This window comes from Mesocricetus auratus, unplaced genomic scaffold (genome assembly GCF_017639785.1).
Source record: "Mesocricetus auratus isolate SY011 unplaced genomic scaffold, BCM_Maur_2.0 Super-Scaffold_100023, whole genome shotgun sequence".
Classification (NCBI taxonomy): domain Eukaryota; kingdom Metazoa; phylum Chordata; class Mammalia; order Rodentia; family Cricetidae; genus Mesocricetus; species Mesocricetus auratus.
In genome coordinates this window covers 29,024,203-29,096,291 of record NW_024429204.1, presented here as the reverse complement: position 1 = coordinate 29,096,291, position 72,089 = coordinate 29,024,203, and positions in this window count along the sequence as shown.

The following is a 72,089-nucleotide window of genomic DNA, read 5'->3' as shown; positions in this document are numbered from 1 at the left end:
ATGCTACCCATGATGGGGTGGTCATATTGGTGACACAGGTGCCTTTGAGTCAAAGTCATGCATGATCATGTAGTCAACACAGTAAATTCACTGGTTTAATTAAGCTATAGTTGGGTGGAATCATTTCTTTGGCCTGCCAATGATGTTTATCTGGGATGAAAAGGCCATTTCCACCTTTCTACAGGAAGAGTCCCACAACACAAATGATAAATACAAATATAAGTATCTAAAACATCTCTGTGTATTCGAAACACATGTGAATACAAACTAATAAGTGTGACATTTCTATAGGAAGATGATATGCAGGTAATCACGGAGAATGGTGCTTATATCTACTGGAGCAGCGGAATAAGGGAAGGAGGACTGCAAAGGGGGGAATAACACAGCCCATTCACCAGGCAGGCAAGAGAAAAAGAGCCAATCACCAGCAAGGTCCAAGGAAACACAGCAGGGGGACTTGGATCATTATAAGGATCTCCGCGGACTGGCTCTTGAATCTGATGTGAAGAGATGAGACGAGGTCAGGCAGATGTGACCAGGGATCATACTGTAGAATCCAAGTCTAAGGAATTTAGCTGTGATTCAAGGGATCCATATGTCACAGGTCCAGTAAAGATAATAGAGCCCTAAAATTGCAAAAAAATTTACAATTTCCCCTCCTTTTATTTGTTTCCTCACAAATGAAGTTATAATTAGAAGGAGTAACATAATAAAAACTGTGATTCCAAAACTGTGAAGGGGAGTCACCATACTTCCTAAAACAGCAGTTTCAGAAAAGTAGGATGGAGGTAGTTGTATCTCCATTTAGCATACCAGATTTATGCCACAGAGTCAAGACACGCTTGAAACATAGCCAGTGCATTGATGAAAACATACTACAGAATTCATTGGGATTCATAATTGTTTTGGATGTCATTTTGCTGAGTCAAACTCAATGCCTGAAATCTATTATTTAGCAACCTTTATAGAATAATAGTATTCCAAGGATCCATGAGTCTGAGTGAAATATGGCTTTCTGCTATTGTAAGTAAAGTTTTATTGGGACATGCCCATGCCTAATCATTGATACATTGCTTATGGCCACAATTATGTTATACAAGAATATTGTGGAAATATTAAGCTACACAAAATAGGGATGTCCTATGATATTTTACTGGGGGAGAAATCACTTATGGGAGAAGCCAAGAAAACTGAGAAATAAAAGGTCCACAGCTGCTCTCTGGGACGCAACTGGAACCCAAAGAGAGAGCATCTCCTCCCCCTACCTCTTTTATCCCCCATACATTCTACGTACCTGTGACCACACCCAAATGGGTGTGGTCAGTGCTATGAATATGTAAGATCTCTCCTTACAATTCCCCTTTTAGTCTAAAGGAAAGATTTAGACTTTAAAAAACCTAAATTTTGTCAATATACAAAATGTCTCAAACATATATAAAGCATAAATACATAGAAGATGATAAACAAATTATAATCTACCTATATCCTATCCTAAGCCCTGCTAGCTCAGTTGGTAAAGCATGAGACTCTTAATATCAGGGTAATGGGTTCATGCCCCAAGTTGGGCACCATTTTTAATGAGCTTTCTTCATGCCAGCCTGGTCCAAGAGCCGCATCAACCCCAAATAACACACAGAGGCTCTATTAGTTACAATGCTGTTGGCTAATATCCAGGGCTTCTCATTGGCTAGTTCTGTCTTAAGTATTAACCCATGACTGCTGAAATATATTTCTATAAGGACTTATCTTTCCGAGGTTGCCATTCTGACATGTCCTCTCTTCCTGGAATCACATGGCAACTCTCTTGACTACATTTCCCAGAATCCTCCTTGACTCCTAGTCCCACCTTTCTTGCTTCCATATTTGCCAACAGTGCTTTATTTATCAACCAATAGGACAACATATACACAGAAGGACTTCTCCATCACAAGAAGAGTTGAATAGTTGCAACAAAGACTGTGTGGTGTACAAAGCTGACACCGTTTTCCATCTAACTTCTTATAGAAACTGTTTGCTGACCCTTGGAATATTGTATTATAAATAACCCAGAAGGAAGCTGCTTTTACATAGTCTAGACAGCATTATATCTACCTGAAGTTATCCATGCCATGCTGGCCCCTCTGTTCTCATGAAATCCCAGCTCAATGGAATTTGATTCTTTGATATTCCATGGTATTCCACGGCGTGTCTTTCTGGTTCACTTGCACATATGGTCTTCTATTAACAGGACCATATGATCAGAACATGCCTTGGGAAGATGAATACCACATCATCTTTCTTGCATGTAGGACCTTAAAATGTCAAACTCATAGAAGCAGAAAGCAAAATGGAGGTTACCAGAGTCTGAGGAGGACTGAAGAAATGTTTGTCACAGAATAGAAAATTTGAGGTAAACTAGCCAAAAATTTCAGAAGATAATTTTAACATACAGTGACTGTGGTCAATAATAAGGATTGTACCCCATTACTAACAGATTTACAGGTTCTAATCATGAAGATGTTAAGTATATGAGTAATGCATACATCAGTAGCTCGATTTAGGCATTCCATAATGTTCATGGTACAACATTAATGTGTAGCTTTTGCTTGCCAATTAATAAAATGGGTGATAACATTTAAAAAGCACAAAGCAATTTAAACATCTTGATACATAAGACATGGTGCTAAATGGGGATAGATCTCTCTAATGAGGCTAATGATGGCTTGAACCCTTTACTCAGTGCCTTTCAGACTGTCAGATTTAAGTTCATCTCAGAAAAGATCATCCCAGCAGGACAGGTTGCAGAGTAAGATGTCATTATATGACCCACTAGCGTGGCAGTTCTCATTCTCTGGGTCGTGACCACTGTGGGGTTGCCTATCACATGTCTTGCATATAGGAAGGTTGAGAACCACTGGGTGCCAGTTGGGTGCAGTGTGGCATTGACTGCTAGGAAATATGTGAAACTCCTAGCAAACCCCAAGCAGAATAATTAATAGTGCATTCTCAGACGTTGAAGCAAAGCCATATGCTCTTAAACAGCCAAACATCTTTGAACTCATCAGACCCGGGTCACAAATGTGAGTCACCAAAACAGCAAACTTGCAAGAACTGCTATTCTCTGTACCTTCCTTCATCCTTTAGACCAGAGAACAGATACAAGTTGAAGGTCACATGCCATGGTTGGTCAAGGGGGAGTTGAAAGAAGTAGATTTGAACTATGAGGACTTGCTGAAGCAGAGGGGCCTCACAATGCTCTTTACTGCAATACCTTAAACGTGTACCCTATGAAGACTGATGCTCTCTGGAGTAACAAGAAACAGTACAGAGAAGCATTAAATTACTTCCTTAAATCAAGAAATTACTGCTTCAGTCTACAAAGGGGCAGAGGATTAATGTGACTCAGTGTCAGTTATACAATTGTGGAAAATCTAAAGGAGATTTAAATAAGAAATGCAGAGAGATGAAAACAGGCTTTGGAGTCAAACAGACTAAGCTCCAACACACTGTGGACCACTTGCCAACTGTGTGGTCTAGAGAAATATTGCTTCTTTGCAGAACTAATGTCCTCACAGTATTGCAATTACAAGAGATTTTAAAATTAATTTTATTTAAATGAAAAACAATCTTATTTTACATACCAGTCCCAGTTACCTCTCCCTCCTAACCTCCAATTCCCCCACCATCTCCCCATCCCACCCGCCATGCACTCCTCAGAGAGGGTGAGGCCTCCTGTGAGGGATCATCAAAGTCTGCCACATCATTTGGGGCAGAACTGAGGCCCCCCCATGTATCTAGGCTGAGAGTGTCCCCCATAGGAAATGGGCTCCAAAAAGCCAGTTAATGCACTAGGGATAAAATGCACTGGTTCAATTGCCAGTGGCCCCCTAGATTGTCCAAGCCTCCCACTGACACCCACATTCAGGGGGCCTGGTTCAGTCTTATGCTGGTTCCCCAGATGTCAGTCTTGGGTCCAGGAGCTCCACTTGCTCAGGTCAGGTGTTTCTGTGGGTTTCCCCAGAATGTTCTTGACTCCTTTGGTCTTCACTCCTCCCTCTCTACAACTGGATTCCAGGAGTTTGGCTCAGTGCATAGACATAGAGCAAAGGATAACCAGCCTACATTACACAACCCCCAGAGAGGCTAGAAAACAAGGAAGACCCTAAGAGAGACATACATGGACCCTAGAGAAGGGGAAAGGGTCAAGATCTCCTGAGTAAATTGAGAGTATGGGGGAAGGGAAGGGAGGTAGGAGAAAGAGAATGGGAAAAGGGGAGGATGGAGGAGAACATGAGCGATCAAGAAGGTTGAATTGGGAGAACAGAGAAGGAGAGCAAGAAAAGACATAACTTGATAGAGGGGGCTGTTATGGACTCAACTAGAAACATGGCCCTAAGGAAATTCCCAGGAATCCACAAGGATAACCCCAACTAAGAATCTAAGCAATAGTGGAGAAGCTACCTTAAATACCCTTCCCCTATAATGGAACTGATGACAACCTTAAATGTCATCCTAGAGCCTTCATCCAGGAGCTGATGGAAACAGAAGCAAAGATTTACAAGAGTTTTGAGAGACTGAAGTGGTAACCTGATTAAAAGCACACCAGAGACTCTCTGTTAATAATAAATGAGACCAACAATCCAACGTTGTCCTTATCCAACTTCCCTCACTAAACTAACAGATAACCAAGCAACCACGCCAACAACAGCTATGGAAGGGCTGCTGTAGTTCAAGTCCCTGTGATTGTTCAATGGAAGGCTAGTTATACCTACCAGACTGCTAGATTTAAAGAATGAGTGGAAACAAAGGGGGGTGGCATAGAGGTTTGTATAACTTTATTGTAAAACCCACCACACACACACTTTTCTAGCATTTATAGTATAAAACCCACCACACACACACTTTCCTAGTTTTTATAGTATAAAACCCACTACACAATACTTTTCTAGCCTTTATAGTATAAAACCCACTACAAAATACTTTTCTATCATTTATAGTATAAAACTACACACATACTTTTCTAGCATTTATAGTATAAAACTACACACATACTTTTCTAGCATTTGTAGTAATGGGAAAAAGTGAAATATGACCATTAATCTTCAATAAATGGGGGTATGCAATTCTATGGCAGTATTCTAGACTTAAGCTGAGTGTGGTCTAAAATATGTTTCTATGATAAACAACTGAGACAAAGGGCATGTTTCAGCTTATGATTATAGTTCATCATGAAGAGTCGTTGGGGCAAGAATTCAAGGCAGGAACCTGGAGTCAGGAACCAAAGCAGAGGCCATGGAGGGGCACTGCTTACTCTGCTTTCTCACACCTCTCAGGACCAGGCTCAGGATATAGCTCTTAGTGGACTAGGCCTTTGCATATCAATCAATCACACCCTATGGACTTGTGTTCTGGCTAATGTGATTGAGGCATTTTCTCAAATGTGGTTTCCTCATACCAGATGACTGTAGCTTGTGTCAAGTTGATTAAATCTAGCCAGCTCAAATACACATTTGAAATAAAAAAATGACAAAAGATACACACATATTGAAGAAAGCGTGAGACATCTCTTACTTGCTTTACACAAATAAGGGAAGAGTCTAGCAAATCTACTTGAGTCATTACTGGGGATAGGTTTGTGTGAGAAGAGCTACAGAGAAACATAAAAGCAAGAGACACCACCCTTACAAGCTCATTTTTGCAGTAACCCACCCTAGTGACAAATTCAATGTATTCAGACAAGCTCTGTTGCAGTGACCTCATCAGCTAGCAGGGGTCCTGCTTCTCAACTGGGGAAAGCATTTCTGATACATGAGCAGTGGGGGACACTTACAAATTATAGCACTATCCAAATCACAACAGTGTGTTATAAGGACCTGCAATAGTGAATGTAACTCTTTTTATACAGAAAATTAATGTCCAAAAAGAGGAGTATCTGTGTTGGTTAAGAGCATAGACACTGGATTCAGAACAGTCTAGGACTTACTGCCAGTCTTTCCATTTATTTCTCCTTCATTCTGCTTTGCCATCAGTTAAAAAAAAAACTTCCAACAAGACAGTGCCTTACTCCTGAGATTATTGTTATCTAATTAATAAAGCAATCGATAAATGGATTTTCTGTGATTATTACTAAATGGATAGTGACTTCTAACACTGTACATTTGTCTGGAAATGTGTCTCCGAGACCATCACGTTCATCTCACGAAGAAAGCAAATAAAACAGTCAGCAGCACTATCCCTAGCTGAAAAATAAGGAAACCAAGACAGAGTAATTAAGGAACTTGCCCAAGCCTCACAAGGAACATTGCCAGAGCTGGAAGTGAGAAATGAAAGAGCAGCTTAAACAAAAAGGGAGCAAAGAAAATAATGAAACAATAAAAAAGTTGAGACCAGAAGCTGGAAACTTAAAATTGAATCAACAGTAGGAAAAATAAACAAGGTTAAGATTTAAGCACAGTTCCATTGCCAAATCCTCAAGAAGAATGATGAAGAGAATGTGGGATATTGTTATTAGAAGTTTGAAACGGTCATGTCACTAAAATTCTGTGCATTGAAGAGATAGTAAAAAGAAAATATTGTTGGTCTACAGATGGTTCCTCTGAATTGTGACATTCTGTTTTGAAAAGAAGACATCAGGAGTCAAAAATGAAATGAAATGTACTAGGCTCAGGAAGGAAAGAAAACTGACAAGTCCTGGGGAACCCTGGAAACTTGGAAGATGTGTAAGCAACTCACTCAAAGCTGTAGAAAATAAGTTTCTGGGGATGAGGGACTGGCCAGATGAGAATCTTGCATGTCATGCAGAGAGAGAACTGTAGGGACACAGGTCTTATTAGTTGTCACCCATACTGGAGGAGGGGTTTGGTGACGTTTGAGTCCAACTGCTGCCTTTGAGTCATCATCTTACCCCAGCTCTAGTACGGGACCCTTAAAATTCAATGATTCCATAAGTTAGACTTGAGTGGACTTGTTTCTTTGATTGTAGCTAGAGTGATCTAGGTGAATAGATGTTTGCTGGTATCACCTGAGGGGAAGTCACACAATTGTGCTAATAAGTTTGACATCTCACATAAAGTAAACAACAACAGCAAAAAAATCTTATAAAACCACAATGTAATTATCAGAATAATGAATATAAAATAAGAATAAGCGTCCTTTAAAGATTTTAATCCTAATTAAAATATTCTCCAACATAAAGAACATGTTAGGTCTATATCTCTTCATCAGGTAAATTCTGCAGCCACTGAAAACAGTTCCAAGTTCACTGTTGCTCTTTTATATCACACCTCATGTATAAAATACGTGTGACTCTGTTATCTAAACCAGAGCATGACGTTAAAGAAAACTGCAGATGGATATCTGCAGCAAGAACAGCAGCACAGAATTTCTAAGCAGCACATTAGCTGATACAATCAGAAGTACATAAAATAAGGCTTCATTGTCACCTCATAGGGATATTTGTAGGAGTACAAGAGCAATGCAGATTATGGGAATTGATACATGCAACCCACATGACTTACAACCAAAGGGGGAAAAACATATGATTTCAATAAAGATGGGAAACATCCAATACGGTGATTATTTTATGATACTATCCATAGACTATTTGTAGGAGTACATTTCCTGAATGCAAAGGCATTTGAGAATTTTCTACTGTTAGTCTCATGTTTAAACACAGATTATCAACAGGTCAGCAACAACAGAAATAAAAGGTTTTCTGCTCTCACCATTTTCTACTTTTCTGTCTCTATTACAATAAGATATAAAATTACAGGAATCATGCTTGGGCTGAGACGCCGGTTGCTGATGCTGAAAGGGTAGGAAGACAAATGCATCAGAGGGGCTAAGGACATCAGAAGTAAATCCACACTCCCACAATAGGGATCAAGACGATAGAGGAGAAGGAGCAAGGCTCTTCAGTCGGTGGCTAAAGCAGATTTAAACCATCTTCACAGCAGACGAAGAAGGAAATTGAAATGGATCATTAGCTTCAACATGAATGCCGCAGCTAGACTTTCTAGGAGGAAAAACACAAGATAAAATTTTTTGTAGCGTTGGAATAGGCCTCTATTTTTAGCAAAGTTTATAAAGCATTCAGCATCCAACATGACAAACTAAACTTTATGAGCTAAAGTAAGGTCTCAGGAAAGGAGGCTTGTTAAGAACATGAGGAGAGAAGACACCATCCAGAAGATGTTTGCAACACATACATGTGGTGGAAATACTTTTCTATAGTATAAATAAATAAATTTATAACTTAATAAGATGGCAGCCCAATAAAAAGTAAGACTGCCAGAAAATACATTTGCAACATAACTCACTTGTTTCCTTTATGTAGTAACTGCTTACATATTGTTGTTTTGACTCTATCTCCCTGCAACATGTGAGACTCTGTCCTTTACGTGAGACAGGACAGCATATATTTGGTCCCCTAGTATTTACTTGTAGAACTCTGTGAGACAAGAGGGACCTTTTGTCTATGTTGCTATCTAGGCCTTTTGATTCTTGCAAGTTTTGTCTCGGTCCTATGCTATAGCCCAGGTGACTCTCAGCAGATTCAGCCTGCCTTCCAGTCTACAAATTCTCTCTTCAGTTGCCACTAATCTGTTGTTAAACCTACCCACTTCCCGAAGGTGTCTTTCCTGTTAAAATTTTCTTAAATTTTTAGAATTTTGTAGATATACACAATATAATATGAGTATATATACTGCTTTCCCCAACTCTCCCCAGACTTCCCCGAAGTATCAGTGTCCCCTTCCTAACCCTTTCTCCTTTTCCTTTCCTTTCTCTTTCTCCTTCCCTCCATCCCTTTATTCCATTCTTACTTCCTTCTTCATTCTTTCTATTTGATAACCCACTAGGTCTGATTAGTGTTGGAGGTATGCGTGTGAGTGTGAGGTTGTTCACTGGCAGGTGGACAACCTACCAATGACCACAAAGCCCCAAAGAATGACTCCCTCTCCCCAAGCAGCCACTAACTGCCTGTACCGCCTCAGTCAAGGGTGGGACCTCGTGAATCCCTTTCCCGTGCACGCCGGAACTCTGGCTGTCTTGATCTAGTGCAGCCATTTTGCAGATCTGAGGGTCGATGAGCACAGTAGCCTTGCCATGGTCAGGACACAGCTTTCCATAGCATTTGTCCCCATCAATGGCTCTAACAGTCTTTCTGCTTCCTCATTTATAGAGTTCCCTGAGCCTTAGAAGATGAGTGTGGTGGAGACAGAGGTGTCCTGTTAAAATAAGCACTCACAGTCACTTATTCACAGCGCTTGGATCACTTATGAGTATCTGCATTAACTTTGCCCTACTGAAAAAAGATGCAATCTTGAGAAAATTTCAGGACTATAGGAATAAATCCTCAGAACACAGTTTGACCACATGGGCGTTCAGCAAAAACACAATGGTAGGTTGTTACAGAAAATCAACTGTATCCTTTGTCTGATTTGGTTTTTTTCTTTTCTTAGTTTCTTTAATTACTTTGTTTTCCATGTTGTCATTTTAATTTTTTTTTCACTTTTACGTCTTCAGCCATATGCTTAATGTGCCTGTTTTCCGACTGTCCTCTCTGCCTCTGGGCAAACTAGCACTGCTTTGTCTACAGACTCCTGTAGAGAGATGATTTTCAATTTTGCAGTTCTTGTTTATTTTTAATATGGACTTAGCATAGTACGAAAGCCTTATGCTGAGCTTCTTTTCCTCCTGAAAATCCCTCCTGTTGTTTGGTACAAGTATTTTCTGCAAGAGAACCCTGAACTCCAGTGGGAGCCTTCAGACCATTGGAGTTGCTTTATTTGCATGCAATTTCTAGAACCACACAGAGCATGTTACATGGAGCCCCAGGTCTACAGAAGACCAGTCCTGAATTTCCTGTTCCCCAGGGAGAGTCTAGCATTCATGCCAGGTCTCTGGAAGAAATTAATTCTCTCCTCTAAACTCGTTTTTTGTCCCATCCCATGGAAACTTTGAATTATATGCACCTTGTTCTTTATTTCATCTTTGGCTGGGGAAAAATATAGCCAAGGCAGAATCTAAGTGAAACTCATTTAACAGTTAATAAAGAAGCTGTGGAAATGGAGAGTTTGTTGACTCAGATTCTTTGAGAAGATTAACTCTGAGCCTGCCAATATATCTTCTTAGATAAAAAAGGAAAATATTCTCAAATATGAGCATCCCTGTTAGCATGAAACAAGCTAAATCTGCATTCTTTATCTTGTCATCATGGACCTGAGTTCCTAACTGACTTGCTCAAGTAGGCTGTGGCCTTTCCTAATTGTATTGAAATGTTCACAACTACTCTGCAGTGTGATCAGGTTTCCTGACTGCAGTTTGAGTCACCTCGGAGTTTCCCATATAGCAAATATGCTTATGTTGTTTGTTCTGTAACACTGTGTTTGTTATGTCTCGTTACAAGCTATCACTGTCATAAAACATTGATCTTGCCCACCTACTATGGTGATAAATTGACTCATAATTTCCTGACTATGATATCTCCAATCTAGACCTAATTAGCTTGATATTTGTGAAAAGACAAAGGAAATCTTAAAATGAGGCAGGCAGTTAAAACCATAGCTCAGATTATAAAATATTTACAACTAATAATAGGTGACAGATTAGTTTGAAAGCCAAGTAAGAAACCCCAGGTTGCCTCTTCATATCTCTGTCCATGAGTTCAGCGCTTTAACAGAAGCCAAAGTTCTGATTCCCAAGGGGGTTGGACCCAGAATTTCCTTCCCTGCTGTCCCTCATCGTATAAGGCCGCAGGTCACTGTGTCACTGTGGTGACTCTATGGTCTGTTTTGGCTGGAATTCTATCCACAGGAGCCTCCTCCCCAAAAGCTTCTTTGTTAAACTTGCTCTCAAGAAACATTTTGTCAAAAATATAGGGGGTGGGTGTAAGGGACCACCCATGCGTATATGCAACGAGACCTGGTGTGGTAACCTTGTCATGTTCTACTCAGCACTGACGTGGAGTGACTTCCCTGCACTCCTCCAGCTGCTTCTTATCCAAGCCACCAAGTTCTTTACGGGGTCCAGTAGTATTGCCAATCGAATCTCGGTTGAAGGTAGAAGTCACAAGTGGGTTTCTGCTTGTCCTTAGTGGTCCCAGCTCACCCCAGTTCTCATTTCCTGCCCGCCTTTCCTTCCCTGATGCCAGCCTGTTCAGTTAGTTCCTCCTAGCTCTGGGGCCAGAGGCCCTGACTTGGTCAAGCACCCATTCAGCAGCTCCATGATCCTGGTGACAAAGCTCTTTGTTCTGCCACCTCCCCGAGTAGTAGTGTGCCTATGCTGCCTGGTGCATTCAACCCCGGTGCAAAAGTATCAAGTTCAAAAGCCATCGATCCTCTCCTCTTGTCAGCTCACGAGATGGAGATGTGTGACATGGTTTACCTTTCGAGTATCAACTATTTTTAACTGTACAGATTTGACTTTCTCATGACTTTAGAGGATCTCCTTATATGCATCTCATTATGGAGAGGAGGGTCAGAGAGGATGGAAAAGACATGTCCTCGTGTGATTCCAAATAAGGAAGATGTGACAGGCTCTCTTCCTTAACCAGTCCCCATGTGGTGTCTCCACCAGTAACTCTAACAACCCTGGTGGCATCTATGGTAGCCACATCCATGTTTCCATTTAAGTTTGCACTTCTGATATATTGCCACCCCTGAGCATTTCCTTCTCTTTCCTGGAAATTTGCATATTCATGAGCTGAAATGTGTTCTTTTGTTGAGAAGTTGTATTTATTGGTAAAAGGAACATCTTAGGTTAGGCATGATACTGTCAGAAAATGAAGTTTTTTCTTTCGTCAGCCCATAATCAACTTTTCAGAGTGTTCATCTTCTAGGGAATCATCCATGGCCAAAGGTCTTCATAGCCTCACAGAGAATTCACCCACCTTCTGATCCTTCCCATGCCCTGAAAATGCCAATTGGTGGAGATTCAAAATCTTCCTAATATTTTGCTCTCATAGAGATCAGGCCCAGGTTCTGCTTCTTGGAGCAGAAGGAAGGCAAAAAGCTGATAGTGTGTTTATCCTGAGCTACCCATCACAAAGAGTTGTCATCACAAAGTTCTTTAGTTTCCTTTTGAAGACAACATAGCTGAAATTCTCATAGAGAAAACACATCCTTCCTCTCACAATGCCTTATTGCTAACTCTGTGCTGAGCCAGCATTAATTATACAGGGTCATTAGCTTATCATCTCCACACAGTAGAACCATCACCAAGCACATTAATCAGATTGTTTATACTGATGGAAGCTGTTTGCTCCAGAGCTGTGTACAGAGGGCAGAAGAGCTATAGAGACATAATGCATAGGGAGGTTTAGTCTCTCTGTAGAGAGTGGGTAAGAGTATGTATTCCTCCAGGACACACATTGAAGTTGGATTTACCTTGGAAACTGCTTACCCCAGTCCAGCTTATATGTGGCAATATTTTCCTGTTTTCATCAAATGGTTGTAATGTCAGCTTTGAAGGTCTTGCCTGGTCTTTTTTTTGGAATACTCTCTTCACCTCTGACAGAAACAGATTATTTCCCATTTTCTCTTACAGTACTTGTATTTCCTTTATTGAAATTATGTGAAAACGTTTCTCTGTCTCCCTGATCATATCTGCACAATCACACACACACACACACACACACACACACACACACACACACAGAGAGAGAGAGAGAGAGAGAGAGAGAGAGAGAGGAGATATACAGAGAGACATACATACATATACAGATATGTACACATACATATATATATATAGAGAGAGAGAGAGAGAGAATGAAAGACATTAAAGTATAGGTAAAATTTTCTTTCCTTTGTTGAGAAGATCTACACAATTATCAACAGGCAAGCTTATAGAGTGAAAAAATCTGCCTATCTTGGTTTTATAAATTTATAAGAGGAAAGAATGAATAGCTTTTGAAGATGACAATTTTAGGATTAATAGACATCTGTGATGTTGATATCAATAATGTTTACCCTACACTTGTGTGGCTGCTGCCCTCACCAACCATGTGATGGAACTGTCAACAGTTAAGCCAGGCATTTCTGCTTATGTAGATTTTCAATTATGTCAACAAAGCCTTTCTAGTGAAGAAATGTCAACTCAGTGAATCAGCAAGTGGGAGGGATAGACTTAAAATGTTGAGTCCTGCTCTAATAACACATCTGCTACATATAGTTTAGTTATATAAGTTGGATTGCATAGGGAATGAACATGAATTCAAGACAAAGTCAGGTTATCCAAAGGATAACATCACAGAGTCACATGTTATGACACCCTCTTGGCTGAAGTCTATTTTCCTTGTGATTTGCTCATAACTCCCTTTAAGTAAGTTCAATCCTGGCACACAAAAGGCCAATTCCTTCCAAATGCTGTGCTCAGAGAAATTTATTGAAGCAACTGTAGATATTTTATTTTGCAATGATCTATTGACAATCATGGCTTAATGCTGGACCCATACCATTAGCTATAGTAAAACAAAGATTTGAAAGCCTTCCTAGGTCTAAACCCAATGAAACATTAAGACTGAAAGGGCAAGCTGCTCTCAATATACAACTCTTTCAATGCATGAACACTGTGCATTTCCCTGTGAAATGAAGAGATTGTTGTTTTGCACAGTGTATAAATTTCAGAGATGAGAAACTTACTTTTGGCCAGTGTCAAAAAAGTAGTAAGGGATTAAGAAAATATGAAGCTTCCTTAATGTATGGCATCAGAAATCTGTCTAAGCAGGAGTGAGAGGGGTGTTGTAGAAACATGGGCATGAGAGGCTGTGATAGTGATTAAAGTGTGGATGTATAGTGGCTTGACTCATCTTCCAGAGACAGGATTGTCAGCTGACTCGAATAAAACAGAACTTAACAACAACGGTGGTCAACTCCTTCCTCTGTATGCAGGCGGCATGAAGCCATCATGGGTAGCATTCCTTCCCTGATGTCTGTTTCTAAAAAGTGATGATGGGGGTTTTCCTTCTGTGTATTTGTTTCCCTTATTGGTTAATGAATGAAACACTGTTAGACAATGAGGCAGGATGATAGGTGGGACTAGGAGACAAGGAGAATTCTGAGAAAGGGAGGCAGAGGGATCCCGCCACAGAGTCACCATGCTGCCAAAGGAGTAACAACATTCCAGGGCATTACTGGGTAAGCCACAGTCTCATGGAAATACATAGATTGATAGAAGTAGGTTAATAATTAAGACAGAGCTAGCCAATAAGAAACCCTAGTCATCGACCAAGAGTTTCAAAATTAATATGAGTCTCTGTGTGTTCGTTTGGGGCTGAAGTGGCGGTGGGACTTGGTGGGACAAAACCTTTAGCAACAAAGTGACAGAATTTTTGAAAGATATTGGAAGGCCTTGGGTCCAATCTCAGTGTCACTGTGCAGCCTTAGGCAAGGCAATCTCAACTTACCATGCTGAACCTTCATAATGACTTTCCTAATGCCCATTAGACAGGGCAGTAATCAAGGTAAATGGATTGCATATGCCAAGCAAATCAAGTAGGCCTTGTTTGTTCTTCTGCAAAGCTTTTCTAGTTCTTTTGTCTCCCTGCAACCTAGAAAAATAGAATGCCATTATTGAACAGCAAGCATTCAAGAATGAGGCTAAAGGACAATGCACTCGACAGAGATATAGACAGATAATTATTGTCATTTTGCAGTGTTGGGGGGTTGAACCTGGAGCCTTGAAGATGCTAACCAAGCATGTTACACCTTGAATCGGCAGTCTCCCATCCTCCTCATCCACTCAACTCACAGACTATAATATGAATGTGTCTATTCATATTATAGGTACATCCATATGTATAGTGCTTATATATTACAAAAATGTTAATGACAATTCGTGTGTACAAGTTTGCACATTTCAATATACAAACAGAATGAAAGGTTATGTTTTTGGTGTTTATATATTTCAATCTTAATTTTAATTTTTTGTGTGTACACCAAAAGCATACTTTGCATATCTATGCTTGGTACTCTCTAAGGCCAGTTGTGATTCACTGTGTGGGTGCTGGGGGATTGAACCTGTATCTTCTGTAAGGTCAACAAGTGCTCTTAACCTCTGAGCCATCCCTCTAGCCTCAGGTCTATGATTTTTGGCAGGTAAATGTCTATTTTAAAAATCACAAGTGATTACGCTCTTGGTGTGGCAACTGGGATTCAACTTTGACTCTACATATTCCTGTCGTAGTGTCAGACTACCAAGTTACCCACAAGCACGTGCGTTAGATTGGGGTTCTTCTGTGACAAAGTCAGTGGGATACAACAGCTACCACTAATCTTGGGAGCTCCGCCCTCTGCCCTTCGCCTCTGCCCTCTGCCCTCCACCTCTGCCCTTTGCCTCCGCCCTCTGCCTCTGCCCTCCGCCTCTGCCCTCTGCATCATTCTAGAGAACCATGGGGAAATTCTTATGAGGGAATCCTTCTCATCAGAGTGAGAGAGGGAGCAGAGCTAGGGAAAATGGGCACAAAGAAGTGATGCCTGATGCATGCTAGCTGGAAGGCAGGTGTGAACAGGCTTAGGTTGGCCTCTGTTTCATAACTTAGCATGGGGCTGAGACCACAACCCTCTGAGTGGTTGTAGGCATCTGGCCTGTGGACCTGTAATGGTGGCCACATCCCCTTTGGATGTGGTTTCAGGTGAACGGAAGCAGAAATAGAGGAGCTTGAGGCATGGCTTTCCTTTGTATCAGCGGCTCTGATAGGAAGAGCAGGGAAACACTCCAGGGGTTCTTTACATTTTTCTGTGTAATCATTCCCCAATAAACACCCATTTATCATTTATCTTGGGTCTAGTTATATAATTACAGTCCTCACCTCCAAGTGGTCTTGTTTACCCTGACTATTACTACAAACTCACATTTTCAATTATTATTTTTTAATGGTGTTTTTGGCAGAAATCTCAAGGGATAATTCTGAGATAAATATTACAAGGACAATACAAAGAAAACCATCAGAATTTTGTCCCTTCAGAGGTCCTGCTCACTGCAAGCGAATGTTCTTTAAAAAGATGAAGGGGGCACAAGAACACTTCTGTCTGCGTGGAAATGTGCCCTCTGGGTTTCCAGGATCTCAGTAGGTTTTATGTTCGAAAGAGGGCAGGCCAGGCCAGGGAGGAGCTGGCAAAGGTGCAGCTGAGAGGGACTTGAGTGACGTTAATGGAGAAGTAGGCAGGGAGTGTGGCCCTAGTGTCCAGTGGGGTGGATGAAGGGCAACCTTTGCAGAGAATAATGATCTCCTGAGTGGGTGAAGGTAATGGGGAGGTGGTATCAGTGTCATGTGAAATTTAGCACTTTGTTGGATCTGATGTGGCCTGTTTAACAGGCGGCCTCTAAATAGGACACAAACTACGGGAGTGTTGTGCAGATGGACACCCAAGAAAGACATTTATTTCCCTTTTGTGTAAGAGGCAGGATTGGAGTTAACCTTTAGAAAGCATCCATCTTGAATGCAAACAGCATCATACTGAATTCTGGGGTTCTGGAAGAAAGGGAAAAGGCTCCATGATGCAGGTAGTTTTTTTTCTGTGCTCCCTACTCACTTCCAGTGAGTAGCATCTGTCATGGGCTCTTCCTAACCATACGTCTCAGCCTTGGGACTAAATGGTGAACATCTGTGTGAGCTTAAATAATCCCTTCTTCCACATTAGTGTCTTACCAGGCACTCTGTCAGGGTGACAAAAACAGGGTGGGGAGAGAGAGAGAGAAGGCAGGAAGAAATGAATGAAGGAAGAGAGAGAATGAGAGAGAGAGAGAGAGAAAGAGACAGAGAGAGAATGCAGGAATAAATGAATGAAGGAAGAGAGAGAAAGAATGAGAGAGAAGGCTTGAAGAAAGGAAGGAAGAGAAAGAATGAGAGACAGAGAGATAAGGCAGGAAGAAATGAAAGAAGGAAGAGAGAGAAAGAATGAGAGAGAGAGGGAGAGAGAGAAAGAGCAGGAGAGGCAGCCCTGGATGTCCATGCTGTGGCAGGGAATAGTGAGGACACATGCAAACTAAGGACACAGCTGAGGAAAAGGAGCTGGGAAGTCTGAGAAAGGCCATGCTTAGCTGATGAGCATTCCTGCAGGCGCCCTGGAGAAAGACTGCCTGGTGGAATGATCTGATAGCACCCAAGTCTCCATAGACCATCCAGCTGCCCAGGCAAGTTCCCCAACTTTGTGTCTCAGGCTGCTAAGGGGGAGAAGAAGAATGACATGTTTTGAGTTTGCTGTCTTACTTGACCAAAGAGGCTTTTGCAGAGGTAATTATGGAGTAAACCTTAAAACGGGAGATGACCTTGAATTAATTCAGCCTGATCCACAGAGAACTTTCTCAAAGTAGTTAATGGCAGATGTAGCCAACAAGGGAGTTGGTGAGGCTGAACCCCAAGGGGATTTTGATGTGTTATACATGTGATAAAAGCAGGACCCACATGACCCCAAGAGGTTCCAAGGAACCCTGAGAAGTATGAAGAGACTGTGGTACCCGTGAGAGCACAGACAGGCCTAGCTGGCAGCCTCTTGGACCCATCCTCTGTATATTATTTTATGTTTCCTAACATCATTCACGTCCCACTTGACATTTTGTGTGCTTTCTTTGCAGTTAGTGGCTCTCTTGGCAAACCTCTGACCCCGCACCCTTCCCTAGCACCCAAAGGCAGGTTTTTGTTTCCATGGCTATTTCCCACTCTTTCAAGATCTGTGGCTGCTTCCTAGATGATGCTTAAGTGAGTAGCATGTGTCATCCCAAGTACCCCATGTACTAGACAACCCCTTCCTTCTCGTACTGAAGGGCATCAGGGTCATAGGCATTAGAAGTTTGGCCCCTCTTATCCAAAGTGTCTCCATCTCTCTCTAGCACCAGAGGCAAGGATAAAGCTTGCACGTATTTTCCATCAGGCAAATACAGGCCTACTACAACAGAAGTGAGCTAGCTCCTCAACACACAGAGTGCCTGAGCTGTACTGATCACACCTGCCAGCTTCCGTGCATCTCCGTGTAGAAAACCCCTCCCTTTCCAATTGTTCCATTTCCTTCCTGGTGAAGAGTCAGTTTATTTCATGCCGGAGTAAGCTTCAGCCTTGAATCACAACAGTGGACGCTATCCGACATCAATTGCCACAGCTTAAAGGGGTTTAGGCTTGACAGACTGCAAAGTTGTTTGCAGGAGCTGAAGCTGAGTGACAAAATGCCCGTCATGAGGCATAAACCTGTCAGCTGCAATTACCCACGAGAGATTCTAGAGAAGCACAAGAATTAAACCTTGCAAATCAAAAAGGCCCCGTTGGAATGATGTATTTATCAGGCATCATGAAGGCTCTGAAGCGGACATGAGATTTGCATAGCACAGATCCACACACAGAGAGCAGTATGTGTGAAAAGGTATTGTGAACTTGGGTCCACCAAGTACCCCCATGTCGATGTCACCGGTCCCTATCACCAAAGGGTGTGGGCAGGCTGGACCAAACCTAAGACCCAGCCAGAATTCTCAGTGAAACATTGCATTGTTTTAACATAGGGAGCAGAGGTTGGAGAAAGTCAGGTTGTCACTAAAATCTGCAGGCTCTTCCTGTCAACACACCCCATTTCTGTGTCTCACAGGCAGTAAGCAGAGGCGCATGTCTGTCTCATAGACAGGGTGAAAGTCTAAGTGACACTCATGTCTCCCTTTCAAAGTCCTCATTCATTCCATCCTCTCATTCCCATTCCAGCACTAGTGGCTGAATGTGCATAACCCCATCACAAAGCTCCCCAGCAGATGATAGAGATGACCCTGATGACTCCTGGAATGGTGGACTTTCCTGCTGACCTGCCCTGCCCCTTCTCTGGCAGACGGTATGTATTAGGCAGTTGGTAGCTATAGACAAGGAAGGCTTCAGTATGCTTTAAAGAACAGGCAGGGGTTTCAGCAGAAGGAATGATGGACAAGGTGTCTGTGCTTGGTAGAAAGATATTACATGGTAGAAATTTTACATTTCTTTGGAATAAACAAAGCGACGTATTGGATCATATCTGTTTACTCACTGGGGTGTCTACTAGCCATTTCAAACACACTGTGTTTCAAAGACTCAAAAATCTCAGTTCTCTCTTGACCCCCAAAGACCCCGCTCTCCTCTCACGGCTTATGCAAGCGGAATCCTACTCTTTCAATTTCATGGCTCACACCTTAACCTCTTCACTTCTCACACACACTCCAGTAGAAAACTAACTCCACTGGCAAATTCTTCTTAGATTCAACCTTCTTGTCACCCCCAATGTTAGCAATGTCTGGATTGAAACCATTTCTCACCTTCATGGCTTCCAGATCCCTCCGATTTAATTACAGCTTCCTTCCTTTCCTCTTCTTGACTGTTACTGCCGGCTGCTGCTCACACAGCAAAGGGGTCATTTGAAATGTGAAGTCAGATCATGCTCTCCCTTTCCCTTCTAAATAGTCTTTAAGCTGCTCTGCCAACGAAAATGGAGAGCTGAACTCCCATCACTTAACTGACTTTGCGCCCTACTCCTTGGCCTCCCACCGTCCCCTTTCCAGTCATCCTAGGTTCATTATCAGCTTATGAAATGAAGTCCTTTGCCATCCCAGAACCATTGTCTTCACTATGATTCTGCTGAGAAGATTCCCACTGCCCGAGTTCTCTGTCGTACTTCAGCTGCCCTAAGCAGGGTGACCTTTACAAGCCATTTGAATAAGCATCCACACCACCAACTGTCTGAATGTGCTTTTCTATATGTTTCTGCATAACCCTACCTCGTCTGACACAGGCTACATCGTCTTGTTTGTTATTTAGCTTGAGCGACTGGAGCAGAAGTTCCATAGGACTGAGCAGGGACAAAGAACCGGATGCATGGCTGTATCTTTCTTGTTTATTTCCTGCCCTTTCCATGACCTTAAATCATAGACTTCTCCACACATTGCTCACAAATACAAAGGGCTTTCTAAATCTGGAACACTTAGGTGGCACCTTGAAGAATGAGGAACATTTTTTGCCATTCTGCCAGATGAGCTATCAAAGGTAAAAGGAACTGCACACTGCTAAAATGCAGTAAGCGTGTGACTGTGTGTGTGTGTGTGTGTGTGTGTGTGTGTGTGTGTGTGTGAGAGAGAGAGAGAGAGAGAGAGAGGAGGCATGTGACTGTGTGTGTGTGTGTGTGAGAGAGAGAGAGAGAGACAGAGAGGAGGCATGTGACTTCGTGTGTGTGTGTGTGTGTGTGTGTGTGTGTGTGTGTGTGTGTAAGAGAGGCAGAGACAGAGGCAGAGACAGAGACAGAGACAGAGATATGTGTGTTCTCTCATGCTGCAGTGTTGTCTCAGTACCTAGGACAGCACCCAGTCACGATTAAATGGTCCCGGGAAGTATAGTATACAAAGTACAGTATATAACACCAGGCTGCAATCTGCAATTCATCCCCCAGGAGCTTACAAGTTCTGATGTTAGGACCCTCATGAATGCAAATACCGTGCTGACAGCCTTAACTCCAGGTAAAAGAAATTGCAGATTATTCTAGCCAAGCCTGGGTCAGGTTCCAGCGGTTATTATACAAGTGGCAGCAGTGTGGGAGGGTAGTCCTCAGATAAACAATAATTTTCCATTGTTATTCAGACCAAGTTAAATCAGATGGCAGTAGCAGGAGGCACAGCCTGCAACAGCCCATTTTCTTGAGAGAGAGTTTTCGTTAAGAAGCTGTGATTTCTCGGAAATGCAGCGATTTTAGCCAAGCTGACTTTTTTTTCCCCAAACTTGTCAAGCTTGGGGAGACATTGCCATTTTTGCTTTGTGTTCAGCTCATCAAAAACCAAGTTGCTTTTTCAAGCCCGGTCCCTATGATGGCAGCACTGGGTCCCTTGCCCTAGGAGCTGCATATGTGCTTTGTCTTAGAAATTGCTACATTTTCTTCTTGCAAGGGGTCATTTGCTACACTGGACAGTGACCTTGGCCTGCAGCGATCCCCAGTTCCTCCATGAGATCACAGGCCATTTCATTCTATCATAGGGTTATTTTATTACTCCCCCAAGCATGCAAACCAAATGACATTTGAGGCTCAAATCATTGTTCAGCAAGGAAAATAAGTAGAAGGTGTCAAGTCAAGAGGGGTTTTGCTACCGATGGCTGTGTCTGCAACTTTCTCTGTCTTCCCTGTATAACCACATTCCTCTGCCTTCCTCCCAAAACAAGCAGCTTTTGGGTAGATTTGCCTTATGGGAAAGGAGAGGGTATTTTAAGGGGCAGGAGACCAGTGTGGGATTTATTGAATATTTGCTGTGTGACAAGCACCGTGCCAGCATTGTTTCTCTTAACGCTCCCCATAGCCCTCGGGAGGTAAATCTTAACCCCCTATTTGAAGACGCAGAAACCAAACTGAGTAAAGTTTCTTGCTCAAGGGCACACAGGTGGTAAATGACGATCAGGCATTTTGTGCCCCTCTGCACTTTCCAGGAGCATCATCTGGGGGCGGGAAGAACACAAAGTCTAAGACAGAGGAGAAAGGAGCTGGTACCAAAACACAGGCGCACAGGGGAAGGTGGAAGAACTTCCCTGCCTACAGCTGTCTGGGGGCAAAGGGCAGCTAGATATTAAGCTGGGGAAAGAGACCACCTTTCCCTTCCCTTCCCTCCCCCTCATTCTTTTCTCTATCTCCTCTCCATCCTCTCTGAGATCTGTTCCCCCTCTATTTCGGTCCTCCCTCCCTCCTTCTCTCCCTCCCTCCCTATCTCCCTCCCTCCCTCCCTCCTTCCCTTCCTCCCTCCCTGCCTTCCTCCCTCTCATCCATCCTCCATCCCTCCATCTTCATTATTTCTTTTTCCCTCCCTCTAATTCTTTCTCCTGTCTTCATCCTCTTTCCCTTCTCTCCCTCCTCTCTGAGATCTGTTCCCCCTCTATTTTGGTCCTCCCTCCCTCCCTCCTTCCCTCTCTCCCTCCCTCCCTCCCTCCCTCCCATCCATCGTCCATCCTTCCATCTTCATTGCTTCCTTTTCCCTCCCTCTAATTCTTTCTCCTGTCTTCATCCTCTTTCCCTTCTCTCCCTCCTCTCTGAGCTCTGTTCCCCACCCCTTTTCCTCTAACGCTCAATTCTGTGTTTGGACTTTCTCAACAGCACACAGTAGTTGCCAAGAAGTCCTTTTAGAAAGACCTTATACATTAATATTTCCCTACTGGCTTTAGTTCAATGTCTCAGAGACTCCAGAAATGTGTAGATTTACAGAAACCTTGAGCTCCTACTGTTCACTACGTAAGAAATGACTGGTGTGTTTGAAGATAGTTCACATGAATGGCTAGCTGTCTTCCTAGATAAATCAAAAGGAAAACTGTTTTCTTCCAAGCATTCGGGTTTGCTTCTGATCTATATTGTGACTCAAGTATGAAATATAAGCATAAGCATGTTTCATATGATTAAAATGAAAGACCTGAAACCCAACCACAGGTAGATTCACCTTCACCAAGGCATGATGTGGCTGGCATAATAGAACCAGAGGCCTGCCTTGCAATCATACTCTCTCTACTTATGAGCTGTGCGAACTTTATTGGGTGTTGGGACGCCATCCAGCCTCATATTCTTTATCTATAAAAATAGAAACAGTAGACTTTCAGCTCACTGCTGCAAAAAAGAGCTAGACATTGTTTAAACCAAACGTGTGAATGAGGACCTTGGAAAGCAACTGAACTCTGAACACAGTTCCTTTAGCTTTGGGGAACCCACTTGAAGTCCTAAGATGAGGCAACAAGGAAATATCTTCAAAAGGCTTCATTCAAAACCCAAGTTAGCGGAGAATGAAGCTAACCCTCAAATGCTTTGCCTAAAGCCAGGCAGTCTAACAGAGATAGGACTCCCAAAGTGGTGCTCAGTCACTATTCCTGTGTGTTCTAAAGCTTTGGGACGTGGCATGGGAGATGCATGACACCAGAATGAATCTATGTGGGAAACCATCAGTCCTCATACCCCTGAGTTGATCTGCTCAACACTCTGATGCTGTTACAAAGTCTTTAGTGGGAGGAGCAGAGTGGGTTTGATAGCTATGAACCAAGTAAGAAGCGGTACCTGTCGCCCCTCAACACTGTTCCATGACCCCTGAGAAAGACATGGACACTAGGGAGCATGCCTCACGAAGTATATTATCTCTACAGAGCTGGGATTTTTAACTGTGTGTATTCAAATGGACTGGCTAGCTTTCATTAGTCTGCCTTTGATTCTGGGGAACTTTACTTACCGTGATCAGCTTATTCCCCGCTGCCTCATTCCCCCATTAAAAACCCATTTTAAAGGTTTAGCTCAATTATCTGGGTTGAATGGCTGATAGGGAACTGTTTCGAATAATAGAGTCAGGCAGATAATTGGAATGATTTCTCATGACTGAGATAAGGAGTGAAATAAGGAGGCCTTCCAAGCATGGGGTGGGATTCCTCTCATAATTTTCATTTGAAAAGATCTTCCCAGTGAGTACAAAGAAAGAGCTGACATCCAAAGTCACAGAGTTTGCTCCCGCTTGCCCAAGGAAGCATAAATTTAGACAGAAAAATGGATCTTAACTGAATAGAGAAGTTGTAGCATAGGCAATGAAATTTAATTATGTACTTTCCTTCCTTATTAGTTTAACTGAGGAAGTATCCATTGCCGATCAAAAGAAAGGAAGAAAAACTTTTCTAAAATTGTGTGCGGGTTTGCATCAAGTCTTCTCCTGGCTCTCCCACCTAGCTGTCACCCATGCAGTTGACCTAGTCCATCTAGTCAAGATAATTCCCTTGTATCCTCGGCTACGCAGTGCTGTCCTCAGTCACCATCCTCTGAGCAAGTTTTTTACCCTTTGTCTAAATCACCTTGTTCCCACTTCCCATCTAGTGATCTTCATCAAATGCTTCCCTTGAGCAGGCTTCCTTGTGTCCCAGAGGAAATGGAGGGCTCACACCTGGTTCACGCATGCCCTTGGCTGTCTCTTCCTTATAGCATTGGTCATTCTCGATTTTCAAAAGTTAACTGTGTATGAAGAGCAGCCACTGGGTGTCTCCAGGCTGTCATATCAACCTACTATGATTGATACTCTCATTGCCAAGAAACTGAAGCTCAGAGGGGCAAAGGAAATTCCTTGAGATCATTCAACTGGTGCTTGGTGAAGCAATGGCAAGAGCTCAAGTTCAGTGTCAGGCTATGAGCACCTCTCTGTTTTCCCTGAGAGGAAGCAAGGTCCTTTCTCAACCCAAGAGAACCTCTGATGCTCAAGAAGCACTCGATGAACACTTATGAGGGACACATGCATATCTGCCCATTTGGGTTATGAGCATCTTCACGATTTATAAATGTGCAAAGGCACCTTTCCTGGGATGATACCAACTCAAGCTTCCATGCCCATGTGTTGAAGTAGAAAGCCCTGCCTGATTAACTCCCCAGTACCATTCTCTCTTGTTTCCTCGATAATACAGTGATCTGCTTTGATCAATTCCCCCTAGAACTACAGATGCGTTGTATGATCTTCATGCTGAGTTGCACACAATAAAACTTTGGCAATGAACATCAACAGACTTCCATTATCCATTCCTCAATGCTATCTTTCTCACTGTTCACCTGCCAAACTGTGAGAGGGCCCGTAATGCTTTTCCTTTTTGACCTTTTAACAGAAGCACGCTCACTATTGGGTGTCAATTTTTTTCTCAATCAAAATGGGCTAGACACTATGATAGCATGTTGCTTGGAGAAATCTCCATTATGAGTTCAGGACATGCCTACTGCTTGTTTAAATGACATGCACAGAGCAGATTAATAGTGGACCTTTTGAATTACTGTCAGTGATGCAGACTCCATGTTCAAATGAGTCTTCATAAATCTGGATGTCATGGTGTATGCCTGGAACCTCTATACTCAAGAGGCTGGAGGACTGTGTGTTTGAGATTATTCTAGGCTCAAATGCTGACTCAAAAAAAAAAACAAAAGAAAACAAAACATATGGCCTTCCACTTTCACATAACAAAATGGGAAGATGAAATAACTGCCCTTTAGTTTGTAAGGCATCTATTAAGAAATAATATGTGGTAGTTTCCTTTCTGGCCAAAGCAGTTTGCATAGCCACACCAATTCCCTTCACAGGCAAGGAAGAAAGTTCTAGAATATCCACAGCCAGTCTCATTTCCATCTTTGCCGTATTGCTCACCAAGCTGTAGAATAGCTTGGTGGTATCCATATTGTATCTGTGAAGGTTTTCAAGGGTTTTGCCTTTAGAGGAAAGTATTTGTCACAGTGCAAGGTGCAAGCATGGCCTACAGAGGTAAAACATGTGGCACACATGACTGACCCTGAAGGGCTTGGATTTCCTGTAAAAAAAAAAAAGCTCGTGATTGTTTATGGGCATCTAAGCAACATTGGAGGTGACATCTAGTAAAATCCCACTGCAGATATTTATAATCTACTCACCTTTGCCCTGTATGTCAATTATGGTTTCTATCCTCACATAAGAGAACAGTTTTAGTTTCCTCTTCCTCACCTGTGGGTAGTGTTTTAATTTAAGAAAAGTGGCATGCAAGAGAAAGATGCCATGCAACAGGGTTCAAGCAGAGGGGTCTTTTATTAGGGAAAGGGATCATAAAAATGGGAAAGGGAAGTGGGGAGACTGGCCTCTGGGGACAGGAGCAGCAGGAGAGAGGAGAGAGGAAAAAGGGGGAGAGAGAAAGAAAAGAACAGAGATAGAGAGAAAGAGAGAGATGGGAGATGGGCAGGGCCCTTTTAAAAGAGAACATAGTGAATGTACACAGGTGGTGCTCTTAGTGGCTGCAGCTCAGGGTGTATCCTGTCAGAACCCCAAGGACAGGGCAGCACAGATGCCTGAATGCTAACAGGTAGTCTGTACCCTTAAGAAAGAAAATCAACTATTCACTGATATCTAAGTGGAAGGTGGTCCCAGTCCTAACCAGTTCATCTGATAGGATTAAATAAAATTACAGGTTTGAAACTTTTAATCAAGATCAATGGAAGTTTTGTTTTGATTTTTGGTAAGGATTCAAGAAAACTTTTTGAAGAGAAATCCTATCTTATTGACAGTGATTATGTTAGATTATGTTAAATAATTTGTTGATAATATTTGTGTGATTGTTCTTTTGGAGGTCAGAAATCTGAGGGACATTTGCTGTTACTAAAGAAGAAGAAGAAGACACCAAGAAAATAGACAAGACCTAGGCCACATGGGACCTGGCATGCCATGGCAAACACTTTGAATATTTAATTTGTTGGATATCACAGGATCCTGGTGTTTAATTTCACTCTAGTCTAGAAATTTTAAAAAAGTGAGTGCCAGAGACATTAATTGGTCTGTTCAAACATCATGCTAATAACTCAGAAGCCAAGATCAGTCTAAATTCTACTAGATTGAAAAAGAGACTATATTGTCAATCATGTACAAGCTCATATTCTGGAGCTAAAGGAAATGAATGCCAGCTGAACAGAAGAATGAATTACGATGGGAATAGAGAACCTGAAATGTTCCAGGAGACTGGGAAGCAGAGGAGGGAAGAGAAAATGCAGCTGAGGTGTAATCTATTAGAGAAGAATAAATAAAATTTAAAATGTCTGCAGAAACAGCTGACACACACACATACACACACACACACACACACACACACACACACACACACACACACCTGAAAATATAAAGCATTTGGGTCTCTACAATACTATAACAGAATCATTTGAATTGGAGTTAAGTCAGTGTACACTTCTCATTCTGGCACAGGTACAAGTCCCTGGATACTGTTCCACATGAAGTCAGGAGCAGCAGAGATCAATGAGCAGCATTTAATAGTATGACATGGTCATGGCATGACATGGTATGATCAAGGCAAGGAGAGCAACCGCTCTAGTAAGGCCTGTGGATGAATTCACAGAGACAGAGCAACAAATGGTTGGGGGAAAAGGTTACTGTTCTGTTGTCTATAAAATTCCTGTTAATACCAAGCAGAATGTAAGATTTGTCCAGCTAAACCATGTCTGAAATTTTGAGTCATAAAATGTCCTAAAACATTAAGCTTGTTGTCGACAGACAACCTTAGAGGATGGTTGTTACATGTCCAAAACAACTATTACAAATACCTACAGGGTTTAGAACAGATGGAATATGCCCAGTGAACCCTAAGTGGGAGGGAATGGTGAAGAGCTTGGTAAAGCAGAGAATCCTAAATCAGTCAGCTGCTAATTGTCTTTTTCATATCAAAATGTAGGCCTTATGTTTCCCCAGTGTTGGGAGACGTCATTCTGTAAACATGTGCTTGATTGGTTTGAATAAAGCACTGTTGGCCAATAGGGAAGCAAGATAGGTGGGACTAGGAGTCGAGGAGGATTCTGAAAATGAGGGACATGGATAGATACCATGTAGGCCGCCAGAGTAAGAGGTCCAGACCCTTTTCTCCGATAAGAAAAATGCTTAGATTAACAATTATGGGTTAAATACCTAAGTCAGAGCTAGCCAGTGAGAAACAAGCAAACTGTCAATAGCTTCATAATTAATATAGTGTCTTGTGTGTTATTTGGGGACGGCAACTGTGGCAGGGCCCAGGCGGATGGCAGGGAAGGCAACACGTTACACCCCAGTTTTCAATTTTGCATATTTATGTGATATCTTTAGATGCTGATGTTTTACAGATTGTAAAAAAAAAAAAAAGGAATACATCCCAGGTGAAAAATATTGTCTTGTGACCTCTGATACTGAGCCTAGACTCAGGTTATGTATAAAAGGCTCTTCGGTGACCCAACTCTATCTTGCCTTCTCTCTTCCTTCTTCCTCTAGCTTCATTTGTGCCAAGATAAAGATAGGACCAATATCTGAATCCATGGCTGATTTCATGTGTAGTCTTTACCACTGGAACAGTTTCCTTTGAGTTTCTGGGATATGGGGATGTATATTTTATATCCTCTCTTGTTCATCTATGTTCAAGTGAGGATTTGCTTTCTGATGCATGTTCGGTAAATATTCATTGTGGGATTAAAAGGGCATCTAAATTTGCAGCACACTAGAACTTATCGCTTCCCCCAAGGAGGCCCTTTGGAAATGAAGTCATAAATCTAAGTGGCATATACAGTGATTAGAACTGATGGATATATCAAATGGGGGGGGGCAATCTGCCTAATCCCTGGGTAATACTGGCTCCATTGCAAACCAAGGCAAGTATCAAAAGTGATATTGAAAGGATGCCCTAGAAGATGAAAAGAGATTTCCAGCCCCCAGAGACTTAATAATGCAGAATCTTGTACACCAGCCTCCCCCAGCATGCAAAATATGTCACAGGTCTGTTCATATTTTAGATCTTAGCTCATGCATATTCCTTCCTTGCAGGAAGCTTTCCCTGACTCAGTTGCCCCTCCCTCTCCTCCAGCGCATATATACGTGACATCTCTGCTCCAGTAGCCCTCTCTGTGTCTCTCTTTACATAGCATCATGTTCTGATCTCAGCCGTCTCTTCCCTTTCCTCTTCAGATGACCAAGTTGTCCCACGTAACACTGGATGTTGTTCACTGGTACCTACTTGGTGACTGGGAAGCTGAGAAGTCCATTCAGCTTCACTTGTGTCCAGGAAGGACCCTGAGGGTGGGTATAGGAAGGCTCTCACTGTCTTGGTGCAAATTCAGGACTTCCCTGCTGAACTCTTTAGCGTTTGGATGTGTTACATGGTGGCTCCTGGCTCTAAGAGTCTTCTGAAAATGTGCCCCCAAATTGGGAAAACTACTTTCCACGGTAACACTGATCAAAGTGCAGGGACTACCTAGCCTTAATGAGAGATGAAATAGACCTGTTTCATTTCCCTAGAATTGTGCCAATTGTTCTGTTATCTCTGATCTGTTGTCACATGGGCATTTCCATATCCTATATTATCCTATGGGCAGTTAGTATCCAACGGGAACTGACAAGCAGGTGAGCGATCTGATGGACCCTGTGCCAACCAGGTGCATCACCAATAGGCTACAGCGCCACAATCAGGAAGACCGTAGAGGAGGCACGTTCAGTGACTCGGGCCAGAAGTGGTGGCAGCTGTAATTAAGAGCAAATGTAATGGATTCCACTAACTCTTAAGGAGACATAACCAACAGATCTGGGAGACACAGGTCAAGTAGAGTTAAGGGCTGATTCTAGGTGGGTCACGTTGAGACTCCAGATTCGGGGGGTGGGGTAAAGTCAAGGGAGGGGACAATTCACAGCAACAGTGAGTGGGGAGGGTGCATCAGCCACTAAGGCACAGCCTGGGACTCTACACTCTGCTGCAGGTCTTTTTCTAACTGTGTTTGTGTGTGTGTGAGTATAATTGGTTAATATAAACGAAGCAGAGCTGAAATATTAGCACCTGGGATTCAGCTCTCCTTGACATCAGATTCCACCTTCTCATCCATTAATTTAGAGAAGAGAGAACTGGAGAAACAAATGGGATATGTTTTCCAATTCCATCTTACAGGGCCCGTTTATTATGTAATAGAGTGCATGCTTTCTACCCAGGAGAGGGGCAGTTAGTGTTGCAATTTGAGGAAAGCAGCAAGTGAGAAAGACGCTGTGTGACAGGGTTCAAGCAGAGGGCTTTTTATTAGGGAAAGGGTCATAAAAAGGGGAGGGGAAAAGGGAGGGTGAGACTGGCCTCTGGGAACAGGAGCAGCAGGAGAGAGGAGAGAGGGGCAGAGAGGGGGGGGAAACAGAGAGAAATATAAAGAGAGAGGAATAGAGAGAGAGATAAAGAGAGAGGAATAGAGAGGGAGAGAAAGAAAGGGAAGGATAGGAGGTGGGTGGGGCCCTTTTAAAAGGGAACACAGTGAATGTGCACAGGTGGTGCTCTCAGCAGCTGCAGCTGAGGGCGTGTCCTGTCAGAACCCCAAGGGCAGGCCAGTGCAGACGCCTGAGTACTAAAAGTCAGGACTTACATGTTAATGCTCTTAAAGCTGATGAGGATGGGAGCTAGTGTATTGCATGGTGAATATCCTTCTGGCTTGGCTGGAATTTCACTGTCAGTGCTGGACTCTGAGGCCGTGAGCCGAGCCACCTTCCATAAACAATGGGAAGCGCCTGCCCACTCCATTTGCCAGCCTTCTGAGACACTCTTCCAACTCCCCGTACTTTCAGGTAAATGAATGGAATGGTGGCAACAGTTTAGTTTTTCCACCATGGCTGCCTCTTTAGTCTCTGAGAACCAAAAGCAGAAGCGCCAAGGCCAACTGGTTACCAGAAAGTAGATGGATTGGTGACTGGAGAGATGACTCAGCAGTTAAGAGCACACACTGTTGTAAAGCACCCGAGTTTGGTTTCCAGCAACTGCCTCAGGTAGTTCACAAACTACCCACAACTCTAGATTCACAGATATCCCATGTCTTCTTCCTGTCTCCATAGGTACCATAGACACCTCATGAACACACACACACACACACACACACACACACACACCACACCACATACACGCTAGAAAAGTCTTTAAATAGAAAGAAGATGGTTTAGATTTAGGGAGACCATGAAAGCATACAAAGTTCTGATATATTTTTATTAACTTTGAAAATTTTAGATACACATGCAATGTAACCATGATTGTATCCCCCCTCCAATTTTCTCTATAACTCCTCCCAGACACACCCCTACCTTCCCACTCTCAAACTTTATGTCTTCATCTACTTCTTAAAGTTCAAAGTATCCAGTTTGTGCTGCACATATACTCATGTGCGGGACATCTACTGGAATGTGGCCTACATCCCAGAGACCACACTCCTAAAAAAAAAACCCTCTCTTCCCTAGAGGCCATCCACTGTCAACTATCAATAGTTCCTCAATGGGAGTGGCTCATGAGTCTCCCTTTATTATGGAATAAGACACTTAAATTTCATAGTGTTCTTATTAACCCAAATGTGAAATCCAAGTCTCAAAATTTCTAAATCTAGAGTGCCTTGTGTCCAGTCTTAGGAAAAAATTGAGGGCATTAACTTTGCCCAAATGAACTTCTTGTGCATAAAACAAGGGTCTCTTTAAAAGTGAGAGCTGTTGTGGAAGCTAAGGGAATTAAAGCACATCCTGAGTGTCATGTGGGTGTTACTAGTTGTATCTATAGTAACAAGAGCACAGCATAGTGTCATAAGTAACGTACCTACTCCAAACTCTCAACAGTTTCTACTCAGTTCCTACTGTGAGTCAGACATGGAGCTTGGCACTGTTTGCAAAGTGAAAATAACTTCAGGGAAGTCACTACAGCTTGCTCGTTCATCTATTCCCTTCTGTCTATTCGGAGAACTGGTTTGCATCTCTTAGGTGCCTTTTGAAAGCCACTCTCTCTGCATGGGAGAGATAGCAGAACCTCTGCCCACAAGGGACTGGAACATTAACTCATTAGTTCAACCTGTATATAATGAGTAATTTTTTTTGCATCTGGAGGCTCAATACTAGGAAACATGGTATTCTGAGTGGTTTGTTTCAATGGGTCTTTACTAAGAAATATGCTATTCTAAAAGTCTTCTGAATTATTTTATTTAATAAATCTTATTCTAACATTGAATGCAGCCACTAGCTAACTAAAGAAGAGTTGCACACAAGCTCTTGCTTCTGGCACCAATACTGGTTTATCTCTCCTGGTACCTTGCAAACCTTATGTTCAGGTGGTGTAAGTCTTTGCATAAGGAAACCATGTGGTTATAGCACTCTTCAATGTTTCTGTGATTATATAGGTGTAGATATTTGATGGGATGAGCTGAAGATTTAAGATCCAGAGACCAGATGTCAATACAGTGCCTCATAATGCTGTAGACTTCTTCCGTGCCTGTGGGATCAAGATGAGGATAAGAGTAGTAATAGCACCCTCATGTAATATACAAATCTTATTTACAGTGAATATTTAAAAGGCAAAAGCAGTTGAATTCGAGCTTGCCTAAACTATGTTCTACCTATCAGACTTGGATAAATTAATTCATTTATCAGAGTCTTGGTTTCCTCATAAATCAAATGGAGATGATAATCAGAGCTATGTCAGGGCTATTTGCAGAGATTAAATTATATAACCGCCTAGATATTGCTTATTGCCCTATCTGGTGCACATCCCATGTAATCGGTAGCTATTCATATTATTATTACTGCTGTGTGACTCCGCTGGTGTTGAAATAACACAGAAATGATTATACTCTCCACAAGTTAGAAAAACAGTTTGAGAACCAAGACAGTAATGAGCACACAAACGACTATAGCTCACTCAGTCCCCAAATGCACTATACGTGAGCAAATGGAAATGAAATAAAAATGGTTCGACTATAATGAACACTGAGACAAATGCCGTGGAATTACAATGTAGAACGGAAATGAGGCCTTCAGTTCATCCAACGCAGAAGCTTGGTTTGGAAGTATAGCAGACACAGGGTCCCCAAGTGACGGGTCCCCTCTTCCTCCACCAACAGTATGCTCTGTTTAGTCTACTCGTTGCAGAGTCCAAACTGAATTTGTATTACAAATTTAAATCATTTCATGTTGCGACCCCTAAAGAATCTTGATGATTTCAAAGCATCGCTGACTCAGAAGACACATGGAGAAACAAGGTTTTATAACCTACTGTTAAATCATTAGTAAAACTGAATTATTTTTAATTACCCCAATTCTACATGTTTTAGTAAACAGCAATGAAAGTCTCAGTTTCTCTGGGAAAGTTTGTGTATTTATTTGGAACTAAGGGTGGCAGGACCAGGCAGAACATAAACTTTCATCTACATTTGTGTTGTGGCATTTTAATAGAAAGAACAGCTTGATATACTCTTGCAGGCTACTTTCTTTACATTTCTAGTGTCTTATTTCCCCTACAACACAGGCAGAAGAATGGCTCCGCAAACTCACAACATCCATGAGTGGCCGTTATTTACCCTTGAGAAAATGCAGTGAAGATTTTACTTCTTGGTTCCTAATGAGAGGTTCATGAAATGAATGGCAAAGGCACTGGCTGGAAAGCCAAGCTGGCCTAACGAATGCCCATGATCTCGCTTGTTCAGTGATATTTTCATTTTGTTCTTTTAAGCTGAAAATAATTCCTGTACTTCTTCAAAAGAACGCAAGCATTTCCCTTCCGGCTTTGTGCATCTACATAGCCATCTGGTCTGGTGGGAAAGCAGCATAGCGTCAAAGTGTCTCCACATCCTTGGCATGCGGTTGCCTTTTCTCCTTAAGAACCTTTGGGATTTTCTCTGCGAGAATCTAAAATTACACCTTTTCATAACAAAGCGTGTTTGCTTTAACCTGAGAAAATTAAAGGTCACGCTTCTGTGGTCATACAGTGGTTTCTGTAAAGTCACAAAGATAGTGAAGACAAGGAACCAAATAAATGAAACTAAAGCTCCTGAATGTAACCAGAGAATGCCCTGTATTGTGTGGCCATCTGAAAAAGAGGAAACACACAAAGCCAGCCAGCAGTCGAACATGTGAGGGCTTGGCTGGTTTTCAGAGATAACTCTCATCACCGTCTCTGAAAACAGCTACAAATTCCATTTGAAAACCAGCTCCTGGGGAAATGCCCCCTGGGTTATTTTTTAAAAAGCAAGTTTCTGTATCAAATGTTTGGAGAGTCACCTAAACCTGTCTGCACTTCATATGTCTGGAAACATGGCTGAATACTACTATCTGCTCTTAACAAATAAAACAGAATTCATCACAGATAAACAGAATATTGTCCTAGTTGCAGAAGGAATTACGACATAGCAAGTGACAGTGTCTGTGTTCTGGATATCTTTTTTTCTGGCAAAGAAAGAGGTGGGGAAAAGACTCCATTCTTTGTGATGTCACGGATGCAGAAATCAAGATGAGAGAGTCTAGATTTTGACAGTCAATTCCTAATCCACAATGGGTCTTAAAATAAACTTTACTACAACATCTGGTAGAATTAGCTCCTCATTACCTGATTTCCAGGATGTGGGGTACTGCAGGGATAAAACGCAAACCCTTACCTTGTGCAACCACAGGGATTTCAGATGTCAGTGTGAAAAAGAAGGCTCAAGCCTAGAAAGCCAATCCAAATCCACACCCATGATTCCATGCTCCTGTTTCTTCCCGAAACCAAGAGAGGATTATTAAAATGCTAATGACAGCTTCCTTGGTGGCAGAGAGGACAGTAAACACTTATTTCAAGCTGCTACTTGTTTGCAGAGATTGCAAGTGGGCTGTGCTTGGAATCGAATTGTGACTATTATTAACTGAAGCTTCTGAAACAGGAAAAATAACCTATAACTTCCTATCTGTTCCCTTTCACCAAGAATACAGGACTCTGGGTTGGTGAAGAAGCTGGCTTCATCTCTCCTTGTTTCTCTCACCCAAGAAAAGGATATTTATTTGAATGGACAGATTTTAGAAGGCCAATTTCCCAAGTGTGGAAGCCAGCAGGCTATCAAGGTCTAGGTACCCATTACTTTCCTCAGTGCTGTAACCAAATGGTTGACAGGAAGTAACTTGTGGGGACATAGATTTATTTTGTCCCATCGTTTAAGGGAAAGAGTCTTTTAGTCCATTGTGGCGGGGAAGGCATTGCAGAGTGCATGCTGGCAGAAGCAGTTAGCTGCACTGTCTTATGTCTGCATTAGTCAGGAAGCAGGGAAATTCTACAGCTCAGATCGGTTTCCCTCCTTTATTAAATAGAGGATACCAGCCCATGGAAGGTAAAAGTCACATTCAGGGTGGACGCTCCCCTCTCAGCTAAAGTCTCTGGAAACACCTTAGCAGATAAGCCTAGAGTGCATCTTCCAAGTGACCCCAAATCTAGACAAATTGACCGCTATGGTCCTAAGAAGGGCATTTGCTTCCTCTGTCTCTCAAGGTAACAGGAAGCTGCTATGTGGCTTTCCCCTGGCTCAGGGTTCCACCAACTCCCTGTACTATTTATGGCTCAGAAGTGGCACAGGCAGGGACGACCCTTCGGCTAGCTCTGGTTAGCCACCCTTTCACCGTTTCCTCCTGCTCCTCAGCATCTACGGGAGGATGTGTGCATCTCCACCAGTCCCCGCCTCCCTACACACCTGCGGTATCACTGCTCAGTCATCTCTCTATCCAAAGGACACACTCACACTGGAGGATGGTCAAAGGCCAAGATTTAGAGGTCAGTAAGAGAAACCAAGACCTGCTAGACCTTGAGCCAGGCCACATAGTATGTGCCAGCCTCACAGAATGCTAGTGAAATGATACCCTTTGTGCTCTTGTCTATGGGCTTCCTGTATGTATGACTTACAGAATTCACAATGTAAATGTGGTGTGGAGCTGAGTTCTTGGGTTCTGACAATTTCCCACAAGTCTCTGTGTTTAATTATAATACAATAATTAATCTTGTCATCACTCTTGAGGTGGGCCTCTAAGAAAAAAGATTCAGTCAGACAAGCAGGAGAAGGATTTCATTGATAAATCAGGGTTTCCATTCCTTCCAGCATCCATCTTGAATCTAATATAGCTCAAACTTCATTTCTTACCTGTCCACCAAAGAAAAGTCTCTAAAACGTGTTTAATGAAATCTGAGTTTCAAAGTAATATTGTTTTAAAAGTCAATCTTGTTTTTTGGTGAACTTGAATTTTAAAAGCCTGCCTAACCAAGCTCACAAAATTGTCAGAATAAAATGCGCAGGGAGACTGGAAAGTAAGAGGACATTTAAAACAATAAAAATACACTACTTAGCAGAGCAGTCTACTAAATAAGAATTGCCATATAAAAGGAAATATAACTAATTCTATTTCCTTGAGTACCAGTTTTAATCCTCTCTGCAGTCCCATCTCTGGAATTCTCTGATCTACTTTATTTTTGTGTTTGGGGAGTTGTTAAATTATTTGGAACAGGGCTCTTTAAATGTGCACTCAATTCACCAATGATTCTAAATTGCTTTATTCTCGTTTCCCTGGCAAACAGGGGAGATTGAGATGTGCTCAAACTACAGACTTTAAAAAGGGGCCTAGCTTGCAGACAGTGATGGATGCTTTGGAAAAATACTTTTCTCTGAAATCCAGAAACAGGAATTACGTCTTTACTCTCTCCTATCAAGTCCCAAGTTCAAACAAACAACCCAGGAGCTGAATGCTGTCTGTCATCCAGAAATATTTTCTTTCTTTCTACATCAGAATTTTCTTTACTGTTTTACATTTATTTTGGAGAGTTTCATACATGAAATTCACATAATTTCCACCCTACTCTCTCTTCCTATGCTCCCTCTCAAATTCATGACCGCTTCACACACACACACACACACACACACACACACTCAATCCATTTAGTGTCCATTTAGTGGTAGTCTTAAGTACATATGTTTAGGGATGACCACTTGGGATTGGATAACCTATCAGAGTGTTTGTCCCTGGAGAAGACTGATTTGCCTTCTTTTAGCAGCCATTATCACCTGAGTATTTCATCTAGGGGTGGAAGGTAATAAAATTTCCCCTATCCAGCCATTGGCATGTCAACTGGTGTTATCAATGCACAGGTCTTGGTTAGATGACCTTGCTATTACCTGGCAGGTGCAGCTACCTGCCATGTTGTTATTTCTTGCAACCCAGTAGAAGCTTCAAGAATTTAGTGTCAGACATTAGCTTTAGTTCCCAGAATCCACTTAACCTGGATATGGTAGCAAACATATCCACTCTCAGGGTATCTGTGCCTACATGGGCTGTGGAGACTGTAGAGTCTCTACAGGATCACAGGCCAGGCAGCTTGGCACACACCCTAGGGACAATGAAAAGATTCCATCTTCAACAAGGTGCAAGATGAAGACTGACTGACAGATTTAAGTTATCTTCTGACCTCCCTATATATGCCCCATACTCACACATGAATGTGTGTGTATGTGCGCGTGCACACACACATACATGTGCATCACACACATATATGTGCATCACACACACATACATAATGTATGTCACACACACATATACAAATGCACATCATTCATACATATATACATAACACACACAAACATATATGTACATCACTCACACACTTTTAAAAAAGACATCAGAATCATCAAAAGAAAAGAGAGTAAGTCACATTTTTATAATCTACTTTAACAAAATACCTCCTGGACTTCTTATACTATTCTCCACAAATTAGACCAACAAGTTCTGGTAGGTAAAAATCAATTCTGTTTCACTTTAATGCTGCTGCTTATAATTTTAAGCTAAATTTGCCTTATAAAATTATCTCTCATGTAAAAAGTAAGTTAAAATGAGCATGAGCCTGCTCATTTAAAATAAATTGGCCAACTACTGCTCAATTTTAAGCCTGCTGTGTCCTGCTTCTCGGGATGGTGATAATGAGATGAGGCATATTCCGTGGCAGTCCTTGGTCAGGTCTGAGAGCAAAGGATGGTCTATTCCAAACTCTGGTCTGACACAAAGGCGAGCTGTAAGAAGTGTTCACTGAGGATACTAGATAAAGAAGTAAATTAAACCCATTTGAAGGGAGCTACACAGTCAGAGACAGAAGGGTGTCTAGACATGATCACCAAAATAAAATGGTGCAAGGCATCGCAAAGACTGCACATGCCAGGGTCCGAGACCAGTCTGTGCTACTAAATTACAAACATTGTTCTTTGAATAAAATGGAAAGTGGCAGGACAGGGGAGATGGCTGAGAGAATAGCCTGCTTGCTGAAGGAGTGTCAGAGCCTGAGTCTGAATGCCTAGAACACACATGAAACCCCAATGCTGAGTGATGGGATGGGGGTGAGTGTAGCAGATGCAGGGGTAGACTCAGAGCTCACTAGCTAGCCAGTGTAGCTGAATCAGCATTGTTCAGGTTCTGAGAAACCTTGTCTGAAAAATAAGATGAAGAAGCTGGATGTTGGTGGCACACGCCTTTAATTCCAGCACTCGGGAGGCAGAGGCGGGCAGATCTCTGTGAGCTTGAGGCTAGCCTGGTCTACATAGTGAGTTCCAGGATAGGCTCCAAAGCTACACAGAGAAACCCTGTCAAAAAAAAAAACAAAATATAAATAAATAAGATGAGTAATATAAGAGGACACTCAGCATCTACACACACACACACCAAAATACACATGTGAATGCCCATAGTAACATTGTTCATAATCACTAAAACCACAAATATCCCAAAGCAACATCAACAGTTGAATGGATAAATATGTGATACTCAACATGTCATGGATTATTGATCATTAATAAAAGTTATAAATATGTTTTATATGCATAAAATATTTAAACTTTAAAATAGTATTCTAAGTGAAAAGGATAAATCCTGCTTCTATTCATGTGAAATGTCTATGAATGGTTAGGTTTTATACATACAGTCAGTGGTTAACTAGTGTGAAGGTGCGGGCTATTTACCCATAGAGCGACTAAGAGAAATGTTACAAATATTTAAATGTTTCAATACTGGGTTGTTTGTATGTGAGATATGTATATGCATATGTGTGCAAGTCAGTATACATCCTCGAGGCCAGAGGAGAACATCAGGTGTCCTTCTCCATCACTTTAATATCAAAGGAAAAATCTCTGCCTTGTTCTGGAGCTCACATTTTAAGTAAAGCTGTCAAATGGCAACACACAGCACACCTCTTGTCTCTGCCTGCTCAGTGCTACGATTACAGGCACGCACAAGATGGTACTCAGCTTTCAGGTGGGTGCTGATAGCTGAACTTCCTCGCATGGATCCATCTCTCTGGCTCTCATATGCGTGTTTTTATACATGTGCATCTCTATTTCTCTTCAGTAGATCCCAAAGAACCCAATTTTTATGAGACAGATTTCTCACAAAAAGGTTCTAATGTGATAACCTTTCTTTCCCAGAAGGAACACCATGATTAATGAAGTGTTTTAGCAATCATGCTCAGGTTTTTGGTTTCCATCTGCCCTCTGCACAATGTACATATGCGAGTATATCTTTAATTAATTTCTAAGATCGCTGCGCCATTTCGCGGTAGGGTTCAGGGCACCACGTCCTCGCCACAACCTGGTCTTCTATATTGTTTGGTGCTGAACCTGTTGTCCCCTAATTTCATACGGCGAAGCTCTGACTCCAATGTGATGAGACACAGAGAGGCTTTTTAGGAGGCAAAGGAATTTAGAGGAAGCCTGAATGGTGGGAATCATACCATAGGATTTGTGTCCTCATAGAAACAGAAAGAGAGACAAATGTCTCCCCTGCCAAGTGAGGACTCAGAGAGGAGGCAACAATCTCAAAGATGAACAAACTCTCCAGGAACCAATTCACCTAGGAGCTTGATTTTGAACTTTCCATCATTGCCAACTGTAGATTCTACATACCTTTTGTGAAGTAGTCCAGTGTGTGGTATTTTTTGGAAAATCATGATCAGACTAGGATATTTAGATTTTTTTTACATAGACCTCTGAAACCAGAGAAATCAAATCAATTAAACTAATTGGAAAACATAAAACTAGAAGAACACATCAACTAAGGAAATTGAATATAATTGAGAAGAAAATACTATTTTATTGGAATATACGAAAGAGTTGAGGGTGAATGGCATCCACATTAGAAAAAAACCTGATGCTACACAAAGGCAACAAATTGAAAACATGACAAAGATCATGATAACATTTTTAAATATATTAAGAATACTTTGCAGAAACAAATGGAGGTCATTATATAAAACCACAACTTTTCCTAATGCAAAGATCAAATAATATAGGGTATCCATCCCCTGTGGATTTATTTATGACAAACTCCGATACTCAGGGATCAGTGCAGAAGAGGGGCAGGAAGGCTTGTTAAGAGCCAGAGGATTGGAAAATCTGCTGTGAGATAGTGTCTCCTAAAAATAACCAGGAAGCTTAATCCATGGTACCTCAACACTGTGGCTGCCTAAATCATACCTGAACAAAGATAATACCAGTAGGCATGCTAACTCAGAAGTGAGAAGTCTCATAGTATCCCGCCCCTAGACAAAGAACTACAGGCAATCAAGGACTACACAGAGAGAGAGAAATAGAGGATGAGCCCCATGATTAGTTATCCATGCAAAGTACTCTGCCCTAAAAACTTACACATCCACTTCACAAAACGTAATAATGCTGGTGTGTGTGTGTGTGTGTGTGTGTGTGTGTAAAGCAATAATCAAACTGAAAACTAATGGTGAAGCATATGAGGAATTTAAAGGTAGGAGACTTGGGAGGTTTGGAGGGAGGAAAGGGAAGTGGGCAAGCGAGATGTCAATTAAAATGTATTTTAAAAGAATATTTTGCAGAGAAGGAAAGATTAAGCTCAAGGAAAGAAAGCCATCACTGAAGAAATTTCTTTAATCCTAGCCCCCCCCAAAGGCAATGGGACATATAAGAACACACAAACAACATAGAATATTGTATGATAGCTCTAGGAATGATTGCTAGGCATTGCAGAAAAAAAGAACCACATCACAGAGGGCCAATACCAACTGTAAAGTGACTAATGGAAAACTGTGTACTCCTAAAGAGAAAGGAGTGAAGCCATTGGAAGTTCCTGCTAAAGTTATAACAGGCAGTGAGGAAACACACGCCGTAAGACTCCTTGGGACACCTGCAATACAACGGTTCTAGCAATTTAAAGCAAGGAATGAACAAAGGGAGGGAGGGAGGATAAAGATGGAGAGAGGAAATATAAAACATGGGTGTAGCTATAAGAAGGTCTACCACTAAGCAGTATTCTTTCTATGAGTTAGCCGGCAGATTGCTTGCAACAAAGAGATCTACTCCAAAATGAATATGCTTTCAGACAGGAAGAATTTGCTTTGTGTGGTCTGCTTTCTCTCAAAGGTGTGCTATTTTTAATTATGTCAGCAGCTCTGTACGGGTATGGGCTCATGAGTAGCGATGAGGCAGAAGCCAGAAATGTCATATCCCCTGGAACTGGAGTTACAGTTTAGGAGCTGCCGGGTGTGGGGGCTGGGTTCTCTACAAGAGAAGTACCTGCCCTGAACTGCCAAACCGTCTCTCCATCCCTGCCTCACCGCTGATTTCTTAGGAAACTCATCTTGTTCCAACCAAGGCATAAAGTCAGTTATATAGAGCAAGGTGTGCGTTCTAAGCACCAATGGACCAAAGGAGGTAAATTAAGGAACATGACCTCAACTGAACTTTGAGCAGTAGGACAAAACCAGGCTGGATCAAAAGAAGGAAAGCATCTAAAGGCCGATCCAGTTTTATATTTGATCTTGTTCAATAATAATAACATAGAAGTTCCAAGAATGGCTCAAGGATTTCATATATACCCCACCTAAATTCACAATCCTCTCTCTCTCTCTCTCTCTCTCTCTCTCTCTCTCTCTCTCTCTCTCTCTCTCTCTCTCTTCCTCCTCCCTCCCTCCAATAACTCAAAGCTTGATTGTCACAATGGATGGACTAATGGAAAGGAAGCCAGTTGGAGTAGCCATCTATAAGGCAGTTCAGGTGTGATAATTAATAGTACAACCACCATTTTCAAGCGGTCCCTATGCGTGTCAGTGATCTCCTTTCTTACCATCAACTAAATTACATTTCTATTGTTATCCTTTCTTCCCATCTTTAAGAACCAAGGCGCTTCTGTGACCTGTTGAAGCTCATATAGATAGCATGTTTTAGAACTCAAGCTTGGCCAACCACGAAGCAGGCTTTAAAGCACAGGCTCTTGTCAACCTTACCAAGTGTTCCTTCGAGTCCTAGAATCCCGAGAAGAAGAGCTGGGGGCATTGTGCAGTCAGCAAACTGTTTACCCTATAAACATGTAGAGCTGAGTTCAATCTGGAGAACATTTGTGAAAGAGAATCCCTGGTGCTCCCTGGAAATCCGGCACAGCTGAATCAGTGAGCATCAAGCTAACCAGGAGACTCTGTCTTAATGCAACCTTCCTGAGATGATGCCAAGATTATCCCATGATCTCTACCTATGCATGCGTGCGTGAGTCTTGGAAAGCAAACACAGACTGTGCTTTACCATGAGGTCCTGCGGCTTCAAACAGCTCCTCATTATCCGCTTGCAATGTAATAATTCAGTGGATACTAAGTGGGTGGCAGGTGGGGAATAGCAGAACTACCATTCTCAGCACGGGACATATCCACTCACTATACCTTGACTACTCTCAAGTTTTCACAGACCGTCCAAAGCATTTCTCATTTTCTTCATGTCCGTCTGTTCTTAGTAATGACCTCTGAGAAAAGGCATTGCCTAACATTGCTTTTGAGGGCTAATAAATGATAAATAATAAAAAAATTAAATAGGTTTGAACTAATACATCCTCTTCTAGGATTTAGTGCTAGGAAAATGATCATATAAATAATAGCATATATAAGGAGTACTTTAAAATAGTAAGAAGTAAATAGAAAAGTCTGGAAACACTTCATAGGATTAATAATTTCATTTGTTCAAATGAATCCTGCTAAATAATGTCATGTCATGATTTATTTTATAGCTATTCAAATATGTTAGCGAATTCTTTGGTGTCATGTGGTCTTTTAACATAACCACACACTAAGGAAGTCAGCTCAGGATACACAACGTGTGAGTCGGGTGACAGTATTAGGGCGAATATGTAATAGCATGAAGCTATGAGTCACTTTTGTTCTCTTGATTTCATTAAATTCTCCATTTTAATAAAGCATTTTCCCTTTAGTGCTAATTAAAGCCGTTATTCATTGAACAAATGTGTACCAATTATTTGTTTAATAAATGTTCACTCTGTGTCCCACTTCATGTACAAAGCTCTGGATATGATTCCCTGAATAAACATATTTCTCAAGAATCTTCATAGAGTTTACAGAACATTTGCAGATATGGAACCCTGAAAACCAAATAAAGGAGTATGTGCAGAAGTAGGTCAGCTTGGTACCCGAGAAATTTGTGTGTCTTGTTGTGGTTCACATGTATGGAGGCCAGAGGTCAATGTCAAACATATTTCCCAATTGCTCTCTGCATTATTTTTTGAGACATGATGCCTGAATCTAGAACTCACCATTGGCTAGGCTAAGGTGACCAGTGAGCTCCAGGGATACTCCTATCTCTGTCCCTTGCTCTAGAAATGCACTGCTCTACCTCTAACTTTCATTAGGTGCTGAATGAGCTATCTCTCTACACCTAAGTATTTATGTATAGTATACGAATGCCAAGTAACTGCATGGTTAGCACAAATCCACAGTCTAATAGGGTTTCTAAATTCCTATTGCCATTGTAAAGTCCATTATCTATTGTTTAATTATTTGGAGTCTGATCAGTCTCAAGGTTCTTTCTGTTCTTGGGACAGTTTCAGAAGGACCATGACAAATGGGAGTCCTTGCAGATAAGGAGAAGCATAGATCTGGTCCTAAGAGTAATGACTCAGGTAGCCAGGTGGAGTAATTCAGCAGCAGAAAACCCTCCATCCTATGAGAGGCAAGCTATTATTATTATTGGTAGTATTTCTGTGATAAGGCTTGCTCCAATAAGTCCTATGGACGCTGTTCTGGGTGTGTTGGAGACATCAACACTGACCAGGCCTCCTCTTAAGCTTCCCTTCCAAATTGGATTGTCCACTTTAAAAAGGGAATTCAAAGTCACCCCCACTTTTAAATGTCTCTAAGCGCACCTCACTGCATAATAACAAAGTCCTAGTTACCTTACCCTGTAGCCATCATGCTACTCCGAGCTAGAATGCTTCTTTTCTCTTTAATTTCCCACGGAATCTAAAGCCAACCTCCATCATTGGTCATGCCTCACAGAGTACCACTTGTGCTTTTCCCATATTCCACAAACATTATCAGGCTAAATAACTCCTTTGTCTGTTTGCTGGTGGGTCATCTGTGAACTCTTGCCTGCCTGGCTTTCCACTGCTCTATAGGAACTGGGATATGCTTAACCAACACATGTGCGCAGTCGTCATTTTTAAAGGGACAACTATGAAAGATAAGAGAGTAAAAGGAGACAATCACAATCACTTAACTGTAGGGAGAGGTCTCACCGACCTGTAACACTGACCACGCTCGTACATAGGAGAAACCAGGGATAAAAGAGAGGACAGGAGGGGACCCCGCTCTCTTGGATTCCGGTCGAGGTTCAGAGACCATAGAGCTCTGACCCTGGTTCTCAGCTTCTCATTTAAGTGACTTCTCTCTCTCTAATAAAGTATCTAGCCCCACTTCTCCAACATCAGTGGTGTGATTCATATTTCATCATCACTTTTAGTATCCCTGCAAATGCCAAAAGTCAATTGCAGTGTCTTCATCCTGCAGATAAAAAAGAAGAGTCAAGAAAAACAAGTAAGTCACCAAGAGTACTAGCCAGGGGGAAGAGGCAGAGCATGGAGGACCAGCTGGGTGTGTCCTATTCCACCCCTATTGCTGATATAAGTATTAAGGCCATACCGTGTTCCAATAGAGAAGGTTGCCAATAGTGGAAAGTACAGTTCCTCAGAAGATAGGGAATTCCCACTGTCTGAATGTGCCCCCAACAGGAGCTTACAGATCCTATGTGTGAGTTGGAGTGACATCTGTAGGGAAAACCAGGAGGCTGGAAACTCCATAAGGGTCATTCTTAAGACCTGGGTAACGAGGACCACTCACATCACCAAGGATAACCATGTTTACCTAAAGTCAAATGATGACATCAACAAAATGCCTTCTGAGTAGCACCTGGGAACTGTTTGACTAAACTACACATTCCCATAGTCTAGCTAAGCTGCCAAGTCAAATTAACTATCTAGTTCTATCAGGAAGGACATTTTAGCCATTTAGATTGCCTGACTTTCAAGGCTTCTCCAATTCATAGTTTCTGTGATTAATGCTCTTCTCACTCCTTCACAATATCCAATTTTAAACTCTGAGATGCACAATAATGAACTAATCAGAGCAGAGCTAGAGAAGGTCTCCTAACTAGCTTGAGTGCCCATGTACCCTTTTTCTTCCTATCTAAAAGAATTGCGACTGACAGGGGACTAGTGAAGGCTATTTCAGTGAGGCAATTATTAAATCTTGATGGCCAGATTTCCATGAGGAAGACCTGCCCATGTCTCCTAGCACTTCTTATCAATACTTAGTGGATGAAGGAGGAAGCTGTCTGGTGCCTTCTCCACAATCTCTTCTGAGACAAATCCATCACTTTGTAAGGAAAGTACAAGGATTTCTGACAGTGAAGTCAGAAAATTGGACATTTCATTGAAAATTCAGTGAGTATCTATTGCTGACCCATCAGATCATGTGCTAGGCAATATTCACCAAATGCATAATCCAGTTGTCAGAGTAATCTTGTGGGTTGAATCATTTTATAGATGCTTAAATGGAGACACACACATAATAATTAATAGCACTGAACTGAGCATTTAGATCCAAGTTGGAGCCTTTGGCTGTCTCTGATCATTGTGTTCTGTCGTTTGTCACTATGTTCTGATTCTCACAAAAGCCTATTGCTGCCCCAAGAAATCTGTGTCCTGAATACCGTCTGTGATGGTGCTGTGCTGGAGGGGAAATGGTGGCTCTACAGGAGTCTGACTCACATTGGTGCTTGTAACTGACCCTTCCCAGTATTCCTAGAAGACTCATATCCTCATCTACTAGCTGCTGGAGGACAAGGACAGTGACGTGTATGCCAAAGTCCTCTTTAATAGAGGGTTCTTCTCAAACACACTGCTACACACACACACACACTCACACACACACACACACACACACACACACACACACACACACCCTGCTTCAATTACTTCATTTAGAACACTTCTTAAAGAGAAGTGGTATTTATTTGCTAATTTGCTGTCTCTTTAGAAGGAGAATTCTACAAGATCGGAGATCTGCTTATTCTGTTCAAGTTCTCTTTTCACAAGGAGACTCACTGTGATACAAAGCACTCGGGCGCTGTCGAAGGGATTAATGGCTAAATGGGTGGTTGGATGAATGAGGGACGAGCATAGGCATGGCCTTGGGAAAGGAGGGTAATCAATGCCTGTCAACTCCTGGGAAGCAACTGCTTTCTTCTCAGGAAAGACTTCCTGTCCCACCGTGACATCTTACTCTGTTTTGTCAACATTGTCACAGTAATAATAAAGCTAAACTGGCCCTCCCTTAGAAATCAGTCAGCTATCAACCCAAACATATTGTCTTATATGCAATTACCTGTGCATCTTGTTTTTCCTGTGGCAGTAAAGGTATGTTTTTGTTGGATCCCCAGAACTTATCACAGTGATCAGGGCAAAATGAATTCACAACATTGCATTATTCAAGTGATTAAGAGAAGGAAAAGTGAACAGCGTGTCCTTTGTCTCACATTAGTGGGTATTTTACAGAGCTTCTGACATATTTGATATTAGTTAAGTATATGGACTTTGAAGTCATAGGCTCTGGGGACGAGTCTCCATCTTATCATCCTTTGACTAAAGCACAGGTATCATAGAATAACTATGTTATCATCCCAGTTAATAGCTAGGTAAGAAAAGAGAATCAGCATACTTACTTAAGTAGATTAGACTATGATGCTGGGAATTGCTTATCAAGGTGCTAGAGGGCACTAAAAAAAGAGAGGATTACAATCCTAAATTGAGAATTTTAATGCCCTTGGGTCAGAGTCCATGAACCTCACTTACGCCTTGATTTACTGCTGCTGCTGCTGAATCATGACATGTAAGAGTGTCATGAAAGGTGCCCAATTGCCCCCGTCTTTGTCCACCCTGAAGGTCACTGTAGCATGACCAAGAGTCTGGAGCACACACAGTCTGTCTCACTCCTTGTGCTCAGCGCTGGTTCTGGAGGACATACTGCAATGGCGGAAGACACAGCTGTTCTCTCTCTACCTTCCCAGCTCTCTTCATACTGCCTGCTGGTAACAGCTGAAGGAGGTGTTCCTCCCACGTAGCTTTTAATTCCCTGCTCTGATGGGACAAAGAGCATGTCCCAAACTGCCCCAGGAGTATCTGATTGAGATGCAGGTTCTAACCCAGCCAATCAGGGCAGTGCTCATAGACATGCACACTCCTCACCAGCTACCATGTGAGCCTAGTCCTGCTCGTCTCCAGACCACAAAGCTACACTTAGCAGATGCTCTGAAGGGCAGACAACCAAGGACAAGCCAGCCACTGTCTTCTATGCAGGATTTTTAATCTCCAAGCTTCAGTTTCCTAATGAATACAATTTAAGGAACATTATTCTATCTTCCTCAGATGTTCGTTTTAACCTCAGATACATCATGAATTCCTGAGAATGTTATGAAAAACCACAGAGATTTATAATTCGTTTTCTAAATATTTTGATCCACTAGGTCTTGGTTGAGAGACTAGATTTTTGTCACTTTCCTATGTTGATTCTCTAGGGTATGGGAAATTCTGTCTGTCTCATAGGTTATAGCAGACGTAGCAAACACCCTAATACAATGTCATGTGTATAAGCCTAGTAGTCACTAAAGACTACCGTTAGCACTTATTGCAATTATTAGCTTTAAGGAAGACATGTAGCTCCGTACCTGGCACACATCTCTCTGAAAGCATGAAGCCCACGGCAGCATGAGTAGGAAAATTAGAAAAGATTGCTTGCAGCACATGGCTTTTCACTTTGATAAGAGCAAAAAAAAAAAAAGAATAGCAATTTAAACGATCTCTAGAGATATATTTAATGCACAGAGTGTGAAATTTCATGAGAAATACCAAGATGACATTCTGAGGGTGTGCAGATGGCCTCCGAGGCAGATGGTTGGAAGTGTCTTCTTCCTAGAAGGATATTCTGAGCTGAGAAACAGGATATCTGCTCTCAGTATGCTGTATGCATGTAAACTGCTAGCCAGTATGGTCTGCGAATGACCTTGGTCTGTTCACCTTATATTCCTCTAGATCTGTGTGCCTAATTTGCCAAAGAACCCTAACTGCAGCTTTATTTTTAAAATGTTAGAATAGTACTCCATTCTATAAATGTACCACATTTTCTCTATCCACTCTTCAGTTGAGGGGTATCTAGGTTGCTTCCAGGTTCTGGCTATTACAAATAATGCTGCTATGAATATAGTGGTACAGACATCCTTGTTGTATGAATGTGCATCCTGTGGGTATATGCCTAAGAGTGGAATTGCTGGGTCTTGTGGTTGACTGACTCCCATTTTCCTGAGGAATTTCCATACCAGTTTCCAAAGTGACTGTATGAGTTGGCACTCCCACCAGCAGTGGAGGAGTGTTCCCCTCTCTCCACATCCTCTCCAGCATAAACTGTCATTGGTGTTTTTTATTTTAGCCATTCTGACAGGAGTAAGATAGTACCTCAATCTTGGAAATTTGCAGGCAAATGGATGGCACTAGAAGAAACCATGCTGAGTGAGGTAACCTAATCACAAAAAGACAAATAAGGTATGTACTCACTCATATATTGTTTTTAGACATGGATCAGGCGAGTGCCAGCCTGCAATCCCACTGCCAGAGAGTCTGGGAAACAGAACCTTCAACCAATAACTGATGGAAGCAGAGGCAGACACCCACAACTAAACACTGAACTGAACTACTGGAACCCAGTGATGGAGAGGGGGGACTTAGGAGCAAAGGGGTCAAGACTGGGCTTGTTAAACTACAGAACCTGCTGACCTGACCAAGGAAGAAATCTTGGACCCTAGACTGATGGCTTGGAGTCCAGCATGGGACTGATCCAGACCCTCTGAATGTGGGTGTCAGTGAGGAGGCCTATACATTCTATGGGGCCTTGAATAGTAGATCAGTATTTATCTCTGGTGTACAAATGGACTTTGGGTGCCCATACCACATGAGGGATGCCCTCTCCATCTGGACTCTTATGGAAGGGCCTAGGCCCTGCCCTGAAGGAAATGACAGACTCTGGAGATTCCCCCATGGAGGGCCTCACCCTCCCTGGGGAACGGAGTAGGATTTGGGTGGGAGTCGAGGGAGGAGAGGAGGGAGAGGGAGCTGGGATTGACATGTGAAGCAACATTGCTTCTAATTTAAATAAAAAATCTTTTAAAAAAACAATAGAAGAGTTTAATTTCTTCCTCTGTTGACTACTGTTTTTGCTTAGGATCTTTTCTGAGGCTCTAGATAATGAAAGTTTGGGTACCGCGCACTGTTCATTCATTTTCTCTCATATGTAGATTTCAAGTCATGTGCTTAAAAAGTTGTTTACTAAGATGAATGACATGAAAACGTACCCTGTGAAAAAAGTATTTCATTAAAAGACATTAAGGAATCATGAGATGTTAATAATACCATTTTGTACAAGGCATGATACAGCATACTTAAAAGGCGAAAAAAATAAAAATAAAAAAATGAGCCATGTAATGCAAAGCAGAGCTGGCCCTGGGCAAACTCCTGCAGAAAAGAAATTCCTCTCCAGCAGGAGTCTGATTCGTTCTTCATTATTAAATTCTTCCCCTCATTGTCAAAGCCCACTGGCTGCTAATATTGCCAGCAGATGAAGAAATCCTGGAGTCCCCCATGTGAGAGGGGCTGGAGTCAAGTAGACAGACTTGAGTTCCAGCTTCCTCACTTCCTTCTGATGGGGGCTTGGGACAAATGATCTGTTTTCCTATCTGTAAAACAAGGTTAAGTGATCAAGCACTGAAAGTATTTAGCGCGTAAGAGAACTCTGTCAATTTCAGCTCTCCCAATAGACAGAGCTCTTAAATAAGTAATTTGTTCTATCTGCCATAACTCCTTCTATCAAGGATGGAGGTAATCCATGTCTACCTTTATCACGAGACTGCTGGGAAGGTCACAGGCACATCAGGCAATGGTAGCATGCGTTTTATTAACTGATTTCTATGTCTTTGGAGAAACAAGCATGGCAACTTTTCTCTGCTAGGGTATGGTAACAAGCCACCGTTTCTCACTCTTAAGAGCCTGTTCCCCTGAAAACAGGGGATGAGAAGATGTGGTGGTTGCCATGAGACATGCCTCCCGTAGGTGGAGGGATCTGAGCCCTTGATCTCCAATTAGAGGCACTATTTGTGGGACCTGTGGCAGCCTTGCTGGATAAACTGTTACTGGAAATGGGTTTTGAGAGTTCCTAGCCTTGCCCCATTTCCAGTTCTTTCTATCTGCTTCCTGCATGTGGCCAGAGATGTAGTCTCTGAGTTTTCTGCTCCTGCTGCCAGGTGACATTTCTCCCTGGATATTATGGACTCTCCCTCAGGAACTGCAGGCACAAATAAACCCTTCCTTCTGTTAGTTGCTTGTGGTCATGCTTGCTGTATTACATCAGCAGAAAAGTAGGTGATAACAGAGGGTTAAGCTAAGGAGTAATCAGTCCAGTGTCAGGAAAGAACTTAAGCATCTTTTGAAGAAGGCTGTGTTACAATCTCCAAATCAAACCAGCATGTCTGATGGAATGGCAATCTTAGTTTCTTTCCTAGTTAAGGGAGTATCTGACACAGATATGTGCCCTTGGACTTGACATTTGAAATGTCAAACAAAATTCAAGGAAGCCCAGTACAGCAATCCTTTGGTGTCCATGAGGCACTCATCTTCATGTGGCCATTAAAATCCATTCATGCTTAGGTCCTGTATCAGGCAGTATAGTTGTATACTATGTGTCCTAGTGCCTCCATAGGCCATCTATAGATTAGACTACTCAGTGTAGTGCGAATGCTGTATGAATTGTCGTTACTAAATACATATGTGGTCATTAGTTTATTGAAAAAATTCCAGACAAGTGTATGCTGTATGTTGAGGACATGTTCATACCCTACCCTCAGTGTATGCTGTATGTTGAGGCCATGTTCCTACCATACCCTCTTAATCCTCTTGTGTCATGACATTCTTTTTTCCCTAGAAAAATTCACGTCTTCTCTCATGTCACATAAACACATGACTTTGTTTCTATAAAATCTAGGAACTTTGAATGAGAGAAAATTTGTTACTTTTATGAGACTAAAGATAGTCAAATTAAGTGAATCATCCCCTAATTTTGTATAATAATGACGAGGAAAATTATGAACACGCTTGGTACAGATACATTTTTTCTGAAGATTTTTGCGTGCATCTACTTGAATCCTTACCTGTGAAACATAAGCAATGGGAGCAGTTGGTATTTGATTATCCAGATGTAAAAATATAAGAAAACGTTTTGTTTAGTAGCAGATATGGGGACTAAGGAATTACATGAAAATATAGCTGAATTTATTCCTCAAATATCCTCTCAATGAAATGCTTTCCCAAAATTCTATTAAATGCCACCCATTTTTGTTATGGAATAAATTTTTTTTCACAAAAGAGCTTCTTTGGAGCACGCAATATATCTCCCTGGCTAACAGCACTTGAGTTTGTTGCCACACACACACACACACACACACACACACGCCCTCCGCATATGTCTAGGCTGAGAGAGCATCCCTCTACATGGAGTGGGCTCCCAAAGTCCATTGCTGTACTAGGGATAAATGCTGATCCACTACCAGAGGCCCAATAGATTGTCCAGGCCTCCTAGCTGACACCAATGTTCAGGGGGTCTGGATCAGTCCTAGCTGGTTTCCCGGCTATCAGTCTGGGTTCCAAAATCCACTACCAGAGGCCCAATAGATTGTCCAGGCCTCCTAGCTGACACCAATGTTCAGGGGGTCTGGATCAGTCCTAGCTGGTTTCCCGGCTATCAGTCTGGGTTCCATGAGCTCCCCCTTGTTCAGGTCAGCTGTTTCTGTGGGTTTCTCCAACCTGGTCTTGACCCCGTTGCTCATCACTCCTCCCTCTCTACAACTGGATTCCAGAAATTAGGCTCAGTGTTTAGCTGTGGGTGTCTGTTTCTGTTCCCATCAGCTACTGGATGAAGGCTCTAGGAGTTACTGTACTGTGACCAATATAGCTGGACTTTGTTTGAAATGCAGCCTTCCTGAAAGAGAATTTAACTTAAATCATGGGTGGCTTGAGTACATGTTGAAATTTGAGTAGAAAAAAAAGCTTGATTACAAATTATAGAGTAACGAACAAAACAAAAGCCTTCTTAAAGAACCTTTTCAAACGTAGGTTGGATAATAAACCCCATGAATGGTAAAACTAGAAACTGCCATAAGGAGTGCTTAAAGATTTCCAAGCCAGCTTTCAGGCAGTGGTTTTCAACCTATGGGTTGTAACCCCTCTGGGGGTCGAATGACCCTCTCACAGGAGTCACATACCAGATAGCTTGCATATCAGATATTTACATTACAATTGACAACAGTAGCAAAATTACAGTTAGAAAGTAGCAACAAAATAATTTTGTGGTTGGGGGTCACCACAAGCTGAGGAACTGATCTAAAGGGTCACAGCATTAGGAAGGACGAGAGCCACCACATTGGGGGAGTCTACATAGGTGGCGGGTATAAAATAGTGAAAGTAAGTAGCTTGTCCTGCTTAAAGCCAGGATGTCTCCTTCAGTGTTTACTCTGAGACCACCGAACACTGCCAGTTACCGTTCTTGTTACAATAATGGAAGACTGACAGAAGCAGTTTATTGAAGGGAGGAATGATTTTGACTCGTAGCTTGAGGATAAAGACCATCATAGTGGGGAAGGCATGGGTACAGGGGCTTGAGGCAGCCAATCACATTGCATCTGTAGTCAGAAAGTAGAGATGGGCATTAGATGTCCGCTCACGGCCTCCCTTGTATTCAGTTCAGGACCCCAGTCCATGGAATGATATTGCCCGAGTTAGTATGGGTCTTCCCCCCTTAATTTACTCAGTCTGGAAACCCCCTCCCTTTGTTTCCACAGAGATTCTACATCCTACCAAACTAGCAATCAAAACTAGCCATCCACTCACTGGTCCTCATCTGGACTGTAGGGGTCTGACCGTTCTACTATGCTCACTCAGGCATGTGATCTAAAATGCCTCAGAGAAGACAGGGGAAATGGCTTGCCAACATCTCCACAGAGTTCTAGGAGAATCCAGCTATCTTCCGTTTTAATTGTTTGTTTTGTTTTGGTGTGTGTGTGTGTGTGTGTGTGTGTGTGTCTGTGTCTGTGTCTGTGTCTGTGTCTATGTGTGAGTGTCTGTGTGTGTGTGTGTCTGTGTGTGTGTTTCTATGTCTGTGTGTATGTGTCTGTGAGTGTGTGAGTATGTCTTCTATGTGTGTTTGCGTGTGTCTGTGGGTGTCTCTCTGTGTGTGTCTGTGTCTGTGAGTGTGTATATCTGTGTGTATCTTGTGCGTCTGTGTCTGTGAGTGTCTGTGTGTATCTCTGTGCATGTCTGTGTGTGAATGTGTCTGCTGTGTGTGTGTGTGTCTGTGTGTGAATTGTGAATGTTCTGCTGTGTGTGTGTGTGTCTGTCTGTCTGTCTGTCTATGTGTGTTTATGCACGCCTGCCATGACTCGTGTGGAAAACACTGTGGGAGTCCCTCCTTTCCTTCTACCATGTGCGACTCAGATCACACTTAAGTCATCAGGCTTGGTAACGAGTACCTTTACCCACTGTGTCATCTTGTTGGCTTCTACCCTTCAAAGGAAGAACCTAACCAACCATGATCTTTCTTCCAAAATGTCAGGGTAGCGGCCAGAATGAGCATCACTCTTGATTGCACTCCAATCCATGGCACTGGCCACAAGCTTCCTGTTCATCCAGTCTGGGAGGAGTCCTGCTGCGCCTGGAAAATTCAGTAGCCGTTCTCGGAACACAAGCTAAACCTTTTCTGTCTTGCTCTCTGTCACTCTGATGATAACAGAATTCTCAGGAAACTCACCTACACCCTTCAGAGACAAGGCATACTGATGTAGGACACAATAGAAGTCACATAGGCAACAGAGTAAATGTGCTTTGGTATGACAGAGCAGAACATGCTTCGAGGTTGGTGGAAAACTTTCCCCTGTGTCCGAATGCTATTGAGAATCATGAAAACGGGGCTGGAGCAATGGCTCAGCTAAGAGCATTGTCTGCTCTGGTAGAGGACCTGGGTTTCATTCTCAGCCCCCGAGTGGCAGCTCACAACTGTCGACGACTCCAGTTTCGGGGAATCCAACGCTCTCTTCTGACATCTGCAGACACAAGGCAGGCATGTGGTGCACAAACATCCATGTAGGCCGAATCTCCATACAAATAAGTAAGTCTTTGAAAACAAGATTCACGGAAGGTGACACATTCGAATAGATGGAACTGAGTGGCAGAGACCCTTGAATTCCATGGTAAGAAGATAGGATTTTTTTTTACTGTGCTGTTTCCTAGGTGTATACCACAGGACACTAACTCCTTTGTGTGCCCTAGTGAGGATGAGTTCTGCAAGTGGTTATGTCTAGAGCCTGATTTAAATCTGCCTTTTGGAGACTCGTATCACACATTGGCATGTTATTTTAAAGCTCTGGGAAAACACTATGGTTTAGAAGTTCACATTTTCAAACCCTTCAGCTTACATGTTCCACATCGTCTTTTTCTGGGAATGTTCATTGCCGTCTTAAGGAAAGCGATTTTGGAAACAGTGTTCTAGTCAAAGTAAAACTACTGCTGACGCACACTCATCTAATCCTGCATCCACACGGCTGAGAATTCTTTGCCACAGCTTCCTTCATGCCCGGGAGGTCTGATCATATTTGTTCTTTATTTTTCCCCTGTTTCTAAGATCTAAGAGGCATGCAAACCATCGATCTGAGATATGTTAATCTAACAATAATGGTTCCCTTTTGATTTATCAAATACTGTTCAACTTTTAAAAATCCTCTTTAAAATTTTATTTTTATATTGCCCTGCTGAGATTTCATGCTTTAAAATTTCTTGCAGCTTCAATTCCTTTAGTTCTTTGAGTATAATTACAATCATCCCTTGCACTAATTACTCTAAAACTGGTTCATGATATTTCTCCTCTTGATAATAGGTGGCATCCCAGGGTGTCATCTGCTAGGACTTTTAAAAAATTACCATTTCCTGAACATGTCAGGGTTATATGTGGAAGGTCCAGGCTCTGTTCTGCTCCAGTGAAACATGATTTTCTTTGCTTGCTTGCTTGATTCCTTTATTTTATTGAACACTTAATGTGTTTAGTCTCAAATTGGGAGTCTTGGCTCTTGAGTGGAAGCTCGAATTTTACCTTACATTCCTTTAGCTAGAATCTGCCTGTGTTCTTCCCCCCCCCCCCCCACAATGCTTCTGTTGCTCATGTCTCACCCAGGGAAAACAGGCAAGGTTTATACTGGACTTTAGAGTTTCCTCTCTCTTTCTCGCTCCCTTGGGTCTCCTTGCTCACTTCCCATTCACTGTGATCTCTGTCCTCTTATTCTTTGGCCAGAAAGGTGGGAGAGCTCATTTCTCCTTTTTTAATTGTTTGTTCTACCACATTTACTTTCTTCACATAAGCTCCCCTAAGACAGCACTGACTTTAGCCGGTTCTCAAGCTAAAGGCTGAAAAGCAAGCCCCTCCTCCATGCCATCCTATGTCCTTGCTAGCTACAGCTTCTGGCCTGGGCTTGGCTACTGAATTTCATCTCCATCACTTATTAGAGCTACATGTGAGCGGAGTGTAGGAACCACTTGGCCTTCTGCAAGCGAAACCTGCCCCTACATTTTCTGCAAATGCCAAAAGAACATTTCGACCTAACAGTTTGTCTCAACAGTTAACACATAACTTATTGAACCTCACCGTGGAGTACAATACCGTAAGTGGCAAGAGAAGATCACCATATGCCAGAACCTTGTACTCTAAGAATTGTACTGGCTTGCTGCTTCATCTTGGACTGGCCACGTACAGAGTGGAAAGGAAGTGTTCTTGCTTGTAAGACATATTAGGTAAGATGGTGTACAGCTATAATGCTCCATTTGACCCATGGTTCTGGCAGATGGAGAACTTGACCGATACGTACTTGTATCTTGGTGACTGCTCCTGGCTGCGTCCCAGCAAGGCCGAGGAGAAGGAAGGAGACTGGCTGTGTGTAGAAATGGGCACAGGGAGAGCTAAGACGGAAGAGAGACTCGCAGGAGGCGCCACACCACATAAAACCCGCTTAGGATAAATTCAGGCCCTCTTGCTTCTGCTTCTTACGTACTCCACCACCTGTCAAATTTGACACACCAGAGATCAACATTTTTTGGTACATAACATTTGAAGGACAAATCAAATTCAACTCATGGGAATCTGTCATTGTCCTGGTTAGTTTTTGTCAATTCAACACACTGGAGTCACCTGAGATGAGGGAACCTCAACTGTGGAATTGCTTCCACCATATTGGTCAATGGGCTTGTGTGTGGGACATTTTCATGATTGACGATTAATGCCCAGTACGCTTTGGCAGTGCCATCCTTGGGCAAGTAGCCCTGGACTGTATGAAAGCAAGCTGAGTTAACCATGGCCAGCAAGCCAGTAAGCAGTGCTCTACCATGCCCTCTGCCTCAGTTTCTCCATTCACGTTTCTGCTTTGAGTTCTTGCCCTGCCTGACTTCCCTCAAGTGTGGATGGTAACATCAAAGATAAAAAACCATATCCTTTCCTGAGTTGTGTTTGGTCATGGTATCTGTCTCGGCAACAGAAACAATAACTAGGATAGAAACTGGTGGCAGAGGGCGGGATGTTTCTGGGATGGACTTCAGTGTGCTGTTTGGGGGAGGACTGTGGAAGTATTTGGAACATTGGGCTGGAAACACCATTGAGTTCTCGGTGTTCACAGGCTTTCCTGTGGCAGCTTGGAAGCTGAGCGCGCCGAGAAGGATGCAGACCATTGGAGCCTGATTTGTGAGATTTCAGAAGAAAGTCTGAGAGGGCCTGGGATGCTCTCAGGAATGTTTGTGTTATATATTTTTTGCTTAGGAACTGGAGGCAGGCCTGGTGGTGAATAGGAACTGTTATTTTTTGTTTGTTTGTTTGTTTGTTTTTAAATGGGCCTTGTTGGTTGTGCCCAGTGCATCCTGTGGGGTTCACCAGGTCCCAGCAGCGATTTTTAAAAACTCATTTCATGTACTAACCACAGTTCCCCCTTTCTCCCCTCCTCCTGCTGTCCACCCACCTACCCCAACCGCCCCCCATCCACTCCTCAAAAAGGGTAAGACCTCCCACGGGGAGGCAACAAAGCCTGGTACATTCTGTTGAGGCAAGACCAAGCCCCCGTTCCCCTCCCCCACCCTGGCTTGGATGCTTAGCAAGGCATCCCACCCTATGGAATGGGCTTCAAAAAGCCAGCTCATGCACCAGGGATAGACCCTGGTCCCACTGTCAGGGGTCCCTCAACCACAACAGGCTACAAAACTGTCGCTCACATGCAGAGGTCTGATTTGATCCTCGGTACCTTCCTAGTGCTTACAACTCCACTCCCAGGGGATCCAAAGACTCCTTCAGGCTTTCACAAGAACTGCTGCCTTCGCTCACAAGTGATGAACAGACAAAGACAGGCAAAGTAGTCTTACATTTAAAAAAAGAATCTATAGAAGTGAAAGTTTCTGTGCTTTACTGGGACAAACAACGCTGGTGGGCTGGAGAGGAAAAATGGTCTTTGATTAATACGAGAAAAATCTGGGAGTTCAGGGTTAGCTTACAGCTGTGGTCTGAGTTGGGACAGGGGGAAGCTAACTCTTAAGACAGCAGCCAACCTTGGTTAAGAGTCTCCCACACAGGACTCATTGTGAAAGCATCAAGGGATTATTGAGAACATGCAAGGCTGGGATTGTTTGGGCATTCTCCCCTAAGAAAGGCCTTGCAGGAGTAGTGGTGGGTGAAGGAGCAGCCTTGGTTGCAGAGGAACACTCAGGAATGAAGGGGCCATGAAGAGAGGCTGAGGCTGGAGGCCCTGAAGAGGGCAGGGGAGCCATTAGTGGTAAAGGTGAAACCTCAGCTACAATGGAGACCAAGCATCTAGGAGATGCTGCACCTTTGATAACACCAAAAACAGCATTAGGTGTGGCATAGAGGGCAGCCTGGGTCTATGAGATACACTGTGAGTGCTACAGATGGCAGAGGCGAAAAGGTGGGGTTTTCCAAGCTCCCTGGAACCCAGCACATCACCTGTGAGTCCCAAACACCAGGCTTTGAGCTTTCCACACTGTTAGATTTTGGTTTCGCTTTGATCCAATTGTTACTGCATTCTGTTTCTTCATTCTTGGAGGAAGAAAGCATTTAACTTGTTTTTTTTATTTTAATGTGACAGGAGCTCACAGTTAAGACTATTTGGATTTTTAAAGAACCCTGAACTTTTATTAAGTTTTTGAATTTTTTTCTAGGAATTTGGGAGTTTTAAGGTTAGACTGTGCTAATTTATATTGTGATGGTTACATGAAATCTTGGGGCTACACAGAAGAGGAAATGGTATAGTTTAATGGTGATCTATTTGTTTGTCAAGTTTACAGAGGGTCACATGTACAGGTTTTGTTTTTTGTTTTTGTTTTTGTCAACTCGACATATACCAGAGTCACTTGGAACTGTACAACCTTGGGTATGTCATTTTTTATCACAGATATAAAATTGATACTACAGACGGTTGCACCACAGAATCCCAAAGTTCTTGTTCAGTTTATTGTTCTCTCGTTTCACTGAAGCAACCCAGATGCCTGTAGGGTTTTTAATTCATCCTATTTTAACGTTCCTGATTTTCTGTGTTCGGGTTTATTAATCAGGCCGTGAAGACACTAGGAGGTGCTCCCCTTCTGTGGTTAGTATATAATGTATCAGTTCTTCTAACTAGGTAAGTCACCTGGGAGCATCTCTTGTCCTTAGTGTCAGAGGACAGTCTGGCAGACATGGGGGTGCCTGGAGCTATGGTTATAAACTCAGGCTGGTAGTGTGATCATTTCAACAGAGGCATCAAACAACGTAATTTACTTCTGTGCAGAGTGTGAATTTTGCAGTCAGCGATATCGAGGTTTATATGCCATCTCTCTCCTTAATAGCTGGGTGTCTTGAGACAATAAACTTCTTGAACATCAGCGTCCTCAGGTTAAAACTGAAACAACAGTCTCTACTGTACAGGGTACCATCCGCCAAATGCCTAGTGCAAAAGCGGGTTTGACATCCTCACAGCAAGCTCAGCTCTGTGCGCTGACACAAAAAGAGGAACAGAGAGAGCTTGACCCAAAGGGGAGCTGCATTCATTGGAGACTGAAATGTTCGGAAATTGGTTAACACCTAAAATAGGCCATGGATACGTAGTGAATGATGCAGTTGCATTTTGTTTCACCATGCTTGTCAGAGGGTTCCTGAAAGCCTTCGGAACCCAGACCTACTGCTTCCTGATTACTTTATTAATATTTTAAAATGCATTGTTTTGTAGCAAGCATCCCTCTAATATATTGCTTTGCTTAGCAAAATGACGTCATGATGACAATGGCATTCTTATTATTATCTTCTCCACGCTGTAATTAAGAAAACTGAAAATTCAGTTGGTGAAGAAACTTGTCCAGTATCTCATAGGTAGACAGCAGTGGAACTCTAACTTGATTTTAAGCCTACCCATTTCTCTCTTTTTAAAATTTTTATTTAAAAAAACAGTTTTTCATTTATTTTCCATACCAACTCTCCTCCCTCCTTTTTCTGCTCTCCTCCCAGCCCCTCCCTTGCCTCCCATCTACCCATTCCCCTTCCACTCCTCCTCCATCTCCATTCAGAAAGGGTGCCGGCCTCCCATGGGCATGAGCATGGTACATCAAGTTGAGGTAGGACCGAGCTCCTCTTCTTGTGTCAAGGCTAGGCAAGGTAATCCAGAATGAACATGGGGAAAAAGTTCCCAAAAGCCACGTAGCCAAGGACAGGTTCTGATCTCTCTGCTAGGAGCCTTACAAAGGGACTAAGCTACACAACTGTCACACACATGCCGTTGGTCGGTTGCATGGAGGCTCCCTAACTGTTGGTCCAGAGTCCATGAGCTGTCTCTGTGGGTTCCTCCACCATGAGCCCCCTGTTTCATACAATAATCCCCCCTCTCTTTCTTCAGCAAGATTCTTGGGGCTCAGGCCAGTGCATCAGCTTCCATCAGTTACTAGATGACAGAATATCTCTAATGACAATTGGGGTAGCCACCAATCTGGTTACAATGTATGTCCAGTTCAAAGGTCACCAATCTGGTTACAGTGTATGTCCAGTTCAAAGCCTACCCATTTCTCAATTCCACAGTTGAATCAAATTCAAATTACAGAATAATCTTGTTTAGACCCAGTTGTATTTTGCAAGAAGAAAGGGAACTTGTTATTCTCAGGTCATGTGAGTCTTGACACTGGGTGAGTGGATCTCATTTTCATAGAACTCCTTCCTTTTGCATCTGCTCCTCTTTCTGGATTCCTTCCTAAGCTCTAGCTGTTGATTTCATAGAGATACACCCCTGGGCATACAAAGATACAGTGTGACTAATTTACTGAAGGCCGAATGCCACTGTGTTCACAAGGCAGGCTCTTGCAAAGTGTCTTAGTTAGGTTTCCATTGCTTTGGTAAAATCCTATGACCAAAAGCAACTTGGAGAAGAAATGGTTTATTTAGTTGACATGTTTTCCAGGGCAGGAACTCAGGGCAACAGCATGGAATCAGGAACTAAAGAAGAAGCCAATTACAGGCTTGCTCACCATGGTTATTCCACACAAGACCACCTACCCAGGAGTGACCAGGGCATTCTCACTCCAATCATTCATCAAGAATTGTCTACAGGCAGTCCAATGGAAACATTTTCTAAATCAAGGCTTCTCTTCTCAGAGTCTAACTTGTGTCAGGATGACAAAATGTTAGTCAGGACAGAAGTGATTGCATCCTTGGTACCTTAACATCATCAATGGATTAATGTACTGATGGAATTCACTATCTGATGACATTACTGTGAAGTGTCAGAAATTAAAAGGAACTATGTCAGTAGGAGAATGTTCTAGAAACAGTGTTACCAGTCCATTTGCCATTGTACCCATTTGTTTTTGGCTACCCTATGGTTAGCAGCTTTGTTCCACAACACGTGATGGATGTTGCTGGTTAGCAGCTTTGTTCAGCAAAGCCGTGATGGATGTTGCCATTGGCCCAGACACAGTGCAAGCTACCAGCCACTGGACCTTCTGAAACCATGAGCCAAAGTGAATCACCTGTCTTCAGATTGTTACAGGTCTTTGTCATAGCAACAAGAAGAGTGACTACCATAAGATACTGATATCCAGAGAAGTGAAGTTGTTTGTATGACCTTGCCTAATGTTCAGAAGCCTTTGGAACTGTTCTGTGGGAGAAGTTTAAAATGTGTGGAGGAGTGGAGTAAAATTCTCTAAGCAGAAGCTACTGGGAAATTCTTGGGGAGGTCCAGAAAACTAAAAGGTGGGAAATTCTTGGGGAGGTTCAGAAGACTAAACAATGGGTAAAACTCAGAAAAGTGATCACGAGCCTTCATATGGGAGCAGGATTTCTTTTTTTCCTTTATATGTATATGTATGGTCCCTTCCCTTATCACTGTCTAGTTCTTAAGGCAGGGTCCTGGATGTGGGAGATAAGCCCCTTTTCTCTGCCATGCCTATCTTAAACATTGTTTCTGTCTCCCGCAGGCTGAAAAGTAACAGAGTCCCCAGTAATATGCAGAAAGCTTCCAAACTAATGGGGAAAATCCTTCTGTGTATATGTTTGTATTATTGGTTTATGAATAAAGCACTGTTGGCCAATACGGAAGCAAGATAGGTGGGGCTAGGAGTTGAGGAAAATTCTGGGAAACAGAGGCACAGTAATCACCATGTAGGATGAGAGAGAAGAGGTCTGGACCCTTTTTCTGATAAGAGAAGACCACATTGAAATACTCAGATTAGCAGCTATGGGTTAGTAATTAAATCAGAGCTAGCTAATAAGAAACCATAGAAAATGGCCAACAGTTTCTTAATTAACATAGTGTTTAGTTGGGACTGATGCGGCTCAGGGACCAGGCTGGTGGGAAGAATGTGCATTACACCAAACCACCAATCCAAACAAGCTTTTCTTCCTTTACATTGCCCTCTCAGGACTTTTTCAGAGAGAAAGAAGACTTTCTGGCATGTTGTGTCTCATGGTTTCCCTCCCCAAATTGTTCAGTATCTCCTGTGCATGAAAGCAATGATGCTGATCAAACCAGCTGCATACTACATCACTTCCTCAAGCAAGCCCTCTCATAGCAAGTCATATGACTATCTTCACCACATGGGCACTTCTTAACTCGCCAGTTTTACCTATCAACCCCTATTCAAGTTTGCTGCCTGCTGTGGCTGCCTTAACCTTTCTTGTCTCTGAAAGCCTATCATAATTGTATACCTGAATAAACTTGTTACCTTTCTTTCTATGCCAAGCAACCGTGAAAGCACAGCTCGTCCCTTAGTGTAGCCTAGATCCTTTGCACCTCAGACAAACCTGTTGTGTCTCATGAACTTCTGTGGTGACATGGTGGCGACAGCATCCATCCTTTCTAAAAAAAAAATGAGCATTTTACTTGTTTTTTTTTTGTTTTTGTTTGTTTTTTCGAGACAGGGTTTCTCTGTATTGTTTTGGAGCCTGTACTGGAACTCGCTTGGTAGACCAGGCTGGCCTCGAACTCACAGAGATCCACCTGCCTCTATCTCCCGAGTGCTGGGATTAAAGGTGTGTGCTACCAACTCCCGGCTGAGCATTTTACTTTTAATTACATGTTGGTCAAAGAGGCTTTATGAATTTACAATTCCATCGAAGTGATACAAATATCTATTTCTCTACTCTGTCAATCCAGCTCTTAATGTTATCCATTCCTTCAAAAACATTTGCCCATGTCGTTGGTTAAAACAATGACAATTTTCTAATTGCTAGGGAAATGTGAAGGGAGATTGATCACATCTCTATCTGCTTCTTGCACTATTTGTAATTTCTCTTCTGAAAACTGATGCACTCCATGGCATGCTGATTTGCCTTACCACTGAATATGGGCACCTTACATAGAAATTGTTCTTTTATATAATAACTATCTGTATCTCCATATTCCATTGTCAAAGATCCATCAAGAATGTTTTGCTAGCTTCTCACTTAAATTTTAACTTTGCTTACAGGACCTTTTGGGCTCCAGAGAATACTGAATGTTTTGAATTATTTAGAAAGTCTATCACCAAACTTCTCCTATATTTCTTTTATTTATTTATTTATTTATTATAATTACAGTTGAGCTGATTCATTATGTATTGTGTGAAATAACATTTCCTTCCCTTAAATACAGTTATCCTGATGTCAGAAACAGATTTATTTCTCTTTTCCCCACTGATTTGTTATGGCATCTGTTGAAATATAAAATTCACATGGAATCATAAATCTGTCTGGGGGGCTCTCATTTCTGTTAAAATGATTTATTTATCCATCTAACAAACAATGACAAAAAATCCCATCTAACCTAAATCTACACGGATATAATAGCACCCAATTACAAGCACCTTAATCAATCAAGGGTCTATTAATATCATATAACAACAATCTGAGTGTAGTAAGCCTAAATCCTTCATGCAGACATTCCATCCTTGGCAATAATAGCAACCTCTGCAAATTAATTTCCTAGATCTGCTACACATTTCGTGAACTGCCAGCAAGCTGGGTGAGTGCTTCCTTCTAGTTGCAGTAACACTGGAGAACTGACGTGTTTGGCTTTCCAGTCTCCACATTAGAAGTAGAGAGTCCCACTTTTCATCATTTTCATGCACCCCTAAGTTACTCCTGTTTTCACTCTCAAGATGTATTTTCAAATCAGTGCAATGTCCAAAGAGAAAGCCCCCTCTCAGATCTCCACAGTATCTCCTGTAGGACTTGCTGATAGCCAGACTGCCGGAAGATTGGAACCAGAATATTCCACCTAATATTGAACTCTACAACAGACAGCCTCTGCTTGAGTAATTCTCACCCGCTTCAGTGTGAGTCACAAATACCACGAGCTCTGAGAATCATCTGTTCCTTCCCTCTTTCATCCCATAGATATCAACAGCACACCACAGTCTGAAAAGAATTAACAATTACTTTTTCTTTCACTATTTTACTTACAATAGGACTCTCTTTGATACATTTCCTGCATATCTGATTCAGCTCAGCTTATGCTTCTTCGAGGTTGAAACTAATAAAAAATGTTATTGAGAATGGAGATAACAGAGGTAGGACGGGACTTGAGGACTGGATCACTCCCCCTGTCTGGGACAGAAGATAAGATTCAAGTAATATAGTTTCCACATCCATATAAAATACTGATCCTTATACCCATAACTGGCTTCTCGTTGATTCATTGAAGCAGACAGAGACTATAAGAGAGATCTATGACAAGTTAAAGTGCAGGAAATAAGTGACTGTGAGATTCCCACATCCACCTGGACCACTGATAACACGGTCTACACCTGTGGCTGAGGGAGCATTGTAGAAGATGAGATTGTAAGAGTCTGGCTGCTGCATGATTATTTCTCTTGGACAGGACAGAGATCTTAATCCCACTAATCCTCAACAATGTGGCTGCTCGCACATGACTTTTAGAGACTACACCAGTCAACAAGCCAACATGGAAGAAGGGTAATCTCACAAGGCATCACACCTAGACGAAGAGCTAAAGTCAATGACCATTGGGGAGAATCCACTTTTTCTTCTTTTTTTTTTTTTCAGGAACAAGATCCCAATCCTTAGTGGTTATTGCTAACATATGCAAATAAGGACAACATTAACTGCTACTCTGTGTGATTGTGTGTGTGTGTGCACTTTTTGTATGCGTGTGCATATATATGTGTGTATATAGATATGTATTGTGTATGCGTACATAAGCGACCATGTGTATACATAGATATGTAAAACACATATATCTGTGTATATATATCATATATCTGAGAAAATATAATCCATTTAAATTTGAGAGAGGTTAATTGAGGAAACACAAGAGGAGAGGAGCTACAAAAACACTTTCTAGTTATGCCTTCTCTGGTGTAACGATTCAGGGACCAGACAGATGCATGAGAGGTACACCGCTTTTGAAAACTGTAGGTTTCTACATGATTAATAAGTCAGACTGATATTCTACAGCGATTGTAGGAACCTATAACAAGTTAGATGTTAAGCGTGAAAGCAAAGCATTCTTTGTAGTTCACCAGTCTCTTGGGTACAAAATGATTCAAAACCTAGAACCAGCCTGAAACCTTGTAGTTATGTAGCAAAGATCCGGAAAGGTCAAGGCCCAGAATAGGAACATCTTTGCTCCCAAAAAAACGATAGAAGGACCCTGCCTATGTGACTCTGAGAATTTTCCCTTCCAGGTGATTATAGGTTGACTGGGTCGGCCACTCCCCCTTATGAGTAGTTAACACTTCCCCTTTCAAGACATGCATTGAGAACCCTTTTCCTCATTAGGTAGTTGGAGCTTTCTCAGGAGTTGTGTCCTCATATCTGACTTTTAGGCCAATAATTACAATTAAGTCTCAGTATTATTTAGTTGGTTAGATAAAGGCTGAAGAAAATGCACACCAAAATGCTCAGTTTTGACAGACAGCTTTGTAGGAATGAAATTCTCAGTTGACAGTTCCATGAACTTCAGCCTCTTACCAACCTCTTACTTTCTGGCATCAAATTTTTTCCGTGAGAAATTTGCTGATAGCTTTATTGGGATCCCTGGTGTTGTAATTAATATATATACATATATATATGTATATATATGCTTGAGAGAGAGAGACACCATGTGCCAGAGTTCAAGCAGAGAGGTTTTTGCTTGTTTGGTTTTTTGTTTTGTTTTAATTATGGGAAAAAGGATCATAAAAGGGGGAAAGGGGAGGGGGGAGACGGACCTCAGGGATAGGAGCAGTGATAAGAGGAAAGAGAGAGAAAGAAGCAGAGATAGGCATAGAGAGAGAGGAACAGACAGAGAGAGGGAGAAAAAGAGAAAGAGGATGGGAGGTGGGTGTGGCCCTTTTAAAGGGGAATACAGTGAATAGGCACAGGTGGTGCTCTTTGTGGCAGCAGCTGAGGGCATGTCCTGTCAGAACTCCAAAGGCAGGCCAGTACAGATGCCTGAATACTAAATACCTGGTACATAACAAATCATTCTTTCCTGCTACTGAAGAATGTCTTTAAACAACTTGATCATCATGTGCTTTGCCTCCTCTGTTTCTGCTTGAAGTAAACTAAAATTATTGCATATGTATATTCATGACTTTCACAAAAGCTGAAGCTTTTTCAGGCATTATTTTGTTGAATAATATCTGCCCCCTTTTCTCATTCCTTAAATTCCTACAGTCTGTGCATTGCTGTTTGATGTCTCACAAATTCCGGATCTGTTTACTTATCTTTATCAGATTGTGTTATTTTAGTTATAAAATCTCCATATCCTTTGACTTGTTTTTTCTTCCAGTTTTCATGTCTTTAAATCCCTCTGGTGAAAATTACATATTAGTTGTGTATTATTCAGGTACAGAGTTGTGCATTCTATTTTTGTCTTTATCTCTCTTTATCGATGGTTCCACTTCATGCATATATTGTTTATTTGATTATTTTATGCCTAGTGTTAGGTGTCCGGTAATTTTGGAATATCCCTTTTTGAAGTTCTCAGTATGGGGACCTTTATCAGGTGCAGATTTGATAGAATTTACCTTTCTTTCAGTAGATTGGCCTTTCTTTTTTCTTTGTATGACTTGTGGTTTTGCTGTTTCTTTTTTTCCTGTGGACTGGATATTTCATTTAATACAGTTCTGTAGATTCAAGTTTCTGCTTCTTCAGAGTCTAGTATGTTTATGTTGCCTTTGTATGAGATGTAGCTTGAAATGTAAATTTAAAGTCTTTCTTTTAAAAGTCTATGTCTTTCTAGGGCATGTATAGTATATTTCTAAATTCTTCTGTGGTTGTTTTTGAATGTCCTAGACTTTGAACAATTGGCTTTAAAGGGGAAAGAAAAATCAAGGAGAAAAGATGTTAGATTCTAGCCCAGCAACAAGAAGTTACTTCAGCCAAACAGATGGGCTTATAGAAACAATTACCCATCTCTGTAGGCACCTTGAGATAATAAAACAACAATAGGCATGGGAGAACTGATATATATTTATGGAATCAGATCCTTATTTTCTTCTCTGGCTCTATGAAGAATCATGCAAACCATTCCTCGCATGCATATATGGCTGCTTCTGTGAAGTTGTAGTTGGGAAGATGGGTATTTGCTATGATGTTACGAATTAAGATTGAATGAAACTGATTGCAATTTACCACCCAAGACTTCCCAGGGAATTCTCCTGTTTACAATAGACCACACGAACCCAGAATGATGCATAGGCATGTTCTGCTTCTGCTTCTGCAGTTGTAGCTTAATGACAAAGAACGATTCCTGGTGCTTCTATTCCCTCCCCCTTCCACATTTACTTCAGGATGATCTTTAAGCTTCAATAATTTACTTTTTGATAGATGCTAATTTTACAATAAGTAACTGATCAAGTGTCTCTGCTTATTCTTTTTCCTCTTGGTAAACTCTCTGAATCAAGGATGGCTGACTAATTATTCACCGGTGTATCTCCTTGCTGGGGTGATTTCAACTTACCATGCTTTTACTCAAGCAATCGCTCAATGAATAAAAGCTGGATTTTGTTCTAAGACAATATTTCATTCCCTCGTTAAAAGTAAAACGCAGTTTGTATTTTTTACCAGTGTTTTTCCCCAGTCTTTATAACTCATCCTTTGCTGCAAAGAGACCTCACTACCACTAAATTGAGTCCAAAGTAGGTGTTGTCAAGATGTTAGTCTTTGTACACAGTGTGGGTTTAGCCTTCACACTGGGCTTCATACTAAGATAAAGTGGCTACAATAAGAATTATGATATTTTAATGCTTGCCTGCCCTCTTAACTTCGCTATTGCTTCAGTGTAGGCTGGAATGCCCTTTGCAAAGCCAATAACCCCATCTTCATGTTTAAATTCTATTCTTTTAAGAATCAGTTTATTACCACTGTCACATTAACTCCAATAATTTTCTTTGTTCACTAAACTTAAAGAAAATGCCCACTATTCTGCATATGTAGGCACTCATGAGGTGTATACTTATAACTAAAGTAAGCATGAATGTTTATATATATATATAAGCTGCTTTCTGTTTATGCATGAGAGTTTTAATTCTAATGAAATGTAAAATTTGTGGCTAAGTGAAATGAAATTAAGTGAATTAGAATCCAATAATAGAATATGTAAATTTCCAAATCTGTATAACTACCCCTCACTTTTATCATTGTCTATTACCTCAAGGGTAAAATTTACTTCAAGATAAATTAAGATGATGATGGACAGACTTGTACTGAACATCAGTCCTACAATGCTTTAATATTTTCATAAATAAAAGAGTATAGTGAAGATTATGGCATGTTACTGACAAAAGGCTTCATTCATTGAATTGTTTTTATGTGTGAAGCACTTTCTACACATCTCATGTGAGTTTTATTAGTTTTGTGTGCTAGATGACATCTTATTGTAAAACTGGATCTTTGAGAAAGCCATTCTCCTATTCAGCATAATCCAACCACTAAGCTGCAGAGATGAAAATTTAATTTAGGTCTGTGGAGCCCTAAGTCTCAATGTACATTGGACATTACTTATTTACACCATTTCTACCTGGATGAAAAGTTAATCTGTTTTAAAAAATCTGAAGATTTAGGCTTTACGCAAATATTTGTCCTTGCAATCGACACTATTCTGCAACTACCATTGATTTCTTCCCTGAAATTCAGTCTCCCTATGAGAATGAAAGATAGGATGAATATCATAGGGATATTATTAAAATTGCAAGCAGAGTATCTTAACTTCATGGATAGAGAGCATTCTAATGGACAGCTTCTCATCATTTCTATCACTGAAGCTATTGTTGTTAACTTTCTCACTTAATTTTTAAAATTTATTTCAAATTCAACTGAAAGAAAACTTAATAAACACCCCTTGCTTTGTGCTGGGTTTTCACTCCTAGTCCAACAACTTGAAATAGATAGGACTCCGTGCACAGCACTGAAGAGTTCTCAGGATTCATTTTATTTCCCAATATATTTTTCTTACTGTTCATTTTGATGCTTACCTGGTGTTAAAATTTTAATAACTATTTTCATTTCAAGAGACTACAGCATCAGTTTTGATGAAAATGGAGGGAAATCTTTGGTGAAATGAAAATGCAGATCCTTTGGCATTTCAGAGTTGCTCTCAGTCAATAAAAACATAATATTTTTTCCTTCGAGTGATTAGATACTATGCCTTGCTCCGCTGTTTTTGAAGAACTAATGATATTGAAATGCTATTCAATTGGCCTGCCAGAGTAACACCTCACTCTTTCACAGCAGTTATATATGACTTCCCTATGAAACATAGTGAGCAGTGTAGCATGAGTTCTAATAGGTCTTAAATAAAAACAAAAACCTGGGGTCTGATATTGGGGTCAGTGCTGAAAGGAAAGGAGCCGACCACAAGAGAGAACTCTTACCTTTACTGAATCCTCAAGCCCTGAATCCTTTCCCTACGAATCCTCAGACTGAATGCAGTGAGCTCCTGACTCCTCCCGCCTTATATTCATCTCTTGACCCAGCCATATCACCCTTGACTCAACCTCCCTAGTGCTGGAATTAAAGGCTTTGGACTCCCAGGTACTGGGATTAAAGGTCTGAGCCATCACTGCCAGACTCTGTTTCCCTTTCAGACTGAATCAATCTCGAGTAGCCCAGGGTGGCTTTGAACTCAAAGTGATCAACCTGTCTCTGCCTCCTGAGATCCCCAATTAAAGGTGTGGCCACCACTTCTCTATGGCTAACTAATGTGTCTAACTCTACACTCTGATCTTCAGGCAAGCTTTATTTGTTAGATCACAAACAAAATGTCACCACGCAATAGGAATTACCAAGGACTCCTAGACATTTGAGAAGTAGTCCACACCAAAGACAGAGAAGAGAACTAGGAAAGTAAAGTAAATTCTGAGAAGAAAGATCAAAAAGAAAAGTACTACTGGAGAGACTAGAAAAGACTGGAGACATAAAAATTACTTCTCATAAAAATTCTAGATAATACCACAAAGCCTTAGAAACTAGAAATGTAATTACACAAATATATAAAACATGATAAAAAGAGAAGTTGATGGTGAATGGCTTTTCTAGAATACAAAGCAAAAAGACTAATTGAGTAATAACAGGAAAGAAAGCATAGAGAATGGGATGAACAATACGGAAGTTTGAAAGAACAGGGAGAAATGTTGTATAAGGAAAATAATCGGTGTGATCCAGAAGAAATGATGTGTGTATAACTTCAGTCCTCAGACTGAAAGAATACACCTAAAGTTCGAACAATGCTGGTGTATACACACACACACACGTGTGTCTTTGTGACACAGAGAGTATACCCCTAAAGGCACATCACCCCAAAATTCCAGCAGATAGGACTCTGGGAGGAGCCCATAATCTGGTGAACCCCAATATAACAGTGCATTTGGTATAATGAATATGACTCTTGTGATTAGGTTCTACCCAAGTAAACTATAAAATATGCTACCACCCCTATGACTTGGATCTAACCACATGGGCCTTTTAAAAGTAAAGTATTTCCTGGGCTGTTTATAGTAGAGAATGGCAGACTGGAGTCTTAAGAAAGACCATAGACTATTTCTGGCTTCATATGATGGGATGGATGTGGGCAGCCCTTACTGACAACTAGCCAGTGAAGATGCTATACCCACAATCGATGGCCCAAACTGACAGTTTGGTTTAGCCTTATATTACTTTGAGCAGAGACCCCTGTTTCCTACTCTGACCGGTTTCTGACCTGTACCACTGTGAAATAATCATAAAAATAATTAAATGGGTGTGGTTGTAAACTTCAAGTTCATGCAATGGAAAAAGAATGTAGCAACTCTGAAATTAGAATGGTTTACAGGCTTCCAAAGAGAAGGGAGAAAACAATTTTTATAGGCAGGGTTAAGAACAGGGCGAAGCTGGACTGTTCCTAGCCATATAAAATTGGAAAGAAATGGAACAATGTCTTTCCAACCCTGACATCACTTGCTTCTTATCAACTGTGGGTGTCTTAATAAAGTTGTCACAGAACAGCTGCCCAACATTTCATTCATCTGCTCCTAATATCAGAGAATAGAAAAGGTCTCGCATCCAAACTAGCATATAAACCCAAGAAAAAATAATGACTTAATTTTGGGGGAATGGCAAGAGGAGTCCTCATTGCCCAGAGAAAGGAAGATGTAGGGTTAAAAGCTGGACAGTGATGCCGCCAGGCAAACCAGAGACAACAGAACCTGTGGGTACAATTCCTTCCCACATGTGAAACTGACCATCATCTAAAGTGTGGGCACTTGTTCTCACAACGAAGGGAGAGCCTGAGGCAGAATTAGTAAAACCGGTATTTTTAAAGCTTGCAAACAGATAAATGACACAAAACAGTAGAGGAAATGCAATCTAAGATGGGAAAATGAAACAATCACAGTGTGTATTGACATGGCATATGAGACATCAGCTGCAAATTACATAGCCATACCGTGCAAACCCAAGGTGACGGGGACGGGGAAGCAGATTGCAGGTCCGCGTGAGGAGGGTCAAAGCCAGGTGAGTGAAAGTACGTACATTCTCATGTTCTCATGACAGACGCAACTGAAGAGTGAATGATATCCAAGTGGTCATGCACAGGCCATTTTATAAAAAAAGCAAGTTGGGTACCTGCGTTCAAGGCTTTTGCAGGATGGGTGAAGGGATGAGTGGTCTGTGGAGCCAGCCTCTTCCCTCTCTGTAACAAGCCTTGACGAGCTATAGGCACTTGCAAATGAAGCACACACCTTAGCTAACATAAATATAGAAAGCAAATGGAAAGATGGATAGAAGGGGGTTATGGAGGGCAAGGCTGTGCCTGCATGGTGAAATTCCGTATCCATTAGAAGCACTCCTCTACTGGGAATGCAGTTTCTAGAAGCAAGAGATGTTTCCGTAACTACGTGCTAACAAACTCTAATTGAAGGGAGCTAGGGCAGTGTGTCTTCCTTTCTTTTCTCTTTCGACACAGATTTTTTAACCCATTTGGGAACAAAGAACTATATCCTGTGAATTAATCAATGGCTTAAAACACCAGGGCAGAAGCAGCAAGGGAAGCAGGTTTTGTATCACACAGTGGCTCCTCCATGATGTTCTTTGGGTCTTCCCTCTGATCTGGTCTCATGCAAAGCTCCCGGTAGACTGTATCTCAAAAAGATTGGTTGGGCATTTTCTTGCCAGAACATATGATTTTCCGACACGATGCATTCGGCTGCTGCACATATAATGAGGCTGCTAGGGCCAAGCTGTTTTCAGAGCTGTAAGACTGACTAAATAGGACTGTGGGGTATGAAAAAGGAAGTGAAAGGAATATCTTACTGCAAACCAGAAAGGAAGAAGGGAAATACTGCGATCAGGCATTGTAGAGTCTAGAGCAGCGGCTCTCAACCTTCTGAATGCTGCAGCCCTCTAATACAGTTCGCTGTGTTGTGCTGCCCCCCAG